Below are 72,089 nucleotides of genomic sequence, written 5' to 3' on the forward strand. Positions count from 1 at the left end.
AAATAATTTACTTTTTTATTTTTTATTTTATTTCATAGTACATTTTACCAGGAAATGAAAGTATGACTTCTGGTATAATGTAGTATCTTTGCTATTTAAATTCACTGTGTATTACAAACACATCAAGTTTTTTTCCAGAGTAATAAATAAATGTTACAAACTGCACTTATTTCTATATTTGGGGACAAGAGACCCCTGTAATCAAACTTGTCTGCAAATACACAGCAAAAACTGGAGGGTTAAAATTTCAGGGTGAAATATTTCAGAGTTGTTTTTAACACAAAAGTTAAATGGGGGTTCGAGTTGGGGTTATTTGCCAGAGTTGATATGGCTGAGGTTAATTCTGCTTCCCTTAGTGTTCATTCAACCTCCCCTAGAGTTCATTGAACATGCACTAGTGTTAATTCAACTTCCTTTACTCTTAATTCAACTTCTTCTAGTGTTCATTCAACTCTCACTATTGTTAGTTCAACTTCCCTTAGTGTTAATTCAAGTTTCACTAGTGTTAATTCAATTTCCCTTAGTGTCCATTTAACTTTCCTTAGTGTTAATTTGGCACCTCCCACCCACCACTTCAAACTCCCGTGAGAAAAGACCAGTTTGAACCAGTTTTGTACATAATTTCATCTTAAATTAACTAAAATAAGTTGTCAAAATAAAACACCTCTGTGTGTTGTTGAGCTAAATCAGGATAACCCTACAAAGTGTTATCTGTTCACTCTCAAAAGGTTAATATAACTTTTGATTTTGGGGTGAAACAGGAACTTTGGTCCAGTGTTACTTAATTAACATTTCCAAAAATGTTAAATTAACTCTAAAACAGATTTGACTCTTATAAAGCCTGAGAAAATGTTCAAATTGACTGTATGAGAGTCAATTTCAACACTCCACTTTTTGCTGTGTACAAGCAATCTTTCTGTGACATATTTTGCATTTCTGGTATGGTTTATGAGCTTGTATGAACAGTATGCTAAAATTGTTTAAGTCCATGTATGTCCAACCTTCTATACTGTCGTTAGAATCTTCCCTAGTGTGGACCTTCAATGTTCTGATATCAGATAAAGTGCTTCTTTCAACTCTACCTGGTCTGGAATCGCTTCTTTCACGATTACAGGGAAGGCGTGTATAGAGAGTGCACCTGTTTATCTCATTTAAATGTGTTTTCATTGACTTTCATTCACAATCCGTCTATTCAGTTCACATTAAAACAAGACGATGCCTGGAAAGATACTTTTCCAGTACTTTACAAACATGTGTAGTCTGGACATTGGCTTTATCTCTCCACGTTTTGGTAGACGTGATTGATAAGTCGATTAACCAATCAGGATTAAGCATGGTCATTTTGCATCAAACCAAATATCGCTGCTTATGTGGTAAAAAAGCAAGAAAAAAACAAAACAAAACTGAGATTGAAAAGCAGGTCAAATTTCTGCAGAATCAATGAGCAAAGCACTAAACTCAATCTGAGGTAACAGAAGTAGAACACAATTACACACACATAATTTGTCTCCTACTGTACCTCTGCTCTCACCAGTAGCTCCGTTGGGTTGGTTGTTATCTAACAGTCTGACAATAGCTAATGTTCAGTCTAGGAGTCATGGACGCCTAGAAAAGGACGCCAATCTCCCAATAGACTCAATCTCTTTTTATAGCCAGAAAAAAATATCAGCTTCTCTCTAAATTGTCTTTGGAAAATAACGTCTGGTGGGATGTTGCATGAAGGGTCAGGATGTTGGTTGGTTAGTGTGTGATTTGTGTGTGTTTGTGTGTATAACCTGGTCACCATAGTTTTATCTGACCCTGACCCCTGCCCACCTGGAGTTTTAATATTATTCACTTTTATTGTAATTCACTTCATATAGTACAGCAGTACATAAGTCAACTCTTTTCAAATATTGTTTCTATGAAAAAAATCCTGCTTCATCCCATATGAAATGGTACTGCTTGAAAGTTCTGCTTTCTGCCTGATTTGAGGTACAGTGAAGAACTTTGGTCATAGCAGCTGTTTCCCTCTAGATACAAAGGTCATCTTGGGCTTAAATTGAAGCTTATAAATTTGGGAAGTTTTTCATGTACATTTGAGGCAGTGATAAATGCAATAAAATGCTTGAAAATGATCACTTTTGCTGACAATTTGTCAGGCGGACAGACATTTTTTTGTCTTTTGGTGTATGTTGAGAGTGATATTTGACAGTAGAAAGGCAGCAAGCCCCAGAATATTTTTGTGCTAGTTTCCCCCATGTGTCAGGATACACCATGTAAAATGTTAGGGTTATTTGACCATGTATGCAGGTTACAATACCTTAATATTTACAGTTACATAATTTCGCAAATAGCTTTTCTTAAAAAGTGTGTTTTTTGGGCCCTGAGACCAAACGGGGCCGAGTTGAGGTTGGTCCCTACCAACTTGTAATGGCCCAAGATATAAGATAACAGGAAATAATAGTGAAAAAAAAAGGTAACAAAAAAACCTGGCTCCCGGTGTATAGAGTTTTGTTTTAAAGGATGGAAACAAAGTACAGTGCATTAGTAAATAACAGTGTATTGTGAATATATTAAGATGTTGCATAACCCAGAAGACATATTACGGAATATGAGACTTTACACAGTGTTATATGTTTAAAGCTGATTTGGCGCACTGTTTTTGCTCTAAACAGACCTTTAAAATATTTCCTGGAGAGACTAAATTTCCATCTTCACATCTACAGTATAAATCCCTGCCCACTTACTTTGGACAAACATAGCCACAAACCTACTTTTAAAAGTACATAAAGTGATTCGGGACCCTCTCAGTGGGGCACAAAGTGATGAGGCTGGACTCTTAAAACTTGAGAAAAAAAGTAGTTTCTTTTTGGGGCTCTGAGGCGGGTTAGCAAACACTGTAAAATAACAAATGCCATTTCAGCTTTTGAGTGCCGCACTGCAGGCCACAGCTCCGTACAAACCAATGAGCAAGCTACAAAACTGGAATGAACGGAGCGCGGGTTTCACATTAGTATATTCTTTTTGATCAAATTTTTATTAAAAAAAGTATAGGAACCATTTCTGAAATGCTGTATGTGAGGAAGGATCAATGCACCCATATACCAACGACCCTACAACCTCCATAACTGTGAGGCACTACCCACTTTCTTTTAAACATCATAAACTACAAATTATAAGCTGTTTTAGGGGACTTTGGTTCAGTTAAACATTCAAAAATAACCAAAGTCGTACAACGCTAACATATAGGCCTCTGGTGCAACTAAAGATACCACATCCTCCAGGCTATGGCATGTACGTACTATAACTCATATAATAGTTTAGCAATTAGTAGTATTATGTTATCATTGGGTTTTTGAGAAATTAGCAAACATAGATACAGATGTGTGTCCTAAGCCAATATTTTGAGTTATATAAAGTTGCACTACAGGGCCAAACCAGTCAAACCTATGAGGAAGGTACAAGGTCAGCACTAAACAGAAAACTTTAGTATTAGTTAAAAAAAAAAGTTGTAAAAAAATAGGACAGGCTTTTGAAATATAGGTCGAAACATCTGTAAATAATTCATCCATGTTGTATGGAATTACACCCTCAAGCAAACTGCTAACCAAAACATATATATATATATATATAAATAACATAAACAAGCACATTTTGGATTTAATTTTCAACACAGAGGTTAACTCTGATGATAAAATGTAGCAAATGTGGTGCTACACTAACATTTCCAGCTTTTGAGTGGCAAACTGCAGGTCAGAACCTGAGACCAAACCACCCTCCAGAGTGGAAACGTTGAATACGCTCCCACCGTAGCGTTTCTGTCTACACTGCCCAAGGCACAAAACTCTGGTCAGATCTGCTCACGTCACGTACAGTACACAGAAACAAATGTGTCGAATGGCATGCATACCCATTCGAATTCCTCACATTTTTGCCTCAGCGTATGCACACAGATTTTCTCCTGAAAATGCTCGTCTAAATGTGAAATAAAAAGTGAAGACAAATGCCACTGTTGTGTTTTCTGTTCAGACTGTCATCATGTAAACGTAGCCACAAACTCGGGCTAGTTCGGTGCAGACACCAAATAAAAAAAAAGTGAAACGAGTGCGTAATTAAGGAGAATTCTTCTGCACTCGGCCCATTCATGACTAACATGTGAGTCAGTACAGTCACATTTTCTTTGTGTTTTGGTAATTTTTAAGCAGCTTTTTCTGTATTTTACCTAAACAAATGTCGATGTATGCCTCTCTTTACTGTCGGCAAGTATTAAATTGGTCCAAAATAAGGACCCCTGGGATATTTCTCTTATAAAACTGGGACCATAAATGAATTGTCTTTTGGTCATTTTGATATGTTAAGTTGTGTATGTGTAGACACAGTGTCTTCTAAAACCTTTGTACTGACATTTAGACTTTCTTTCACAGCATTTGACAGTGACACAAGTTTTTTTTTTCCGAACATGTAACAGTCAAAGTGACATAATTGAGTCGAGTCAGGTCACCGATGTTACATTAAACTTTCTCAGGCATCCATATTTTCTCCCAACTGTTGCAATGGAACACATTTATAATGGATGTCGGGAAAACTGACTCAGATTTATCAACTACGGATGTTCAATAGAATGCATGGTAACATTTCCAGCTTCTGAGTGACGCACTGCAGGTCAGAAACCATCTAAACCCATCAAACCAGCACTAGTTTATATCGAAATCAAAAGTTAAACATAAAGAGCAACCCATTGTGTTTTGTGCATCATCAAAACAGCAATTTTGAGAGGCTTGGGCTGGAAAATATAACGAATGCGGTGCGACGGTAACATTTCCAGCTTTCGAGTGCCGCACTGCAGGTCAGAACACCACCCGAACCGACGAGGAAGCTACAGGAGCATCGCTAACCAGAATGAATGATGCCGGCGCTTCACTCCCGCAGTTAGACACACCACAATGTCGCCGTCTCGGGCTCGGGAAAGACAGATGCCGACTCGGAAATTGTTCTATTACCTCCGATGCTTTTCCCGGCGAGCGGCAAATGGGGAATGATGCTTAAGTGTGGAGGATTTAGTGTCGCCAGGACCGCACCTGTCATCCCAAAGAGGTGAGAGGTAGCGGTGATATACTCGCGGTTCTCCGTGCTCTTTATAACTCCGCATTAACCTGAATCCTGTACGCCATCGGGAGAGACCGGAGCGGGATTAGACCAGAGGGGTGTTCCCGTAGTCGCACCTGCCTATTAGACTTACCACTTCACTTGAAAAAAGAAATAAAAAACATTTGACAGGTTAAACTGCTCATTTGAAGAAAACATGGCAAAAGAAGTTGTACCTGATTTTAAAATGGTCATGGCCACATTTTGTTGATGTTGAGTGCAAAATTCTAACTGCCAATCTTCGGATCAGTGGACAAACTCTACCAACGGAGCTACTAAACACAATTATTATATTTTAAATCATTTGCAGTGGTCAAAAGTTACTTCTCACTTACCTTACTCATTTTGAACATCTAAATAATTCACTACAATGAGTTTGTGAGCATTTCTTTATGGAAGATAATTTGTTCCATTAGATTTAGAATTTTAAATACTGCAAAACGTCTCACTTAACTCTGAAAAAAAGATGTTTGAATTATTTGTATTCTGAATTTTAGTTGCTGAAATTTTAAGTATGCTTTTTCAATATGTTTCAAATTCAAAATAAAGATTTCACCTTTTAAATATTCAGTACATATATTTTCAAGCCCTCAAATTCAACAGTCAAAGAGTCAGAGTGGAAAATTCGCAGAGTGGAAAATTCGCAGTGAAAAATTTGACAGCAAAGATCTAAAATGCGAAGGCAGAAGTAATCGATCATGTGTGAGTGAGGAGGACAGCGGCTGTTTCCGATTGGCCGTTCTCATCTGTGGGCGGGGTTAACGCTTAAGAAATAAAAGAGATGAGGTTTTGATGAGGCCAATAGTAAGGTTTCAGTCACGTGATCACGATGATGCACGAATTTCAGGTGGAGGGCAGAAAGTGAAAACAAACACAACAAACACGGCTCTGGAGAACACAGATATGGAGAAGAGTTCTTATTGTCAGGATTTAGAGCCAGTAGTGAGGCAAAAGTACGAGCAGTTAGTCGACAAATATATTGGGCGTGACCCTGATCTTATTGAAAATGAGAGAATTTTCAACAAGTAAAAGATTTGCCGACAATCGAGGCAGAGGAGATCACAAACTATTTAGCTCTTCAGACATCGTTCTACACCAGACAACAGATGAAGGCAAAGTACAAAAGTTTGGAGGCATAGAACTTTTTTTGTCAGTGGATGGTTCCTCAACCTCGGTGCAAAACACCTAAATGATGATGATGGTTTGGTCTTCGCCGGGGTGAGTGTTTCTCTTATTTTATGTGTATCGATATGTTGTATGTTATGTTATGGGAAAAACTGCAGTGTATCGGCAGTGACCTCTATCTGAACTATTTAATGTCAACAAACGTTGTTCACCGTTAGTCGTTAATGATTCGTTTATGTTTAGGTAAACCACAAAAAACTATTTATCTTTTTAACAAACCTTTGTTGAAGTGTTCACTGCAGACATGAGCATTAGTGAATTCTGCTCCTCCCGACTGCAAACAGGTTTGTAATCCACTTTTTACTGCATTGTTCTGTCGGCTTTTCCCATTTCTGACCTTTGTGGACGATTATATTCTGTACTTTAAAAAAAAATCGCTTTTCCTTGTCTCGGTTAGAACGATTGGCACAGCCGTAAACTACACAACACATCGGCATTTTCCTCCAGTCAGTTCACTTCCTGCCCTCCATCTGATTTTGCGTGCTGACAAACGGAGCCCTGTGACGTCACGTGAAACCCAGATATTCTGGTTCACTTCATTTCCTCCTTGTTACTAAGGTCGTTTTCACACCGCTAGTTCGATTATTTGGTCCGCACCAGGCAATAAAATTGTTATTATGTAGCAGATACACTCCAGTGTGGTCCGCGTTCACACCGACAAACGAACCAAAACTGGTTCGATTGACGTGTCTCTGTTTCCCCGGTAAAACAGCGATACTCCAGTTATCAACACCGATGTTCCTGTTAAAACCACGGGCCGTCCTCATCTCAAATTATCACCATGAACTCATAAAACAGCAACATGTAGAACTTTGTACAAACTCACCGCATCAGCCCAGAGTTCGGGTAACAGCAGCAGCCAACAGCTCCTCGGAACGGGGCTGGGGTCTGGTCCTTGTTCTTCTGTTACAAGCTCGTTGGTCAGATGGTCCGGAGGCTCTGTCCTCCATGTGCTGGTTCCAAACGGTGGCGAGCAAGACCAGTGCGCAATGACTGGGTCTGAGCGGGTACGTTCCGTCGTCTGCGCGTTGGTTCGGTGTGGGGAAAGTGAGAATGCGCTGTGGACCACAGGTCCGGGTGGGCTGCTCCTGTCCTCCGCGCTCAAGAACCGCGGCTGGTTCCGAGGTGGTGCAGCATCCGGACAGAAGCGTGAGTCCAGTTTGGTTTGTTATATGTTGTTCTGAGCGTCCGTCCTCCGCGCATTTGGTTCTTCCCGAGGAAAGCGCTTCCTCAGGTCGAGGCTCCCCGCTCCAGCTCCTCTGAGCCCGGACTGAACCGGAGCTGCCCCCGCTGGTTCGGGACTCTGGTTTGGATCTAGTCCGACTGTATTTCTCACACTAGGCTAAAAGCAGGGACTTTTTTAAGTTGTATCAATTGAATGGGCGATTGCCTATTGCCATGAAATTATTTGGTTAATTAAAGCCTAAAATAACAAATGTTGGTTGCTGCGTGATCACGGGGGACACCGGGTCGTCTCTGTGCGTGTAGGTCCCGAACAGGGGTACGCACCCCCAATTTTGACTCACTCTGGAGCCACACGTTCGCACATTGATACTTGCTCTGATCTTCGTGTGTTTCATTCTCTGTATTGGCCATTGTTGGTAAAATGATTCGAAAATGAATCGCGGCTGCGTCTGGACAACAATCTGTTACTGCGCTGGAGTCGTACAGCGCGTCATTTCAGGCAGAGGAGACGCGTGTCCCTCCCATGATGCATTTCGAATAGTCCGTTTGTCCATACTGTCTATGGCTTGGACCCGGGTTCGCGTTCACACCAGAGGAACCGCACCAAAGTTGGTCATTTGGTGCGGATTCAAGCGAACCGAGACCACCTCTTTTTTGCGGTCTCGGTCCGCTTCATTTGGTTCGGGTCCGAGTCCGATTGACGCTTTCACACCAACGCAAACGAACCGAACTAACCACTTTTGGTTCGAATGGAGCGTTTGGTGCGCACCAAATACTGTCGGTGTGAAAACACCCTAAGTTAGATCGAATAACTTTTAATCGATTGCTCAGGCCTTGGCATCTTGGATCTTTGCTGCAATTTTTTTTTCACGGCAAATTTTACACTCTGAATTTTGACTGTTGAATTTGAGGGCTTGAAAATATGTGTGCTGCATTTTTTAGTTGAACATGTACACGTATAATTTAATTAACTGACATTCAGAATAAAAATAATCCAAACGTGTTTTTTCAGAGTTCAAAAATTCAAAGTGAGAAATTCAGCGGTATTCAAAATTCTAAATCTGATTAAACTAATTATCTTCCATAGTTTTTTTCACAACCTTGAACGGCCAGTGCGGATGTGGTCACGGTAAAGACAGGGTGACCAGACGTCCCTATTTTCCCAGTTCTGAGCCCTGTGTCCCCTGTCCCGACAGATTTATCCCAGTTTTATTTAAGAAATGTCCCAGTTGTCCATGTTTTTGACCAATTTAATACTCGCCAACAGTAACAAGGGGAATATATTGTCGTTTGTTTAGCTAAAATACAGAAAACTGTGCTTGGAAATTACTGTAAGGTGAAAAATGCACCAACAAAAGTCTATAATGACCCACAAGTGACTTGAGAATGGACAATGTTCTGCTCTCTTTTCACAATTTTATTTATACTAGCATCCCAACCTGGGTTTGTTCCAGTTTCAGACAATACAACACTTAACAATTAGAAGCAGACAGAACACAGCTGACATATTTTGACATTAAGAACTGCTCATATATCATATATCTATACTGGGATTAGAGAAAATTAGCTGAAATACACGAGAAAAAAACAGATACAGATTTGACTAAAACTTATTTGTTTCCACTTTATTCATTTTAGTGAAGGTTATCATTTCTAGAGTGACCAGATTTTCAAAATCAAAAACTGGGACATCGCTGGTTTGTGGTGGTTGGTAATAATAAAATTGTGACTTGGCCCATTTGTGATGTCATTTTAAGCAGATTTTCTGTATTTTACCCAAACAAATGATGTGAATTATGTCACTCTTTACTGTCGGCAGGGATTAGATTGGTCAAAAATAGAGACATCTGGGACCTTTCTTGGTAGCACTTTATAATAACTACACATTATTTAGCCTTAATAAAGCATGAACAAAGACTTAATTAATAATGATTCATGCTTAGTAACTACTTAATTACTACCTGAATTTGCACTTAACTTGCACTTAATTCACCTGTGCTGTAAATAGTAACTCAATACTTCTTAATTACTCATGAACTAACCATTTGCATGTTTACAAATGCATATTTAAGTTCACATTTGAGCATTTATTAATGATTAATAAACTATGAGAGAATGATTTACTAATAATACAATGCAATGATCATTCAGGCAGCTGTTATCTGTTAGTTAAGTCTTTCTGAGAGCTTTTTCTAAACTGAAGACTAATTATTATTATTATTATTATTATTAAACATTTGTTAAGGTTGATCAAATTCCAGAGAAACAATAATGCATTACTAGTAAATCATTCTCTCCTGGCTTACTAATCATTAATAAATGCTCAAATTTGTACTTAAATATATATTTACAAATACACACACAAATGGTTAGTTCATGAGTAATTAAGTAAGAAATACTTATGAGTAACTATTTACAGCACAGGCAAATTAAGTGCAAGTTAAGTGCTAATTCAGGTACTAATTAAGTAGTTACTAAGCGTGAATCATTATTAAGTCTTTGTTCATGTTTTATTAAGGCTAAATAAGGTGTAGTTATTATAAAGTGTTACCCATTTCTTGTATAAAACTGGGACAAATCAATGTCTTGGGGTAAATCTGCTGGGACAGGGGACACAAGGCTTAAAACTGGGAATGTCCCGGGACGTCTGGCCACCCAGATCATTTCACTTTTTGGTTGGATACAGGCAGCAGATGTGACATACAATATGCAGAGATAATTCCATAACTGTTACCGAGAAACCACACTGTTTACAAGGGCTAAAAACATCAATACATACTTATGATAAGATAAATAAATAGAAATCCCAACACCAGTTTTCTTTTCTATGCATGTATAAACTGCCAGATAGAAGTGTTCCTTGTGCGTAAATCGTCCTTGCGTTTTGTATGACATTTCCTATGTTGACGACGACATAGGTGGAGGTTTTTCTGTTTCAGAACTCAGCGCTACTTCCTGCAATTTTGTACTTTTCTTCTCAGCTTGTTTCCACCAACTGCCACTGCCACGGATGTAAAAACTATGATAAATATTAATATAACCACAGGTACTATCCAACCAAACCAAGAAAACCTGTCATGAGTACTTTAACAGCGCTCTGAGGCAACTGCAGTGTCTGGGTTGACATCGTTGGACTGACTAATGCCAGCAATCCAGCTTCTATTCTGCATATTTACACACTTACACCTCGCCATATACAAGGTAATTTAAATCTATGAACTTGTTATGGGGGTTCATTGGATCGTTAAAGAGTCTAATGGCTGGTGAGTTCATCTTAACTGTTGATTGTGATGTGTGTATGGAGTACGCATAGGGGTGTGCTTGCAATCGAACTTTTAAATGCGGTTGAGTTGCTTTAAAGACGCGTTACGTAACTTTTCTGGTGGGGCGACGGCCACTTGCTTGTCCCCCGTGTACGTGATGTTGTGTTATTATCTTCAACAATATGGCGTTAAACTTAATTCTATCTACATAAACGCGAGCAAACACCACAACCAGGCCAAGTTATAAGTCAGATCTGTGGAGAGGCGACCCCACTCACAGTGAAAATGCATGTTTTTTTTTTTTTTTCAGTGTATTTTGTTAAAAGTTAAAAAATCCATGATGAATATCTGCCCTTTTTCCATGGAGGTAGATGAGTTAAATGACATGCTCTTGAAGATTCTAGGGAAATCAAGAAGGTGTCGGATCTTCCACCAAAAAAAAAAAAAAAAGTTTTATATATAAATGGACATAGCTGACCTGCTAGTCACCACATTCCAAATAGGAAGTGGACATGGGGACGCTTACGGCTCCATTGACTGTTTCCAATTGACTTTACATTGAATAATTGCCGTCGTTCTCTCTGTACCTGCTGCTGTGAGCCTTGTCATTTTGGTCTGAAAATGTTTGTATTAACCCACATGAATAAATTCTAATATGAAACTCTGCTCCAAATTTGCTCCTTTTGACAAGCAAATTTAATATAGATGGGAGAAAAAACAGTGTCATGATTTGTTTAAATTAATTGTGTTGGTTGTATGATGTGCATCTTTTAATACAAGTTATGTTGAAATGGAATTTTGTGGTGGTTTTCTTTTTTTTTTTTCTTTGTTAAAGGGATTATGAACTAGAATGACCACAGCATTGACACCATTTAGTGAAGAAAGAGTTACTTTTGAATAGTATAACATGAAGAACACTACACTATTTCTACTTCATGAAGCGTTAAAACATTTCAATATCGAGTTATTAGTTTTTCACTTTACACTAGTGTAAAAAAATCTAATTTTAATCAGTGTCAAATTCAACTATGAGGAGTGTTCTTACATCATTTTATCAGTGTTGAGCCCTGTATAAGTATATAAGTGTAGTTTGAACACATTCCAGTGTGTATGACATGATAAAGGTGTTCACACAGCTCTATGTTCACACAGCTCTATGTTCACACAGCTCTATGTTCACACAGTTCTATGTTCACACATTTCCTTTATCATCAATTTGCATCAGATTTTATCCCCATTTCTCCCAACATGGTCATCAATTATCCCCAACCTGGTATCCAGCAGCAGTTGACTACAGATGGAAGGTAGAGGTCAAGGTGCAAAGGATCCTGGGTTGAAATGACTCTGAATCATCCCTTTAAATGCGGTATAAAAATAAAAAATGACTTGACTTAGAAATAAAAAATAAATAAATAAAAAATGTTGGGAACCTAAGGCTGTGGGAACATAGGACTGACCCCTAATTAACAATATATGAGCTGGATTGAATTAGCTGTGTACAACTGCTAGCATGGTTGTGAGATTCATTTGACTGGAGCCAAACGCCACGGTCACACTCCCTTAGTCTATTTCTTTTACATACAGTCTATAGTACGTACCTTTAGACTTAAGTGCATTTTCATAGGAAACTGCAGAATAATTCACACATTTTGCTCGTAATTACCCAGCCTCTCCTCATCTCGCCTGGTGTCAGTAGGTGACTCGATTCAAATTGGATAAAAACAACCGTCTCCCGTGTATGCGTTTGATGGGATCTGCCAGAGAAAGCGGTGTAAAAGCCTGTATTTGTGTTAATTTCTAGCTTTGCAAATGAGATCTAAACACGTGATAATAGGCGCTAACTCCGTGCTGCTAACCCATTAATCGCCAATGACCGTTTGGATAGAGCCGCGCAGCTAATCCCACACATTTCTGTACACCATTGATTTCATTTGACCATTACGGGCCGAGGTTGCGACCAAAATTAGATGCAGCTAGGCTAATTATCCAACAGTCGGCAGCTAATTATCGCGGCTGTAGGGAAATAAGAGACACGGGGAGGTGCAGAGAGGAGAGGGCAAAATAATACAGCAAATTATGGATTCAATCTGCGCAGGTAGGAACTGTTATCAATGGAGTGTAGCATATTGTTCTGGTCATAGATCTAAAGTCTGGGGCTTGAGACGGTGCTTGTGTTTCTACAATGAGCCACGAATGTAAGAGACAATTTGAACAGGTTTCTCAGAAGTAAAGTTAAAGGCCCATATTACGCTGTGTGCGATCTATGTTATAATGTTTTTTCCTCGTCATAAACAGACCTGGAGTTGTGTTTTGTTTCATTCACATATTTAACAAACAGTCACTGCATATTTTTTCAAACAGAAAGCACTGTGTTCCACATTGTATGTCATGCGGTAATACAGGAAGTGCTCCATTGTGCACACACCTTCACTATAATCATTTGGTTCATTTCAGTCCTGGAATTGCCGATCTTTACTGAACTAAAGAGCTGTTGACTTGAAAACCACCATTTCATGACATTACAAGGTGGAACCATAGACTGTATAAAAAAGTGGATTTAGCGAGCGTGACATCACCCATAGCATTCCGCTCCACACAAATGATGGACCCGATACTAAAGGTTACAGGAGTGAATTTTGAGACAGACTTTATATTTGGATAGCCAGGCTTCATTTCTCTCCAGCGACTAGGTCAGGAATCGGAATACACTAGACCAGGGGTGTCAAACTCATTTTGGTCTGGGGGCCGTATCCAACCTACTTTGATCCCAAAGGGGCCGGATCAGAAAACTCATGTCATATAAACCCCAAAAATAACAATAAGTTCAAATATTTGTGCAGAGAAACACAAATCTATTACAGAAATCTTTTTTAGTTGATGAACTCTTTCTTTTACCAAATATTATGAACAACCTGAAACTTTAAGAAAAATACAATTTCAACACAATGTTTTAATATGAACTTGTTTAACATTAACTTGTATAAATAGGAATAAGTCAATTTTTCTTGGAAAATCCTGCACTCGGCTCCACTTTTCTAATTTTGGACATTTTTCTGATGAGGGTGTCACAGTCAACAGTCAAAACGATCGTCCTTTAAGAGCGTTTGGAAAGAGACAAGTCTTCATTTGTGTTGCTCTGGTGGGAGGGGCCACGTACAGAGACACTGGAGACGCTGCTGTGATAAACACCACAGAAAATTACCAATATTTTAATAAAAAATAGAATTAAAATATTTTAGTAGAAAATCAGTCGAGGGCCAGATTAAAGGTCTTGGAGGGCCGGATCTGGCCCCCGGGCCACATGTTTGACACCTGTGCACTAGACCGTTCGCAAAACCCCCAAAAGTGTGACTTCGGGCACCAGCCAATCAGCAAAGACCCATACATTCAGTGTTGTCAACGATTCCCAAGATCAAGGATTTAAAGCCGGAACAAAGAGAATGTTTGGTGAATTTTATCCAGCGGAAAGACATTATTGTCCTTCTTCCTACGGGGTTTGGGAGAAGCTTGATATACCAACTTGTCCTGTTAGCAGCACCTTACATGAAAAAAAAGTACCTGCCTACCACTGAACGAACAAATTCTACCACTGTGAGGTCAGACGGTTTCCATGAAGTAAAACCAGCTGATGAATTAGGCTAATACTTGGAAATCTGACCGTGAGTATCATAGCAACCACAAGAGCCAGTCATGATTGAGGTGGTTAAATGCACTCATCCTTCTCACCAGAAAGAGGAAAGGGGGCTTACTTAGCAACAAAACGCACCAGCTGTCAATCAGACCTGGAAAATGAAGGCGTCTGATTGGTCTGTTATTTATGTTCATAACTTGTTTTAGTGACAAAATAGCAAAATAAAAAAATCAGGATCACGTAAAGCGGGTTAATACGCACATTTAAGACCAAAATGACGAGGCTCACAGCAGCAGGTACAGAGAGAGGAGCCACAAGACCCTACTGTAAGTCAATTAGAGTCAGAGTCAGAAGGAGCCGGAAGGGCCTCCGGTGCACTTCCTATTTGGAATGTGGCGGATTAGCTATGTCCATTCACATATACGGTCTATGGGTGGAACAGAACATTTTGGGCTTTGGAGATGTAGACAGACTAATAACGCAGGATTACTCCAACACGTGTGAATGAAACAAAAACAACTCCAGATATACTGTACGTCTGATGACGTAACAACAACGCTCACAAGTCAACTTCAACTTTGTGTATAATCAGATTTTACAGATGGTGGTACGTTCTTCACGGATGTAAGTTTTATGCCAAACTGTGGATGATTGTAGCCAAAGAACCAACATATAAAGAAACTAGAAAAGCAGTCAGAGAGCGCAGACCTCCGCCAAGGACTACCCCCATTTTTTATATAAATTGCGATAAAATCAGTCTTCTGGATCAGATCCGGATCAGCCTTTGGAATATGAAAGAGGATCCCATTGTCCATCCCTGAGTCAAATTTCATGGGGTTTGGTCAATAATTAACCGAGATATTGAGAAACAAAATTTTTGGCCCCATTTACCACAATGTTAACTAAAATTTCAAAGTGATCCAGAATCCAGGATTTCTTCCGGATCAGTTCTTCCTTTTCACATTTCCAACAAATCCTGAAAATTTCATCAAAACTTTTTGAGTTATGTTGCTAACAGACAAACAAACAAACAAACAAACAGACAAACGCCGGCAAAAACATAACCTCCTTGGTGGAGGTAATAAGCAGATAAAATAGGAGTCATGTTTGTGTAGATGCAAGCCCGCTCAGAGTATGTTTTTTTTTTTTTTTTTTTTTCAGGCATTTAAATTGACCAAAATTCAAAATAGTAGTTGCATTACTGTGACATAAAACTCCACTCTGGTCTCTGAAAGTTGTGAAAAGTGTTTAAAAACTCATCACGGCAAATAATTAGGATGCTCTGAATGTATACTGAAAGTGAGGAATAACTCTGGACTGCTGTTTTAAATGTACCAGAGCTGTTTTTCATTCTTTACAGACAGTCAAAATCAGGTACAGTGTCTTGAACCACACCTTAGAATTGAGCAAATATCAGCACTCCTCCACATTTGAAATAACCAAAGTTGACATTTATATGGTTCGACCAAAAATGTCTCTTTCTTGACCTTATTGAATTTCATTGACTTTTGATTTAAGATTTATGGCTGCTCTGTTTCATTCTGGTCTTTTTATAGTTTTTATAGTCGCAGTTTTTCAAAGTCTGTTTTTAAACTCTTAAAGGAGACATATTGCGCTTGAGCCTGCTTTATGGTTATAACCTACGACACCTCTGGATCATTATGTTATAATTTGCACATTTTAAATTGTAACATTGACCTAAAACGACTTAATAAAAGAAACAAGTACACTGAATTCTGAGTGAGAAAACCTCGGTGCCCAATGGGAGCTGACGTCACCGTAAACGCCAACACAACAACGTCAGCTCCACCAGTACAGAGCTGCAGAGTAGTGAGTAGCAGATTTTTTTTTTGTTTTATTTGTTTGAAAATGACAACGTGACTCTGCCGAATCCTACGCACATCACCAACTAAGAAAATAAAATTGAGATTGAAGTAAATACAGAGCAGTGGGCGTAAACCGGTGGCGGTGAAAATGTGGGTAGACCGGCAATACTTCTTGGCGTCTTGAAAAAGTGATTAAAGATTGCTCAAAACATGCATGAAGCACTCCAACTTTGACTCTCTGAGGGTAAAGGAGAAGGGAGTACAGCTGTAACAAAACGGTGAAATGGTCAAAAGCTCTGAAACATCGATTTTGTAGAGTAGGTCTGCTTTAATACCTTTTTTCATCCCTTGTTTGGCAGAAGTTTCTACCATGAACCAGTGACCAACTTTTTGGTTGGGGGTCCATCACCATCTTGGATATGTCATTGTTCCACAGTATGATACTTAAACACGTTTAGCTTAGATTTGTTCAATTGCAGCTGGTTTTAGAGCTCAAAAACACCTCGAAACACAGGGATTTGGACTGTTAGAGATTGATCTAGTTGGTCTAGTTTGGTTTCCATGAAGATAGAAAGGTTTAACGCCATGCTGTGAAACGTTCCGGACTAAGCAACAACATCTCCCTGAAGAAAAGCATTTGACGGGCCTTCTACCAGAAAAGTTCCACAGTTTAAGTAGACTAAAATAAAGTAGGAAAACACCTGCAGTTTGGCTCTGGTTCTCAGACAGTTGCTGGAGGACAGCAGTGGGCCTCTGGATGTGGAGGCTGGGATAAGGCTGAGAGGAGCTACACTTCGCTTTATCTGAACAAAATCAAATGTTTTGAGAGCCGAGACAGCGGGAGACAGAGGAGGAGAGGGGCGGCCCGCTGTGAGGCTGCTCTCCACAAACCGGGAGAGAAAGCACATCTACAAAACAATGGTGTCAAAACAGGTGGGTGATTACATTTAATTGAATTGGGGCGGAATCTTTTAATGCCGTGAGTTTGGAGCTGTGAGAGAAAGCAACATTTTTAATCAGATTATGGCAGCACTTTATGAAAACTACACTGGAAATGTCATTGCTCTGCTTGGAATGTTCCACAGTGTGACATTAAACAACTCTACCTTGCATTTATTCAATTACAGCTGGTTTTAGAGCTCAAAAATATCTAGAAAAAACAGGCATTCTGACTCTGAGTGGGGTCGCCTGTCCACAGATCTGACCTGGAACTTGGTGTGATTTGGTCTCCATGAAGAAAGAATGGTTTAATGCCATACTGTGAAACATTACAAACAAAGTAATAACATCTCCATGGAGAAGATTGTACTTTTCTGAGCTATTAATTGCTAACACATAAAATATTTAGATCAGCGATATATTTTCTTATTTTGATGTTTGAAATGCTATATTCACCAAAAACAACGATTAATATGTTTTATAAGTTTAATTTCATTTTTTTTTTTACGCTTTGAGCCCCCTTTCCAGTGCTCCCGTGTTAAGTTACTCCCCATTCAGAGCGCTATCACACCATTTCCATAATACTTTAAGAATGATTAAGTTTTGTTGTTGTTGTTATTTTCTGGCTTTGTGTATTTTGGTCAGTGATAAATCAAACCAGGATTAGTGTTAAGCATTAAGAGAAACAAACGAACGACACTTTAGACTGATACTTTAGTCAGGCGTCCACGATCCATCGGCAGATTTCATGGCGTAATTTGCCCGCCGTTGGCTCCCTGTCTTGGTGAATGTGGATTATCAATGTGAATGTGGGTGGATCATTTAAGTTTGGATTTTTATTTAGTATGAGGACGAATCAAATATACATTGAGTAGTAATGTGTTTAATGCAGCTTTGCACACATTTATTTATGTTTTACAGAATCAAAACTTAAAACCACATGGCTCATTTGCATAAACTATAAGCTCTGAAAAAAAACGGTCAGCTTCTGTCGGACTAAAGGACACGACTTCGCAAAGCTCCTGATTGTCCCGACAAGCGGTGCGTACTAAAACCAGGATAGCCGCAGGGTCTTAAAGTCTTAAAAAGGTCTTAAATTTCATGTTCCTAAATTAAGGCCTTAAAAAGTCTTAAATTATATTGTCCAAGTCAGATTTTTTTCACAAAGCTCTTAAATTTCATTAGCCTAACTACAGTGGCTCTTAGATTCTAGCTATAGTATCGTAGTTGGTTGGTCATTATTAGAACTGGATCGGGTGTTTTTTCATGGCATAATGGGTTCGATGTTGGTCTTAATTTTCATTTAAGTGGTCTTAAAAAGGTCTTTAAAAAGTCTTAAATTTGGGGCAGTCAAACCTGGGGATATCCTGAAAACATTCTCACAGATTTTTGAGGGCCATGTACTACATAAATTTGGTTTGAGGTCAGTAAGTACAACCAGAATTAATACATAAGGTGTATTGGATTATAAGGCGCACTGATGATTTTTGAGAAAATTAAAACATTTTAAGTGTGCCTTATAGTCTGAAAAATAGAGTATTGTTGCCCTCAAATAAAGTACAGTGCGTATAACATCTTTTGAGATTGTTTTTGAGTAATTCAATTAAAAATCAACCTACATTTTGCACATTATGCTTACCTAGCGCTCAAACGTAGCCAGGCTGGTGCCACCTAGTGTCCTCCACTCAATTTCATTTCTCTCCAGCAACTAGGTCTGGAATTGGAAAACACTAGACGGTTTAAAAAAAACCCGGAAGTGTGAGTTTGGGCACCAGCCAATCAGTGAAGAGCCAAACATTCTGTGTTGGCAACAATTCCCGAGATTGAGGATTTAAAGCCGGAACAAAGAGAATGTTTGGTGAATTTGATCAAGGGGAAAGACGTTATTGTCCTTCTTCCTACGGAATTTGGGAAAAGCTTAATATACCAGTTAGCCCCGTTAGCGGTGCATTACATACGTCACGACCAAATAGCAGCGAATTGGTTAAATGAAAAAAAAAAAAAAAAAACTGCCTAATGTTGAGCGAACAAATTCTCATGCTGCGAGGCTGATGAATCAGGTGGAATTCATATGGGAAATTTTACAAAAAAAAAACCTTAACCTCAGATGTCCGAATGATCTGAAGATCCTGTTTACATTATATTTTTGAAAGCTTAAAGTTCTCCTCAAACTCTCCTTGTGTATTTTCTGAAAAGTGTCTTGTGTACAGTATATTTTGTATGTTTCTGTGCCGGCCTGAGCTAATTGACTCCTCTCCTCTCTCTCCACCGCCACTGCGCTCGGGGATCAAGCAGTGTTTGGCTTTGTTTGGCAGCGCGCGGCTAGCTGTCAGGAGCGCGCCGCGGAGGAAGAGGAGAGGGTCGGACAAGCAGGGGTCAAAGGGCGCCAACATGAACCTCCCGCGGACCACGCTAATTACCCACGAGGCCCCGCTGCAGCTCGCGCGCGCATCAGGATGAGGCGCACGTCACCCGCTCAAAGCCAAAGGGGTAACCGGGATTGAGTAGCTGCTAGCTCCACTCCTAGCGCGGACGGCGTGATTAGCTAACATCGATCCGCCATTATGTCCGTATCACTTAAGTGTCGATGTATTAATGGATGAGGGACGGGCAGGAAGTGATCGGAGGTTTGAAAGACGTTATAGGTATTTTTGAGAACTCGCAGATGGGTTTTATGGACCCAGGCTTGGGTCACGGGTTGGTTAAAGTGCATATGACAGGTCAGTAAGGGCTGGGTATCGTTAAGAAGTCTCCGATACAATACATACCTCGATACAGTGCACTTTCGATTCAACACGATATATTTCAAATCGAGTCGATACGGTTTGATAAAAAACAAAAGCTAAATCATGGCTGTGATGCTAAAAGTCTTTGTTAAACCATTTCCTGTGCAAAGTAAATATGAAAAACGCACATTTTAATTCTGAAAACAGTGAAAATGTCAAATGTGTCGCATAAACAAGTTTTCCTCCACTAAACAAGCAACAAAACTATAGCGCTGTTACAAAATCATTTAGTAAAATATACCAAATAATACATTTAGCAATATATCGATACAATAGCCTGCTATATCGATATTGTATCATCACATTAAATAATACGATATATCGATATTTACAAGTTAGACTACTCACTTACTACTAAAACACAGTTAAAATCATTATATTTAAGATTTTGATTCATTCACACTTGTTTTCCAAATTTTGACAGTTTTTAGGTTTAAAATTTTACTTCCTGGAATTTTATAACCATTATTAAGTAAACTCCTTTTTTCAACTTATATATATTTTTTTTTTTTGGCAATTTGCTTCTTGGTTGGTGTAAAGCTACAATTTATGTTTACAGTAGGGTATCATTAAGAAGTTGCCGATACGATGCATACCTTGATACATAGGCCACAATACAATAAATATCTCAATACAGTGCACTTTTGATTTGATATGATATATTTCAAATAGATTTGATATGGTTTGATAAAAAACAAAAGCTAAATCATGGCTGTGATACTAAAAGTCTTTGATAAACCATTTCCTGTGCAAAGTAAATATGAAAAATGCACATTTTAATTCTCAAAACAGTGAAAATGTCAAATGTGTCACATAAATTAGTTTTCTTCCACTAAACAAGCAACAAAACTGTAGTGTTGTAACTAAATAATTTAGTAAAATATACCAAAAAATACTCTTTGTGATATATCAATACAGCAGCTCGTGATATCGATATTGCTTCATCACATAAAAAAATACGACATATTGATATTTCAATATTTTTGCACACGCCTACAGGTTAGACTACTCACTTTACTAAAACACAGTGAAGATCATATTTAAGATTTTGATTCATTCACACTTGTCCCAATTTAACCATTTTTTAGGTTTCAAATTTTTACTTCCTGGTTGGAAATCACACTAGGAAATTTCATTACTGTTACTTATATACATAACAAGACTCCTGTTTTCAATTTTTTCAGTTTTCTTTGCAATTTGCTTCTTAGTTGGTGTAAAGCTAGAATGAAATATTATATTATATTATATTATATTATTATAATCCCATCAAATTGTCATAAACATCTGTCATATACATGTTATGTAGTCAGGAATTATAAATCAAAATAATATTTATAGTAGAATAAAAAAAAGTCAAATTAAAAAAGCATTTTGTCAATTTTCTGGTGAGGGTCTCCAGCCCGCTCATCTCCATGGAAATGTTATTGCTTCTTCTGGAATGTTTCACAGTGTGACTTTAAATTTATTGTATAGAGACAAGCAGCTGATCCCACGAGGTCATGTTACAGGTCAGGTCTATGATGTGGCGAGTCAAAACAACTCTACTGCAATAAATCTGGGGTAGATACAGTTAATGCCATACTGTGGAGCATTCCAACTGCAATTGAAAGCCTTCCCATGGAAACAATCAGGGTTCTGGCAGGGTTTCTGGAAAGCCCTGCCAAAAAAGTTACACAGTGCACCTTTATGTCCAAATGACGGAGTAGAATGAGATATACAGTATATGAGATAATGGTTCAATTTATATTTTAGAGTGAAAATTTGAAACCTAATCCCAAACATGCACAATGGTCTAATGGTCCTGCTGTATTCTCTTGATCACAAACCTTACTTATTGTCTTAATAATGCCTCTCAGGTATGGAAGAATGGGGCAAATGCGGAGGGAAAAAACTCCACTCAAATACCAGCCTTTTGCGATTTACCCCAGATGATTTTCAGTGCTGTCTTTTCTCCACTTGTGAAAAACAGCGTGTAGCTGACCGCAGATCCCTCAGTGTAAAGGGGGTTTCCTGACCTTTCAGAGGAGGAGGAGTGGACAGCAGCCAGACCCCAGGGACGCGCATTTAGTGAAGAGATATGTGAGAAAAAACTACAGATAACAAACAAACGTGGAAGTCAGTCATTTAACTCTTAACGTACACTCTAGTGCATAAACGCATCAATGAAATGAATAAAATATAAATGTTATAAACCCCTGACAAATCATGTAGTGAATACTGAATTAGGTACACAAAGAAAAAAAATGCTATTAAAGGATGAGGTAAAATTAACTACTCAAACTAAAGAAATTGAATTATAGCACAATCCTTCCAATATGAGAATTGATTTTTTTTTAAATAACCACAAGTGACTGACAGCTGTATTGACGGTGGTTTTGTTTTTTCTTGTGAAACATGAAAAACATATGAGTTTCAGGCACATTCACATGAGCCCATTTTGAGGACTGTGGACCATTCGGAAGATAGAATATGATTTTATTTTGATTTTACTTTACTCCACAGAGATTCAAGATCAAGATTCAAGATGTTATTGTCATAGAAAAACAACACAATTAAGATTAAAGGGACAGGTCGGAATTTTGGACATTTCCTATTGAGCCAGAGTGTTGGAGATGTGTGGAGACACTTTTTAAAATATTCCATCCAGTCCTTGTATTTGCAGAGGTTGCTGGTGCTAGGCTAGTGCATGTCAATGGCCATAGTTAGCCTGCTGCTAAAAACAGTTTTGCCCACTCCACAAAACACCCAAAACAAAACTGTTTTTAGATTAGACTGTCTATTGACTTATTAGACTGTCGATGTGAATGTCTGTGTTGACAGAATAATCTTTGAAATAAAACTAACCTTGTATCGTATGTATCGTTGCATGTTGAGGAACTATTTTTCCACAACTTGCTGCGGCTGCTCAGACATAAATCCTTCAAATGCGAGGTTGGTTTTACTTCTAAAGTTATTTTATCAACACAGGCATTTACATACACAGTCCGGTGTAATAATAGATTTGTTTCAGGTGTTTTGTGGAGTGGGTAAGACTGTTTTTAGTGGCAGGCTAACTGTGGCCATTGACATGCAGTAGCCTAGCACCAGCGACCTCTCTAAATACAAGGACTGGATGGAATGCTTTAAAAAGTGTTTCCACACGTCTTCAACAATCTGGCTCACTAGGAAATGAGGCTCTATGTTCAAAATTCTGGACTATGCATCAAACATTACATAATTTCGATGTTGCAAATAGGAAACGAAAGGTGCAAAAACCCGTCCAACATCCGACCACAGACAGCCACAATGAAAGCAATGAACAGGATTAAATGGTAGCCTATACTCGCCATGAAAATATAAAATATCACAGCTTTTGGTGCAGAAAGGAATTCAAAATTTACTAAAACAATGTCAGAGCACGTGGCAGCAGCAGGAGTTGGTCTACACTTGAGTCTTTGAATGTAAAAACCCATTACTTTTATGTTACTTTTACAATAGATGCTTTGCTCAGTATTTCCATTTCAAATAGACTCAAACTTATGGGCCAGTGCTCCGAGAGTGGAGCGGCTGTGATGGAAGATGGCTTTTTAGGTTTAGGAGAGGAAGAGGAGAGAGGAGGAAGAGAGGGGAGAGTGTGATTGAGAGAGAGAAAGATGTGCTCTATGATACCAGAAAGAAAATAATCGTTCGGAGGCAACAAGATCAACAAGGTTCAGCGACAGAAATGCTACAACAAACTCCCAGGACGTGGACAGTTTGAAAAAGAAGTTGAGCTAAAAAATAGGAGTTGTCAGCTCTAACTTTTGAACTTTATAGATGGAAGTTCATTGTGATCGTGACAGTGACTTAGACTTTTATAAGAAAATTATTAGGGCACAGTAGCTCACTCGTAACAATAAATATAATAACAAAAAGCAAATAAATTCAAAGTCAAAGCAGCAAAAATAGCAAGAGACTGGAGTCAAATAAGGCATAATAGGGAGTGAGAACAGAAGTGGGCGGCGAAAACAATGTGTGTCATCATGACAGTATGCACGAAGAAATGAGTGAGAAGCGAGTGCGATAGTAGCTGCGGTTTAGTGTAGTTTTGTTTTTATTTTGTTCGGAATGCTTAAAACTAGAGATAAAGAACGCCATGGCCTGTACAGGGACAAAGTCCTGCCTGATGTGAGGAGACACTATCTGGAAAAAATCAGATATGATCCTTATGAGATACCTGCAAAACAATGGACTCGAGACCCCGACGGTTTACCTCCGCTGATGTTCTCAGATATTGTGGCGTATTTAGTGTGCAGAGTGAGTGCTCAGTTTCAGAATTATAAGTCTTTGGGAGCCCACATTCACTTTATGAATGGTTGGGTGCACGACTTGGAAATCAACAAACACCAGAGCTCTGGAAACACATCATTTGTCATTCGTAGCAAGGTAAGTGTGTTGGTTCTCTAAAGCAGGGGTCCGGGGCCGGGGACCGGTACTGGGCCGTGGGTTGTTTGGTACCACGTCACGACAGCGCGAACGCCCCCACCTGTACGTCCAACTATACTTCATGAACCATCCTGCCTCTCGTACGCCGCATGGACCGTCCCCTCTCCCGTATGCTGCACAGACAGCTCCCCCCTCCCATAGGTCACGGCATACAGGAGGGGGATGGTCCCTGCCACTACACCAGAACTAAACTAGAAGTAAACCAGGTCTAAACCAGAACTAAACCAGGTCTAAACCAGAACTAAACAGGACTAAACCAGGTCTACATCAGGACTAAACCAGGACTAAACAGGACTAAACCAGGTCTAAATCAGGTCTAAAAAAAAGGTCTAAAACAGGTCTAAAACCAGGACTTAAACAGAACCCCCAACCCCCTCCAGTCGGCAAAATATTGTCTGATATAAAACCGTGGCACAAAAAAGGTTGGGGACCACTGCTCTAAGACCTTTTCAGGTTGGTGTAGGGTGCAGTGCTTCCCAAATGTCTGTAATATGGTTGGTATAAATCTTAAAATTAGCTTCTGCGTTTAGTTCTGCAATGACTCTTTGCTCAACTCCTGCACATTTATCTGACCACGTAACTCCCTTGATTCTGTTTCCTCGCAGGAACACAATAAAATGATATTCCATTGTGCTCCAAAGCTGCTCCTTCTGCCTTCGGTAAACAATGTCCATCCCGCGCGCGTGTGTGCGTGCGTGTGCGTGCGTATACGTGTGTGTGTGTGTGTGTGTGTGTGCGTGCGTATACGTGTGTGTGTGTGTGCGTATACGTGTGTGTGTGTGTGTGTGTGTGTGCGTATATACGTGTGTGTGTGTGTGCGTATACGTGTGTGTGTGTGCGTATACGTGTGCGTGCGTGCATAGCCTCCAGCACATCGTTTGTTTTGCTAATGGCTTGTTTTTTTGCTATTTTCTCCACAGGGAGCGCTATCTAATGAGGAAGCCCCCCCCCCATGCCCCTCCCCCACACGCCCCCCCGCCCCACCAGCGCCCAGAAAGAGTGGCTTTAACCCCCCTGAACCAGCGGCACTCAGGATGGATGGCGAACAATAAAAGTCGGATTAGGCCGTATACAGAGCCGGGTCTGGAATTGTATCTGGTAGTAGTGTGTTACGGGGTGTTAAATATTGATGAGGGTACCTGGATGCAGGGGTATTACCGGACAATATGGGGCTTTTCGGTGCGTTTGCGTGTTCTACCTGTGATAGATCTCCCCTGGTTTGTTCATTAATGTAAAACACATAAGTCAAATGCAAGGGGGCAATAAAGTAGGGCTGTATCTAACTACGATTTTTCTGACAAACACCGTGATTGGTTTTGGGATTTATGTTTCAACAATAGCATTCTGTTCAAAGTTTATGTTTAAACTTGTTCAGAAGAATTGAGAAAAAGAAATATGAAGTGAGGAATCAAATTTCAGAACATTTTTGTACAAATCTAAACTAAAGGGTTAGCAGTTTTGACACAAAATAAGGCAGAATATTCTGTTATTTGTGGAAGAAATTATGGTATTTTGAATATTTCAGCTTTTGCGATTTGCCACTTGTGTCAAATTATGATCTTGACTCAACTATGTCTACGTTTACACTGAAATGAATCACCGTATTAGAAACGATCTGCATCCAGACACATCGTTTCTGTGTCCGCAAGCCTTCCCTATCCACACAACTCTGCGCATATTTGTTTACATTTTACAGAAACAAAACTTAAAACCACATGGCTAAATTGCATAGTAAGTAAGCTCTCAAAAAAACAGCTTGCAATTGTGCGCTGATGCAGTTCAGCTTCTGTCAGACTAAAGGACAAGACTCAGTGGAATATGAGTGTTCTTTCTGTTACAGACGGATGTTCTGCTGATGGTGAGTCTGTTCTGTGTTTCTATCGTGTTGGAGATGGTTCATGTTAAACTTTTCAGAGATTATACATCTGCAGGTCGTACGCATAGACCGTATATATGAATGGACATATATTCTAGCCTCTTAGCATTTTGGCGGTGAATTACTTTGCAGAGCATAGACCTTCATCAGTGTATCAGCGTTTTCAGGCGTCCACACAGTGCCAGAACAGATCTGTACTCAGATGAATTTGTAGGAGCTGGCGGCACCAGATTGTTCCATCTCTGGAGCCGTTTTCAGTCGGATTAGGGTGGACGAACACCGCATCCGTAACAAAAACGACTCGAATATGTACTAGTGTGGACGGGGCTTATGTTTCATTTTGGAGTCCACAACAATCTTTAGGAAATCGCACAGAACTAATCCAGGTCTGAACCAGCAGAACTTTTAGCCTCCCAAAAGATCTAAACCTTAGTTGTACAGAAAAAAAAGTAAAAGTGTCTATATAACTTTATCTCAGTTGTTGTTGCATTGCTTAAAATGTTCCATAATATGGCATTAAACATATTTATTTCTATGGAGACAAAATAGTGACGCCAACCGTGTGTGGATTTTTTCCAAGACATCTTTGAGTAATAAAAACTCCAATAACTGAATAAATGCTAGATACGTTGAATGCCATTGTGTGGAACATTTCCCGCAATGCAACAACATCACTATGGCAACGAGGACGTGCAAAACCTTTAAATTTACCTAAAATACAGAGCCTGTCAACAAAGACTGTCAAAAGCGGATATCAGTTTAAGAATCACTATCCTTTTCAAGTTCTAGTAACCGTTTCTGTTTCCGATTGAAAAAAAAATAAAATAAACTGAACCAGGCCTGAAAACATGTCCTGGAGCGCTTTACATGAGTTCAAATATTGATAAGTAAATGTATATAGGAAGTCCCCAGTGTGTTACAAAAGTATGGGCCCAACATTGCACAAATAACTATGCGATTGCAACATATACTCTGGAATAAAAATAGACACAACGCAAACATGGGGGAATAAAGAAGTGTGGTGTCTATACCGCCATCACCTGGACAACTGCTGTACATGATCCACTGTTTAGAATGGGCTGATTTAAAGGTGCACTGTGTAACTTTGCTATTGGGGAATCAGCCACCTGCTTTTTAAAAACATAAAAAAAATAATAAAACAAAACATGTATCTACTTTGTGTACTTTATTAGGTTCTTTTTTCAGACTAAGAGTTTGTTTTCATATGTTTTGACTAGCGGTCTTCCTCAGAGTGGTCACATGGTCTGGTCAGTTGATTTATACAGGTTTGCCTCAGGACATCCATGGTGCATTAGAGTAAAAATGCCCCATCGTCCCAGTTACAAAACCTGTATAAATTCCCTGACCAGACACGTCACAGCAACATCACGTGATCACTCTGAGGAAGACCGCAGGGAACAGTCCAAACTGTCGGGTATGAAAACAAACTCTTGGTCTGAAAAAAATAACCTAAGAACATAAATTATCGAAAGACCAAATGAACTTCACTGGACTATGTATTTACATTGAGCGGATTCGCTTCTTCATAAATCTGACTTGTAACTTGTCTTTGTGCTTGTATCCATAGATATAGGCTACACACCACCGGATATGTTTCGAAACAAATATTTCCCTCTCTCCATTTTCCAAAACAACATCGTGCACATAGCATTGTTTTCAAAAAGGTTTTCATTTACATCAACCCACATAAATCCGCCATCGAGTGCCGTCATAACTACGCCAAGCCTCTGGGCGGCACCTGGATTAGATTCAAACCTGCAGCATTTTTTTCTTTACGGTTGTAAGTATTCGTCAAAAATACCTTGAAAAACGTGTATTAGTGAGCGGGCTCGCCTCTCCACAGATCTGTTAAAGAAGTGACCTCTAAGCTCAATCATCTCTGGTCACGGATATGAAACATCAGCTACAACACATAAAAAGCGTGTGAGTTTTTAGAAAGATTCTTTTTTAGAGGCAAATTTGCCATTTGCATGTAAAAGAATGGGAAATGTCTTTAAAAATACCCGTGAGCATGTAAACTGGGCCATAAACTCATTTAATGCCATACTGTGAAACATTCCAGGCGACACAAGCGGGTGACAATGCTCCACTAGAAATGCCATTGCACCTTTTAATGAATCCTTATTACATTCAATTTCTATAGTCTAAGATAGATCAACATTAACTTAAAGCTGCATTGCGTAACTTTCTGGTGGAGAGCCCGTCACATACTTTACTCCATGGCGATGTTGCGTTGTCTGGAACGTTTCACAGTATCGCATTAAACCTTTCTATGTTCAAACCAGACCGAGTTACAGGTCAGATCTAAGAAGAGGCAACCCCGTATGTTTTTCTTGATACTTTTGAGCTATAAAACCACGTGTATTTGAATAAATGTAGGACAGAATTGTTTAATGTCATACTGTGAAACATTCCAGACAACGCAATAACATCGCCATGGAGAAAAGCAACTGACGGACCTTCCACCAGAAAAGTTACACGTTGCACTTTTAAACTTTAGCTAAAAAACATCTAAAAGTTAATTAGAAAATACATGAAACTGGTGATTTCTGACCCTTTTTACATCGTTAGCTCTCTCATTGTTCAATTATATATTCGACGTATGCATTATGTAATTGGACAGTCCTCTCTCAAGGGCTTAAGTACAAGTTATTTTTGCGGAGAAACCACCCAGAGACAGCCCTAAAAATACCATGCGCTATAGAATATATTACATGCATTGAAATATTAATAGTCAAATGTACAGGAAATCCCATGTGAATGTGGGATGAAACTACAGCGAGGCGAGCGCACGGATACCTCGCACATACCAGCGCAGTCTGACAAGTCCTAATGCAGCAGAGGAGGCCATTTTAAAAATACATGTGAACGGGTGAGGTCAGACCATCATCATGGAAGAGTCACGCAACCCGAGGCCCTGATCAAAGCCGGACCTATGCATATATGTACCCGCCATCTGCATATCTTCAGAACACACATTAAAGCAGACCAATTATGGAAAATCTATTTTTTTTAAAAAGCCTTTAATCATGTTATAGTTGTTTCCCGTCACCATTTACACACTCGAAGTTGTACTGGTGGGTTTCAGATGATTTCACAATGTTTCGTACACCAATATTATTTCATACAGATGGAAGCAGCTACAATTTATATGATTAAAAGTCAGATTTTTGTTGTAATATGGTGAGTTCTTGGGTCTACTCGCTCAAAGAAATGGTCAGGTTCCACATGTGCACGTTTACTGTTTGGATTTTGTCATTTTGTAGAAAACCGTCTGACGGAGCAGCGTTAGAATTCGTTCAACGGTAGGCAGGTACTTTTTTTATTTAACCAATCGCTGCTATTTAATCGTGACGTATGTATTGCACCGCTAACGGGGCTATTTGGTATAGTAAGTGTTTCCCAAATCCCATAGGAAGAAGGCCAATAACGTCTTTTCCCCTTCCCTTCTAAAATTCACCAAACATTCTCTTTGTTCCAGGTTAAAATCCTTGATCTCGGGAATCGTCATACATAGAATATATGGCTCTTCACTGACTGGCTGGTGCCTGAACTTGCACTTCCGGGGTTTTTGCAAACTGTCTACTGTATTTCGATTTCTGACCTAGTCACTGGAAAGAGATTAAATTGCGCAGAGGCACTAGATGGTGCCAGCCTGGCGAGAAAAGTACAATATCAAGAGGGAAATCTGGCTCCTTAAAACCACCAATTTTGAGTGATTTGTTCGTATTTGCTTATTTTTAAGACGATATTGCGATCAGCTCGAGTTTTCACTGCCATCAGTACACGCCCGCTTCTCTCTACTTACTTGGTTTTCAAATTTACTCTTTTTTTTTTTTTTTTTAGATTGAAGACTCATTCATAAAAAAAACTGCATCGATGAAATGATATATGGGTACCCCAGAATTGCACTGGTTGAAAAATCGGTGAAATGCAGTGGACAATAAAATCCACTAAGATGAATAGGAACGACTAAAGCTGGACTAAACTTGGACTAAACCAAAATCAGGTTTGAACTGAGACTAGTTTCAAAATTTATGAGAAAATCAGAGATGATCCACAAGAAGTTTGATGTGATAGCACTTTTTTTTTTTTCTAGTGAAGCTGGGGCTACTATTAGGTAACACTTTATAATAACTACACCTTACATAGCCTTAATAAAGCATGAACAAAGGCTTAATTAATAATGAACAGAGATTTAAATAATAAGATTCACGATAAATGCATAAAGCATAATTCGTCTTCATTTAGAAAAGCTCTCGAAAAGACTTAACTAAAAAACAGCTGCCTAATGATCATTGCTTTGTATTATTAGTAAATCATTCTCTCATTTATTAATCATTAATAAATGCTCAAGGTTAGTTCATGATAATTAAGTATGAAATAATTATGAGTAATATTTACAGCACAGGCAAATTAAGTGCAAGTGCTAATTAAGGTAGTAATTAAGTAGTTACTAAACATAATCATTATTAATTAAGTCTGTTCATTATTAATTAAGCTTTGTTCATGCTTTATTAAGGCTAAATAAGGTGTAGTTATTATAAAGTGTTACCGAGTCTAATAGTAGCCCCAGCTTCAATATAAAAAAAAAAAGTGCTATCACATCAAACTTCTTGTGGATCATCTCTGATTTTCTCATAAATTTTGAAACTAACCTGCTGGAAAATTAGCTCTAGTACCAATGATCAAACATCACTAAAGATCTGAAGATGGTTGAAGGACGGGTCAGTTTCAGTGAAGAATAAAGTCTACAAAGATGTGTAGAATTTGAATTTGAATTTATTTTGTTTGGAGGATAAGCCCCTTGAGATGTGTCACCATCTCGTTTTCGAGGGGTCCTCTAGGAAGGACTAAAGCTGGACTCAACTTGGACTAAATCAGAACCAGGTTTGAACTAAGACTTAATGAGAGCCCAAACTTGAAGAGAGAAAGCACAATATGTGACTTTTTCGATCAAAGGTTCCGCAACGTGTTTGTCTCTTTGGAGATGTTATCAGCACATTAAAAATACATGTGAACGGGTGATCTTAGGTCGTGATTGCACATAAAGTCAACGCATGGAAAGATCCTGATCAAAGCTGGACCATATGCGTTACATGCACACTCTATCTGCATGTCTTTAGAGCATGCATAAAAAGTCGTGTTTTGAAGTGCGGGGATGTGAACCTCGGGACAGGGCCACTGATGTCTCTGCATGTATATGACTGTAGGTGATGCGTTTGATAGAAACAAAATCAAATGGTGAAGTTGATTGAAGATAGAAAAGGGGCTGGGGAGATGGGGGGGCAGATGAAATGCAGGAATGAGGGTTTCGAAGTGAAGGTTGTGTCATTAATGTCAGTGAAGCTGGAGGTAAAGAACACGAGACATGGAGGGGAAGGGGTGACGTTTGTGGAGGGATGAGGCAGGGGTGTCCTGTGTCACTAGAAAAAGTTTAGCTGGACTTACAATGATTTGGGTAGTTCAGGTGGCAAAATGATTATCTTGAGCTGATGGTACGATTCCAGCTTAACCACTGGCCAGGTACTTGTTACAATGTGGACTGAAACGTGTACAAACTCATGTAATGGGGAATATGCCTACCTCAAGGACACAAAAAAGTAAGTAATCATGGTGGAGAATTCTTTATTATTGACTTTTCAGCTGATTAACTGTAGACACAGCTCTGTTGAAAGCTTTTATTTTAACACAATCTGATCATACAGAAGTTACTTTGCTGGAACTAGAAGAGGTGAGCTGTTTTGTGCTGTTAAACAAGTCATAAAATTACAGCATAAAATACAAATTACAAGGTAGTTTTTCAGTTACTCTCACTCACCATTAGAGATACAAGTAGAACACCCCCAGCGTGATGTCTCTTCAAGTGTCCATTATATCAAAAACATAATTAAAGTTCAGATATGGGTTGAACTAAGCATAACTTTGGGGGACAGGAGTGCTACTTGGATGTACAGAAATTGTGCAGAATTGTCTTTTTGGCTTTATTTGCCATGTGCTATTAAAGGCTTTTCATTATTTTGTACGTTTTGACTGCCTCAGTTTTCACAACTTTGTATTTGAAACAGATCCCTACATTGAAGAAAACCGTTAAAATCACACCAACGTGTTTCGGCCCTTCAGCCTTCATCAGGGCAAACTCAAGATGGATATCACAGTGCAGATTTAAAGTCATAGGTGTAGGTCACATGTTCACAGTGGGCTGGCTCACAGTCCCCTGGTGCATGATGGGACATGTAGGCTGAACAGATTTTAGTTACAAGCTGTTTAAGATAAGATATAAAACAAGATATAAATAGTATGATTCCCAACAACCAATACATAGAAATATACATAGCATATAAATATATATAGTGTAAAAATTCTAAAGTGCTACAGATACCACATGTATAATACATTAGAGGGCTAGTCTTGAACAGTTTCATGGAGACGAAAATGTAAAACAGGAATTGCACATTTAAAAGCTAGTAGATTTAAAGGAAGGGGGGGAAATTAGTTGAACTAAGTTAAGGTTTGGGTTTTGGTTACAGTTAGACAAGTAGTATCTATGGCTAAGGTTTGGCTTGGTTTTCCAAAAATTAATAGAAGTCAATTTAATGTTTCTAAAATGTATAAAAAACCCAACAGTGGTCAGATAGGCCATGGGTACAGAAAGAAGCCATGTTCATTTGCTGTTGCTAAAGAGCTCCACTAATGAATCCTAATTTTGTAGCAGCAGCATGAGTGGATAAACCATTATACAAAAACAAAATAAAGAATATGACAAATGAAGATCTCAACTTGCCCTGGTCTCTTTGAAAGTCCTCAAAACGCTTAGTGCTGAAGGTGCCTCCTCCAGCGAACAGGCTGTGGACAGCAGGAGGCAGATCACCACAAGAGCCACACGGGGACTAGACCACTGTAAATGTACCCCAGCGAGATGCACCGTCTGTGGGCTACTCTCCATCAGCTCTCCCCTAAGGAACCGGCCAACAGAAGGACCAAGGACTACTCAACTATTAGAGAAACAGAACTAAATGAATCCTTCTTCCGCCATTAACAGAATTTTTACCACCGTGCTTTACCACCAAAGTTTGTCGTATTTGAAGCAAAACCTCATAACTTTCTGGAGATGACACGTCCCCTGTGTGCTTCCATGGAAAAAGAAAGTCAAAAACACACTTTAGTCCTATTCGAATTAGTATAACCTGTGAACCTTTGGTGAATGGTAATAAATACGGAGGATTCCTGAGATCTTAATCCCGTGTGAATGCGCCATGTCTGTAATTTGTAAAGTAAAAATTATGCTGCAAATGACATACTATATTTCACCAAACACAGATCTCCGGTGCTAATCTCAGTGTTTGTTGTGGTAATTGCATGCCTCTTTCCGATTTCAATATGGAGGCTGCGGTAGAAATTTTGATTAGCAGTTTTGAGCTTTTTAGGGGCAAATTCTAATACGGCCCCATATTGCACTATATGTGTCCGGTCAAGTGGTAACGGAGGGAAACAGGGGCAGATTTTTGACATTCAAATGTCTCTTATTCAGAAACTAGAGGGACTATTGAAATAAGTAAAGGATCAGAATGTAGGAAAGAGTTACACTCCAACAGGGTCAAGTTAAACCTGTGAGATTCTTTCAAGTTGTTGACAAAAAAATTAAAAACTCATGTCGGTAACGGAGGGAATGAAATATGCAGCACTTTTTGGGCAATAAATCCAAACAGTGATAACTCTTGGTTCTCACTTCCATATCCTTAACAAACTGGTTTGAATATTTGCTTCATATAGTTTTCTACCATATGGTACAAGATTAGGTTGAAAAACCTCTTACTTTTTGACTCATGAGATTTTTTATTAAGAAAGGTCATGGTAACGGAGGGAAAAGTAACAGAGGGAAAATTGTGCAAACAAGTAGAAGGTGCAGGATTTTACATCATTTGTCAGTTTTTTCTTCTGAATACTTTAATATTACTTCAAAATGAAAGGAAACTATTTCTATAAAATATGTCAGTCCTTCCAAGCAAATTTTTATCATTTTAAATACTTTTTTTTTTTTTTTTTTTAATTCATGTACCTTCATCAACAGTTCAAAGATGGAATAACACAAGATATGATGAAATACATCCATTTATTGACATGATTTGCAGGTCTTTGAAATTTGGGAAATAATTTTTGTTCCATGTTTCATACATGGTCTGTTTAAAACATATGGAACTTTAGAACCAAAAATGGTACAGAAAAAAGGTCAACAGTTTCATAAACTAGAGTACATATGTATCTGTTCAATACATTTTTATATCAGATGCATTAACTTGAATTTTTGGCCTTGATGTTTACTTCTGCTTGACCGGGCCCATATGTAAACTGATCTGCAGAAACGGGAAGAGGTCCAAGAAGAGAGCCAATTCTCTCAGGATGATGGCCTGGATGACATGTGTAGCAGCAAGCGGTAAAGAACATTTTAAATATAATATAACTAGTGAAAATCTAGCTACCGAGAACCGGGAGAGGGGAGCGATCCGCGCAACTCAGCCCGCTAGATCGACACTCGTTTACTCCTAGTTAAGTCCTGGTTTAGTCTCGATTCAGTTCTATGCCAGTCCTGGATTAGTCCCGGTCCAGTCCTGTACCAGTCCTGGTTTAGACCTGGTTTAGTCCTGGTCCAGTCGCCTTCATACTAACTGCTCTTCCTATTTTATAGCTGATGTTACGATATATCCAGTCGTAATATCAGTAAAACAGAGTAATTTACGGACTTCGCTTATCCCGTGCGAATGCGCTGCAAGTAACACAGACATGGGGAGGTAATTTACAAAGTACCACACGTCCCCAGGTTGTACTTATCCCGTGCAAATAGGGCTTTTGAAACATTTTCCATGGAGACATTTTAAGCCATTTCATGTGGATTATTCTAACAAGCAAACTAACATTTCCGTAGAAGCAGACTATGGACTTAGGTGCAATAAAAGTATATTTTCTGGTTAAAAAAATATGCAGGGGGCATTTAAAATAAAGTAGACTTTACTTTAATACATTTCATTAGGATATGACCCCTTCTTGAACCAGTTTAAGTTTATATAGTTGTTTTTTAGACAAGTCAGCCAAACTAAAGTCATAACATGGCACATATAGGCCCGTCATCACATACAATAATATGCACCTTCAGTACCATCTCGCACAGTTTCACAACACGACTTTACGGCATTTAAGACATTTCCTCCATGCTCTCCCACAATCTGATCAATCCCGAAGTCATTTAAAAGTTTCCCCAGTGTAGTTTCCGTGTTGGGAAAACCATAACAGATCCTGAGAGCTACAGTAAACACGTACGAGGAGATTACATGTCTGGGAGCGCTGCTGTACAGACCTATTCCCTTTATCTGGACGCACAAATTGGTGTTTTTCCTCAATGGACTCCACACGCGCCGCTTTGAAATATCATCCGGCACCATGTAAACCGCTGGAAATCATCTAAATATAGCTAAGACTAAACGTGTATTGATTTTGTGTGTGTGGACGAATGGTGTTTGGGAGTTCCCAGAGGCGTACACACGAGAGGCGCACACAAACACGAAAACTGTGCACGTCCCGAGGGGAGGTTTCAGATTATTGCTTAGTATTATCATGAAATTTAAGACAGTTTATCATAAATTATCAAGATGTTTGTACGTGTTCTTATTGGTATTGTGAGTATGTGGTGGTGCACAAGAGTCGGCCACGAAGTTGGGGGCAAGGTTTAATTGTACTGTCTCTTTCAAACAAATAAATCAATAGCAAAGAGTAAAATCATTTAGAAAAATAATTAATATATACTAATAAATAAATAAATAGTAGCAAAACTAAAGGGAAAATCTCAAGTATTTATTTAAGTGGATTAATTCTGATTAATTAATTGCAAAGAAAATAATGCATAAAAAATATTAAAGCATTTTATCGCAGTTTGTATGCCAAACAGTATGGAACGTTTGTCAGTGCACCGTGTCGTGGTACGCCAATTACACTCAGGATTCCTACAGTCATGGAAATCCTGGAAAAGTCATGAAAATTGAAAATGTCATTTTCCAGGCCTGGAAGGATTTTTTCATGGAATTTTGTAAATTCAAAAAAAAAATTTGGAAAAGTCATGGAAATTTTAGTATCTCTTTTACGCAACTCCAGCATTCTGTTAAGTTCTCATGAGTCTATTCTGATTATTTCTGAATGTCTGCACCTTTTGTTTAAAAGAGACGACAATAAATGCACTGACAGGATTTTAAATGTTAAAAAACGATAATCCTAAACCATAAGATGAGTGGAAAGAGTTCACATTTCACATTTAGCCCTAAAAGTCTGATCAGTTCTACACATGTAGGTGCCGTAAAGTCATAGAAAATTCACTTCAGGTCATGAAAAAGTCATGGAAAACTTTTAAAATTTTGTCTGTGAAAAAGAGTGGGAACACTCAATCCTGAGGCACACAGTTCCAACTACAATAACAGTGGAGCATGAAAGCACTCTGGGTCTGCTGGATGGGAAATTTGTAAAAAAAAAAAAAAAAAAAAAAAAAATTACTATCTAGCCAATTTACCATTTCTCTCCAGTGACTAGATCAGGAATTGGAATACACTAGATGGTTTACTTGCAAGAAACTGGAAAAGAAGTGCGAGTCCGGGCACCGACCAATCAGTGAAGAGCTGTGAAGCCATGACGTCAAACTCATAGCGCCTGTCTGGTTCCCTTTTGTGGTAAAGCACAACAGTAAACAAAGAGGCCGAAAAGGATGTAGACCAGGGGTGTCCAAACTTTTTTTCATCAAGGGCCACATATCTAAACACAGACGAAGCAGAGGGCCGATCGAAGGCCGCAGACTGATGCTCAGTACAGTGAATAAGTAAAATATGTGCATGTTTAACACGTTAGAATGAGCCATCAGTCTTTATTCATTCTCAACCACACACTAAATATGAAATATGAGCAAGGTAGATTTAAAAAAAAAACTTGTAATAAAAAGTTATTTTTTAATTGATGCAAGTTAATTTGGGCCAATTCTCCTGGAAGCCTGAGGGCCAAGAAAAATTAGTCTGAGGGCCGCATTTGGCCCACGGGGCATAATTTGGACATGCCTGATATAGACAAAGACAGACATTCTGTGTCGGCAACGATAAAGACAATGTGTGGTGATTTTTATCAAGGGGAAAGACATTATTGTCCTTTTTCCTACAGTATTTGGTGCATTAGATACATCACGACCAAATAGCAGCTATTGGTTAAATAAAAAGAAGTACTCGTCTACCATCGAGCGAATGAATCCTAACGCTGCGAGGTCAGACGGTTTCCACAAAGTGAAACTGGCTCATGAATCACACACAGTATTACTGAAGAATCCTGCATTGTAAGTTGATTAATTTTCGCTGCTTCCGTCTGTATTCAGTATTATGAGTCTATAGAATGTGGAGATGTCGTGCGAAGCCCAGCGTTGGGTTCAGCGTTGGGGAGAGGTCCTCGGGCCGCAGCAGTAACACGGAGGGTAGCGTGTTCGGGGACATATGGATGCTCGCGTCTTCACCTAAGGCAGTGCTGTTTGATGGGAGCTGCCGCGCTGGATCCAGATTAGGGTGACATCATATCAAATGCATGGAGATCTGCTAACCATCTGGAGAGGGGCCGGAACAGGTGTTCAAACGGAGAGACGCTCGGCCCGATCGGGACGTACATCAATACTGAGGGGAGGCTGGAGAGGAAGAGAGGAGAGGAGGAGGAGGAGGAGAGGAGAGAGAGAAAGAGAGGGGGGAAAGAGGAGGTGCTCAAACGGAGAGACGGAGAGATTGAGGAGCATATCAATACTGAGAGGAGACTGAAGAAAAGAGAGAAGGAGAGAGAAAGGCGGAGAGACGATGAGGAGGAGAGTGAGAAGAAGGTGGGGAGGAGGAGCTATGAGAGAGGTAAGGAGAGAAAGAGAGAGGGAAGGTGTTCAAACGGGGGACTGGAGAGAGAGAGAGAAGATGAGAGGAGAGCCTGGAGAGAGAGAGAGATGAGGAGGAGAGGAGGAATAAAGAAAGGAACAGAGAGAGAAGAGGTGGAGGAGTGGGAGAGAGAGAAAGAGGAGGTGTTCAGACATAGACACTCAGATCAATACTGAGGAGAGAATCAAGAGGAAGAGAGAAGGAGGAGAGAGATAGAGAGAGAAAGAGAAACAGGAGGAGAGAAAGAGAGAGGGAAAGGGAGGTGCTCAAAGAGAGACGGAGAGATCGAGGCGCACATCAGTACAACAAGTGCCCGGTCCCGCTCTTTTCCCGAAACAATGGCAGACCAGACTGAGAGAGACTTTAGTGTTTTTATGACATAAAACAGCAGAGGAGATCGACTCGACGACTGCGGCGAATATATATGTATACACCACTAATGACACTGGATCAGTCCCGGTCTAGTCCCGGTCTAGTACTTGTTTGGTGCCGATCTTGTTTCGTTCTAGTCCCGTTCTAGTCCAGGTCTAGTCCTTGTTTGGTGCAGGTCTTGTCCCGTTCTAGTCCCATTCTAGTCCCGTTCTAGTTCTGGTCTAGTCCCGGTCTAGTCCTTCTTTGGTGCCGGTCTTGTTTCATTCTAGTCCCGTTCTAGTCCCGGTCTAGTCCAGGTCTAGTCCTTGTTTGGTGCTGGCCTTGTCCCATTCTAGTCCCGTTCTAGTCCAGGTCTAGTCCTTGTTTAGTGCCGGTCTTGTCCTGTTCTAGTCCTGGTCTAGTCCGGTCTAGTCCTGGTCCGGTCTAGTCCTGGTCTAGTCCTGCTTTAGTCCTGGTCTAGTCCTGCTTTAGTCCTGGTCCTGTTTTGGTGTCGTCCTCATGATTTTGGTCCGCTAATGTTTGTGGCTCTCGCTCTTGTTCTCGGGTCTTTCTCTTCCTGATAATAACGTTGGTACGTCTCTGGATACTCGTCCCTGATTGATTGACGCAGCACATCTGACGTGAAAAGTTCAGCATTTTCAACTTCTGATGCTGATGCCTTGTACGCCCGTCTAGAGCATCGACGCCAGATTCGCACCGTGCTGACGCCTGAAGACGCGCCGCAAAAACTTTACATAGAAACTGGACGCTTTGACGCTCTGGTGTGAACGGCCCTTAATGCTGCGAGGTCAGACGGTTTCCACAAAGTGAAACCGGCTGATGAATCAGGCTACATTTAAGTTACATTTCAAGCTTTTTTTTGTCTCTCTTTTTCCTTTCCAGGGTCAAAAAACTGTCAAAATAGTCAGAGCCCTTCATGTGAACTCAAACAAAACTAATAGAAAGAGAATGACACATGATTAAAAATGTCAGAACATCTTCCTCTAACCTCGTCTGTGTCACTGTAGTTTAGCAGAAGAAAGCCGAGGAGCAGAGGAGGTGAGAGATCCCGGCGTGAAGCGACCGGGAGCGGAGGAGAGGGCCACCTCCCGCGGCGCCCAAACTCAAACCCGAACCCAAAAGTTAAAAAGTGCGATCGCGGAAAAAAAGAATCTCACGTAAAACTGTACAGACCACGATGGGGCACAACCTCCACGGGGGGGCCAGACAAAGGAGGAGACGTCTGTGTTTTATTATTTATATTCCATTGAACTTTTAGCTGCTTGGACTACAGTATGTGCTTTGCGTATAGGTGGAGATTGAACTGAAGAAAGTGGGACTTGAAAGATAGAAGATATTACTGAAGTTAAAAGTACACATAAAACATATTCTAAAATGTATTTGGTGAGACCTAAACTTGAGTACTGCATTATACTGCATTGAAATTTCTCTGTATCTTCTATGTAGAGGGATTTTAGGCTACGTTTATATGATGACGGTCTGATCAGAAGATGTAAAAGTGGCACCGCGTCTTCACTTTTTGTTCTGGGTTTAGACGAGCGTTATCGGGAGGAAATCTGCGTGCATATGGTAACGCAAAAGTGTGTGGAATTCGATCGGGTATGCATGCCAGGCAGGCTAGATGGTGAAGTATGTGACGTAAACTCATGTGACGTGAGCAGATCTGAGCAGAGTTTTGTGTCTTGGGCAGTGTAGACGAAAACACTACTACGGAGTGTATTCAACTTTTCCACTCTGGAGGGTGGTTTCAGATTTGTGCGTTTTTAAGCCACAAAAACGCCGTCACCGTCTAAATGAAAGGCACTTCCGATAAAATATTTTGTCATTTTACCGCAAGCTTTCTAGTGTAAACAGGTCCTTAGTCTGGTCACCGCTCCCTTCATCATGTCTGAAGTCAGAATCAAACATCACATCCAATCAGATTTGTTTATTTCAGCAGCAAATGTGAAACTGAAGAGCTCATTGGTCACCTGTTATTTTGAACAAACTGACATTTCTCTCACTGCAGATGAACACAGTTTGGTGCTTTGCTCATTGATTCTAAAAAGGGATTTTCACTCCACTGTGACTCTTTTTATTCATTTCTTTTTCCTCATAAGCAGCCATGTTTGTCCATGTGTCCCTGATTGACTAGTCCAGCTGTCAATCAAGCCTTATGAACTTTTGGAGATATAATCTGTGACCAGACGTCATTATAACAGGGATCTCCAACCTTTTGCCTCTGGTGAGTTACCTTTACAAAACCAAAATGCTGGCGAGCTACTCATTTTCACAGTCGCAAGAAACTTAATCGATAAAACAAAGCAAGCCTTAGATTTTGTACATTTAGTTGCAAAAGTTAGTTGTAATAAAACATTACAAACATTATACATTTATTAGTGCACAAAGTTCAAAATAACACACTAGCCACGTTTTCATGATGATTTTTTAAAATTCCGAATTAATTGTTCTGAAGTTTGAGATTAAAATATTCTCCTTCGAGTTTGGAAATGGAAATAACAATTCCGAATTGAGGTTTACATGGAAAACACGATAATTCCGGTCAGCGTCTGGGGGTGGGGAAGGGTTCTGATTGGACAGAGATACAACTGTATTTACGTCGACCGGAAGAAAACACACACTCCAGCTGCTACCTGCATGTGCTGAACAACTGGAATTATTTTTAACAAGAATAAACGTTTACATGATCAAGGAATAAATTAATTCGACTTTAACATCAGAATAAACCACCCACTTACTTCGGAATTAAATTCTGAGTAATAATTTTCATTAGGAATTTTGTGTTTACATAATCTTTTTAAAGTGGAATTCATTTTATTCAGAATTAAATGCTTTTTATTCTAAATTAAAGCTCTCATGTAAACAAGAGATATGTGTCTATTTGGATCCCAGACAACAATTTGTATACAGTTTTAAAGTACTCTGATATAGTTTTTAAAGTACAACATACAACATATAGTAGTAGTATAGTAATAAAATATGTTTGTGTATTGTCAACAAGTTTTGTCAGTCAAGTATGTGCGCTGTTACTTTAAATATTACTCACGTAAACATACGGCTTATCTACAAAGCACTGTTTCATGATGACAACTTAACGATAAGAATAAAATACAGTCTCAAAGAAGACAAACTAATCTTAGACAAATAAAACACAAAAGTGAAGTAACATCTCTCCATCACACCCAGGTTCAAACTGAGCCGGTGAAAGCTCAGCTCTTAGCGCACAGCTGGCCTCTCTCTGCTCTAGGCCTCTCTGCAGCATTAAGCCATTTTCTGAGCTCGGCCAAAATCAAAGTTTTACGGTGGGCCCAGAAAGAGTGGGATATGAGCGCGTTGTGTGGGGCCAGCACCTTTTCTACAGCTACACCAGCACTTTTACTCGGAGTCCACTTCCCAAGTCAGACTGTGAAAGCTACAGGAGAGAGGCCGTGGGTTTGTGCTGGCGTGACACTTTTCAAAGATCACAGATTCAAGTGAAGACGCACAAAAGAAGAGTTTTATTTAAAGAGGAGGTGTTTTACTTCTTTGCGGTATTAATTTCTAACACGTAACATACAGTATTTGGATCACCGTGTTACCTTTTTTTGTAACGGGAACGCTACATTTACCCAAAACAACGTATATAAGTAAGTTTCAGTTTTGTTTTTGATGCTCTGAGACTCCCCCCCTCTCTGCGTTAAGTCACTCCCCCTTCAGAGCGGCATCACATTACAATCTGTGTCCATTCCACTGATAAAACTACTGCACATCGCATCAGGTTTGTGAAGTTTGTGGGTTTGTTCTTGTCAAGGTCTTACTGCGAACCACAAGGAAGATTCCAACAGGGCACAGGAGAGATCGCTTTATAACTCAAACATGCACGGATGACATATGAATGCACTGCAGGCGTAATTTTGACAAAGGAACAGCGTTATAACATTGTAGAAAGTTCCAAAAAGTTGAATTATCACAATTTTTTTCTTCAGACCAACAGCACAGAGCTTTAGACTGTTGCTGAAAGTTTGTCCAAGGTGAAGAATTGCAGAAGATGTTTTTTTTTTTGTCAGATTAAATGGGTGTTACTGTCAAGTGGACATTTTGAATGCCCCCGAAAAAGACATACTGTTACTCCAGCCTTGGTATTAAAATTATAAAAATGGAAGCTAGGTGACAGGCTCTACACTCACCACCAAAATTCCTATCCAAAACAAAATATTATACTGTTTGAAAAGTAAAGTCTCAAAATACCTACTGATACTTTGCAGCTGATGTCAACAACATTCCTTGGAGGTGTGATGCTAAACTGTAGACTCTGCTCTGTCTGAAGCTCTGTGACTCAAATTAGACTTTTAATCTGAGCTTTGTTTGAACACAATCTGACCAGAAAGAACTGACTTGGGCTCCTGTATCTGATCTTTTAATGACAGAATAACACAGATCTGATTTTTTTCAAATGCGAACCAGGCCACTTGGATATGTGCTCCTAAAACCCATATCCTCCACGTCAGGCTCGGCGTCTACTCAATGGAGGGAAGGTGAGGTTAGCGTGTTTATTAATATTTGGTGGGATCGGTGTATTCAGGCCAAATTGGAGGCGGTCTTATCGGAACCAGGCGTTTTTTGAAATGATTGCCAAAGAAATGGCCGAGTGCAGCTACTGGCATCCTGGCTCCAATGTCAATGAAAAATACAGAGCCTGCGAGTTAAATACAAGGAGGCTAAAGACTCAAACAAACAAAGCGGCCGTGGATGTGTAACCTGTCCATTTTACTAAGAACTGGACCGTATTTTGGAAGACAAGCCCAGCCTTTAGGCGACTTCCGTAAACACTGAGCATGCTCGCTGTGTGTGACGATATCATGTCCTCCAATGCTCATGCGGGACACTTTTGGGGCATTTAAAGTTCACACTGGAGATCACATACAAGTCGGATTTAATTAGAAATGAGCAATGACCTCGCAAAAAAAAATCTGATTTCACAAAAAAATCCAAATTGAGCATTAAGCCCTACAGTCTGAATTTAGCCTTAGCTGGAACTACAACACGTGAGATGATTTGTGCTGTTAAACAAGTCGCTTTTAAATAACATTACAACCACAAGCACCAAACCAGTAGCCTGATTCATCAGCCGGTTTCACGTTCGGTGAAACCTCACAGCATTAGATTTCATTTACTTGATGGCAGGCGGGTACTTTTTTTCATTTAACCAACTGCTGCTATTTGTTCGTGACATATGTAATTTGCCGCTAACGGGGCTAACTGGTATATTAAGCTTTTCCCAAATTCCATAGGAAAAAGGGTAATAACGTCTTTCCCCATGATAAAATTCACCAAACATTCTCTTTGTTCCGGCTTTAAATTGGCGATCACGGGAATCGTTGCCAACACAGAATGTATGGCTCTTCGCTGACTTGCTGGTGCCCAAACTCGCACTTCCGGGTTTTTGCGAACCGTTTAGTTTGTTCCAATTCCTGACCTAGTCTCTGGAGAGAAATTAAATTGAGCGGAGGCACTAGGTGGCGCCAGCCTGGCTACCAAATCATGACCATGAACGCTCATATTGGTCACAGTTTCCTGAAAATATGCAGTTTAAATCCATTTTTTTTTTTCTTGAGTTTTCAGACTCTTTTTTGGCAGTGTTAATGAGTCACCATGGTAACTGCCGAACATTCCGCCAAACACATGCATGCGCAACACCCCCAGCGCGATGTGACTGAAAAGTATCAATAACAGGAGGCTGAAACCCATGCACACATTTTCTCCACATGTCCATTTTCGATGCATACCATCCGTCTATCAATGCACTTCCTGTTGCCCATTCACTCCGATCGGTCCAATTACGAACTAACTGGACGCCGCATTATTATTAAAACCTTGAGGCGCGTTACCTTGACGACGGAAGTGTTTTAAATATTCATGACATTTAAAAGTATATCTCCGACCAGCTCCTCGACCTTTTGAACCGCGCCTTTGTAGCGTCCTAATGAAGACAAACTGTTGTGCGCGCCCTCACCACTAAAACCTCAGCAAAGGCCCATTCATCAGGGCTGTTTGTGCAATGCAGCAATTCTGAGTCCATTGTGAGGAAACGCCGCGCCTCCCAGTGCTCTATGCAAGACTTTTACATTGTTTTCCATTTATTCTTTATCCTGCAAAACCTGAAACATATTCTTTTAAAACCACAGTCAAACCGCAAAGCCCATTAATAATGCATTCTTTTTCTGAAACATGTAATTACTCATAGGCGGTTTAATAATAATAACCGAGGAGAGGAAAAAATAAAGTTTGGAAACTGCTTTTGGGACGAATCTGTGGAAGTTTTAGTTTTAAGTTATAATGTACGAGATTCATGAATAAGCGAAAACAGGAAACAAAGAGGTAATAGAACAATAGTGTCAAATGTTACAAAAGTCCTATTGTGTTATAATGATTTAAATTGGTGTGTAACAAGACTTGCTGAGTAGAAGTTCACAGATCACATTAGCAGTGCAAATATAAAACGCTGATTCAATTTGGTTATAAAAGTAGTAGGATTTTATTTTAAAGCTCTTTTATTACACCGATTTACGTTATAATTGTCGGTTCCTCACTGAAAACATATCCGGACTTGTGTTTTGTTTTTTCATTTACTTTCATTAACTTTTTTGGTGGAGGGTCCGTCACGTGTTTTTTTTGGAGATGCGCCAAGAATGTTCCGCAATGCGACCATAAGCGTAAGAATCTCCACAGCGACAAATGAAGGTTTAGATTTGTGGAGCGACGTCCCCACTCACCATAAGAATGAATGTTTTTTTAAGATATTTTGGAGCACTTAAACGCGTGTAGTTAAATAAATGCAAGACAGGTTAGTTTCATATTAGGGGTGTGCAAAAATATCGAAATATCGGTATATCGTACCATTTAATGTGATGATACAGTATTGATATCGTGGGCTGCTGTATCGATGTATCGCCAAGAGTATTTTTTTGGTTTATTTTACTAAATTATTTTGCTACAGCTACAGTTTTGTGGCTTGTTCAGAGGAAGGAAACTTGTTTATGCGACACATTTGACATTTTCACTGTTTTGATGATTATAATGTGTGATTCATATGAACTTTACACAAGAAGTGGTTTAACAAAGACTGTTACAATCACAGCCATGATTCAGCCTTTATTTTTTACTGAGATGTCTGAAAATTGATTTGAAATATATCGTATCGAATCGAAAGTGCATTGTATCGAGATATGTATCGCATCGTGGCCTATGTATAGAAGTTTGTATCGTATCTGCAAATTCTAAATGACATCCAGCCCTACTGTAAACATAAATTATAGCTTTACAACAACCAAGAAGCAAAGTGCGAAGATAATTTTGAAAAAAGGAGTTTACTTGGTAATAGTTATGAAATTCCATAGTGTGATGTCAGGATTTCTAACCATGAAGTCAAATTTTAAACCTAAAATATTGCTAAATTTGGAAAACAAGTGTGAATGAAAATGATCGTAACTGTGTTTTAGTAAAGTGAGTAGTCTAACCTGTAGGGATGTGCAAAAAAATCTAAATATTGTTGAATTATTAGATTATACAGAATCAAATCACATCGCAAAGAGATATTTTGATATGTTTTGTATCGTGGCCTGTGTATCGAGGATATGTATCGTATCGGCAACTTCTTAATGATACTGCGCCCTATTCAATACCATGCTCTGGACAATTTAATTTTAAAATGTATCAACATCTCCATGGAGACCGAGTTACTCTCTCAAACAGAACACACTCTGTTCCCCCTTATGATGTCACGAGATAACACAGGAAGTGCTCCACTGTGCTTTTAAACTCCATAACCCTTCACTAGAACCATTTGGATCATTTCAGTCTTGGAATTTCCAGTCTCTAAAAGTAAGCTGTTAACTTGAAAACCGCCGCTTCATGACATCACAAGGTGGGACAGAGCATTTTGAGTTTTGGAGATGTAGACAGACTAATAATACTTAAATATATGCGAATAAATCAAAACTCTAGGTATGTTTTTAATGAGATAACAACATTCCAACAAGTAATTTTGTGTGATATAGCTTTAAGAGCTTTAAACCTTTAAGCACATTTAGTCAATGAAAATCACAAAATAATATCTATGGAATTATGTCTGGTTTAAATATGGTAATTCAGATCACAGTCAATACAAAACCACTCAAACAAAACCATCTGCTTGTAATACTGGGGAGCTGTTTAAAAGTAGCTGTTACCTTCAAAGTTCGTTACTAGCAAGATATATAAGTTTATAGCGAAGATAATTTGAGCTCTGAAACGATCAGAGTGAGTCAGGTGAAAAATATGGACTTTATAAACGCAGAGGTGTACTTTATGGAGAAAAAGGGGTGGGGATATGAGATATAAAGTGTTTTCAGACAGATATTTGTGAACTTTATAGCAACAGTTTGTGGAAAAGTAATGTGAAGAAGAAGTTTAAATGCAAACTTGTTACCAAAAAGTTTATGGTTGACATTATAGGTGTTTTTTTTATTGCTAGTACTGTGAGCGTGGTCTTTTCTCCATAGATCTGACCTGTAACTTGGCCCCGTTGCATTACTGGCTCGTCTTTATTGGGGATATACTGTATGTTTAATGCCATACTGTGAAACATTTTATAGGCAAAGTATTAACATTTTCTTAGAGACAAGGGGAAAAAAGTTACTTAAACTTCAGACAAGCAAGGTGGGCAAAGTGTCTGAGATTCAAACCATTGACCATCCAGTTAGTGGGCAAATACTTAACCAACCAAGCAGTAGCACAAATGGTTCTAATAAAGCTATAAACTGTCCATATTTTAGTTTTGGTAACTCGACAAAGCCAAGTCTCACAGCAACAGTAAGCACCTTTTGGAGGTTGTAGTGTCTGGGATTCAAACCACTGACCTTTCAGTTGGAGGACAAATGCTTAACAGACTTCACCACTCTCTGAACTTGATAAAACACTCTCTGATTCAAATACAACTACCATTTTTTTCTTCAATATTTTCCCTGTTATAACCTTACAAACCCAAGTCTCACAGTAACATTAAGTATCGTTCAGACGTTGGAGTGTCTGTGATTCAAACCACTGACTTTCCAGTTGGTTGTCAAATGCTTAACCCACTTCACCACTTTCTGAACTTGATAAAACTGTAATATTGGTGATTTGTTCTCATACAACTTCTATTTCTCAATATTGTACCTTCGATAACCTTACGAAGCCAAGACTCACCAAAACAGTAAGTGTCCTTGGGAGGTTGGAGGGTCTGAGATTCAAACCACTGACCTTTACCAACTGTACCACACTCTGAACTTGACAAAACAGATGAACGAATTTGTGCTTAGTTGAAATATGTCTACACATTTTCCATATTTTACTTTTTATAATCTTACAAAGCCAAGTCTTCACCACAACAGTAAGTATCATTTGGAGGTTGGAGTGTCTGAGATTCAAACCCTTGACATCCTAGTATGTGGGCAAATACTTTACCCGCTCTCCACAGATCTGACATGTAACTTGGTCTGATGGCGTCACCTGCTTTTCTCCTTGGAGACAGACAAGTGTAGTGCCATATACAACTACTAATTTTCCATATTTTTCCTGTTCTAACATTATAAAACCAAGTCTCATCGCGACATTAAGTAGAGTTCGTGGCTGGAGTGTCTGAGATTCAACCCACTAAACTTTCAGTTGATGAACAAATGCTTTACCAACTGCACCACACTCTGACAACTTCACAAAACATATTAACAAATTTGTGATTAGTTGAAATATGTCTACACATTTTCCATATGTTACTTTTTCTAACCTTACAAAGCCAAGTCTTCACCACAACAGTAAGTACAGTTCGGCGGTTGGAGTGTCTGAGATTTAAACCACTGACCTTCCAGTTGAGGGGGGAATGCTTTACCAACTGCACCACAGTCTGAAATTGACAAAACAGATGAACAAATTTGTGATTAGTTGAAAGACATGTGCACAATTTCCATTTATTACCTTTTATAACCTTACAAAGCAAAGTCTCACTACAACAGTAAGTACAGTTCAGTAGCTGGAGTGTTTGAGATTCAAACCATGGACCTTCCAGTTGATGGGCAAATGCTTTTAGTTAAAATATGTCTACACATTTTCCGTATTTTACCTTTTATAACCTTACAAAGCCAAGTTTCACCACAACAGTAAGTACAGTTCGGTAGCTGGAGGGTCTCAGATTCAAACCATGGACCTTCCAGTTGATGGGCAAATGCTTTACAACTGCACCACACTCTGAACTTCACAAAACGGATAAACAAATTTGTGATTAGTTCAAATTCGTGTACATATTTTCGATATTTTACCTGTTATAACTTTATAAACCCAAGTCTCACCACGACTTTAAGTAGTGTTCGGAGGTTGGAGCGTCTTAAGTTCAAACCACTGACGTTTCTATTGGCAGGCAAATGCTTTACCAACTGCACCACACTCTGATCTTCACAAAATGAATGAATGGATCTGTGATTCGTTAAAATACGTGTACACATTTTTCGTATTTTACCTTTTATAACCTTACAAAGCCAAGTTTCACCACAAAAGTAAGTACAGTTCAGTAGCTGGAGTGTCTCAGATTCAAACAAATTCTAGTTGATGGGCAAATGCTTTACCAACTGCACCACGCTCTGAACTTCACAAAACGGATGAACAAATTTGTGATTAGTTGAAATACATCTACACATTTTCCATATTTTACCTTTTATAACCTTACAAAGCAAAGTCTCACCTCAAGAGTAAGTAAGGTTCACAGGTTGGACTCTCTGAGATTCAAACTACGGACGCTCCAGTTGGTGCGCAAATGCTTAGCCCACTGTACCGCTCTCATTTTCCATATTTTACCTTTTATAACCTTACAAACCCAAGTCTCACCGCGACATTAAGTACAGTTGGAGGTTGGAGTTAACTTTGAGCGATGATGAAGTGCCTGTGCTGTTCCCTCTCAGTAATAATGCCTAATCCGGCCTTCTTAAATGCACATATTAAAGTATCCTTATTTGGTCCACAGCCTGCCGTATTAGCCCAACTCGGCGCCATGTCAGTACAATCCATCACCGCTCCTCTTCCTCCCCCCCTCCCCCAACGCCTTTCTTTACATTCACAGAAGATCCATCAAAACCGGTGGGCTCCGCGATTGCCGTGGTAACTGTATTAAAAGTAAAGACGAGGTGTAAAGATCCGTGGGCTGATTGAGTTACGGCGTACGTCCCTGTTGTTTGGAGACGCAGGGAGCACCTTCGGATTTCTCGTTCCTCCCATCGCCACTTATTAAGATGTTAATGTAGTTATTCCCAGCGCTGTAGACGGCGGAGTAACTTTTAAATGTGTTTTTGTGGACTTCTGTTGGAGAGATTTACATGTGAGGAGATGGTTTGGTGTTAATACTTAAAGGGGATGCTTATATCCAAGAACAACAAAACCGTAAAGATCCTATATTACGCAAAATGGATTCTTGTGAGCTTTAAGGGTTCTTTAAGGGTCCTCACTAATCGAGACCAAGATCAGTTCGAGACCAGAACAAGATCTCTGAGGGTTGAGACCGAGACAAGACCAAGACTTTTAAAGGTCGAGCCGAGACCACGGCCCATCGAGACCAAATCAAAACAATTTTTTTTCATTTTCTACATTTATTTGTATTTAACTTTTTTTTTTTTTTTTTACATTTTATACATTATTTGGCACATTTATATCACGTTTTTTGATTTGATTTTGATTTTGTTAATGTTCAGTTAGGCTAAAAATAGGCCATGCAAACTGTACTGCACTGAAGCACTCTGCGCTCTTTGTTTGGACCCTGACCCACAGTTTGAGAATCCATTCTTTAATCCTGGTACTTTAAAGGAAACTGCTTCAAATTGAAGAAAGTGGGGTTTTTCAAGTTCATAACATTATCTTATTGGTTTTTACAGTGATATTTAGCAGCCTCTGCACATTTACTATTCGCTGAGTGTCAGATATTGGAGTCTGAGAAAAGACTGAGACCAAGCTTCATCAAGACCGAGACAAGACTGAGACCAAGCGTCATCAAGACCAAGACAAGACTGAGACCAAGTGCCATCAAGACTGAGACAAGACTGAGACCAAGCGTCATCAAGACCAAGACAAGACTGAGACCAAGTGCCATCAAGACCGAGACAAGACTGAGACCAAGCGCCATCAAGACTGAGACAAGACTGAGACCAAGTGCCATCAAGACTGAGACAAGACCGAGACCAAGCGCCATCAAAACCAAGACAAGACTGAGACCAAGCGCCATCAAGACCGAGACAAGACTGAGACCAAGCGCCATCAAGACCGAGACAAGACTGAGACCAAGTGCCATCAAGACTGAGACAAGACTGAGACCAAGTCATCAAGACCGAGACAAGACCGAGACCAAGCGACATCAAAACCGAGACAAGACTGAGACAAGCGTCATCAAACCGAGACAAGACAACACCAATCGATCAAGACCGAGACAAGACCGAGACCAAGTGCCATCAAGACTGAGACAAGACCGAGTGCAAGCAATCAAGACCGAGACAAGACAAGACCAAGCGCCATCAAGACAAGACAAGATCAAGACTGAGACAAGACCGAGTGCAAGCCTAATCAAGACAGACCAAGCCATCAAGAGAGACAAGACATCAAGACCAAGACAAGACCGAGACCAAGCTCCATCGAGACCAACCAAGACCAAGATCAAGACCGACAAGACCGAGACCAAGCGCCATCAAGACTGAGACAAGACCAAGAATTAAGACTGAGACAAGACCGAGATCAAGCATCAAGACTGAGACAAGACCGAGTCTAAGCGTAATTAAGACTGAGACAAGACCGAGACCAAGCGACATCAAACCAAGACAAGACTGAGACCAAGCTCCATCGTCAACGAGACCACACCAAGACCAAGTGGCATCAAGACCGAGACAAGACTGAGACCAAGCGCCATCGAGACCAAAACAAGACCGAGGCCAAGCGTAATCAAGACCAAGACTAGATAGAGGTCTAAACTATAGGGTTAGCAAGTTTTACACAGAATAAGTTTAGATTTTTTTTTTTTTTTTTTATTAGATACTTTGACCATTCAAACTGAAATTTCAATTTGATTTGGAGCACTCCAATGTCCTTTTTTTTGTTTATTGAATCTGATGGGTTTTTTTTCTATTAGGCTCATTTAGAAGTAATTTTTCCCTGTGTCATTTTCGGTATAATATTATTTCCGTTTTCCATGTGTGCTTGTTTTTCCCTGACCTTCTCGGACCGCGGCTGTTCTAATAATAGTGTGCGAATGTGGAGGAGTGTGCCCTGACCTCTGACCTGCTCCTCCATCACCTCCTCTGCTCCGTCTGAGGCCGAGCGAGAGCAGAGGAGACGAACGAAGAACGGACTGTACGGTGTATGTGAGAGGAGGGCGGGAAACGAAACAAAAAACGGGAGGAGAGAAAGAGGGCTGCACTCTGAACCGAGATCACGAGACGAACACGGTACAATGTAGACTGAGAACGAGAGAAAGAAGGGAGGGAGAGAGAGAACAGAGAAGACGGAGAGACAGAGAGAGAGAGAGACAGAGTGCAGAGTCCTGATCACCTGACAGTCTATGTGCACCTCCAGGACCCGTCCAGGACGGACACTCAGTCCCAGGTTCCAGTCCTGGTCTCAGTAGTCCTGGTCTCTTCTCTCAGTCCTGGTTCTCAGTTGGTTCAGTTTAGTCCTGGTTTAGTACCTGGTTTAGTCCTTTTTAGTTTAGTCCTGGTTTAGTTTTAGTTTTAGTCCTGGTTTAGTTTTAGGTTTAGTTTTAGTCCTGGTTTTTTTAGTTTAGTCCTGGTTTAGTTTTAGTCCTGGTTTAGACCTGGTTTAGTTTAGTTGTTTTTTTAGTCCTGGTTTAGTTTTAGTTTAGTCCTGGTTTAGTCCAAAAATGTCCAGCATTGCAATTTAAGTTATGGAAACGGGAAACTTTATCCATTTTTTCCATTATTCATTTCAACACAAAATTGAAAACTTTTTTTTTGTTTTGTTTTGTTTTGGAGACAAATAGAAAATAGTTGTTTTAGTTGTTTTTCATTTTCTTATTTTTGGTTTTATTTTGAAAAACAAATGAACAAATGATACACGGATTGAGAGAGATTTCTGAACTGTTTACCTAGGGGATAGAGAGAAAGGAGGAAAGATGAATGAGAAATAGAGGAGACAGAGAGAGAGAAAGGAGAGAGGGCTCAACTCGGCACATAGAGAAGAAGATGCTGCACCAGTTGGACTGAGAATGAACGAAAGAAGAGAAGAGAGAGATAGAGAGAGATGGCGTGTGAATGTGGAGGAGTGTGACCTCTCTGAGCTTTAACCCCGCTCCTCTTTCACCTCCTCTGGTCCGTGTGAGAGCGAGCGAAGAGTCTATACCTGCCCGAGAGAAGAACGAGCGCACGATGCAGACCAAGAAAGAGATAAAGACGAAGGAGAGAGAGAGAGAGAGAGAGAGAGGGCTGAACTCTGCGCCCGGTCTCATGATAATGTATTGTATAATGCAGGCTGAAAATGAGACGAGAGAGGGAGATGAAAGAGGGACAGGAGAGAGGAGAGAGGGCCGAAGTTTGCACCCAGGCCAAGAGAAGAACACGTCGCACAATGTAGACTGAGAACGAGAGAAAGAAGAGAGGAGAGAGAGGGGGAGAAGGATGGACTTGGATGCACTTGGATCATGAGAACATGTATGAATAATGTACAATTTATGCTGAGAACAAGAGAACGAAGGGAGAGAGACAGGAGCAGAGAAGAGAGAAGGATGAACTGTGCAACAGGTCACGAGAACGCACTGTACAATGTGGACTTAGAATGAGTGAAAGAAGAGAGAGAGAGAGATGGATCCATGAAAATGTACGGTATAATATAAAGAGAGGAGAGCAGGAGAGAGGACAGGTTTCCCACTCTTTTTCACTGACAATATTTCAAAATTTTTCATGACCTAAAGTGAATTTTCCATGACTTTATGGCACCTACATGTGTAGAATTACACAGATCAGACTTTTAGGGTCAAATGGTCCCGGTCAAGCAGAAGTAAACATCAAGGCCAAAAATTCAAGTTAATGCATCTGATATAAAAATGTATTGAACAGATACATATGTACTCTAGTTTATGAAACTGTTGACCTTTTTTCTGTACCATTTTTGGTTCTGAAGTTCCATACGTTTTAAACAGACCATGTATGAAACATGGAACAAAAATTATTTCCCAAATTTCAAAGACCTGCAAATCATGTCAATAAATGGATGTATTTCATCATATGACCTCTGGTGTGATTCCAGCTCCCACAGATGAATGCTGTCGTTGTGTCCTTGGGCAAGACACTTAACGCCACAGTGTCTGCGTACACTGGTGTACCTTGTTGTAAAGTGCCCTTGAAGGTGCGCTATAGAAGTGGTTTACCAAACCATGATTCCAAAATTTGAAAAAAAAAAAAAAAAAAGTATTTCAAATGATAAAAATTTGCTTGGAAGGACTGACATATTTTATAGAAATAGTTTCCTTTCATTTTGAAGTAATATTAAAGTATTCAGAAGAAAAAAGCGACAAATTATACAAAATCCTGCACCTTCTACTTGTTTGTACAATTTTCCCTCCGTTACTTTTCCCTCCGTTACCATGACCTTTCTTAATAAAAAAAATCTCATGAGTCAAAAAGTAAGAGGTTTTTCAACCTAATCTTGTACCATATGGTAGAAAACTATATGAAGCAAATATTCAAACCAGTTTGTTAAGGATATGGAAGTGAGAACCAAGAGTTATCACTGTTTGGATTTATTGCCCAAAAAGTGCTGCATATTTCATTCCCTCTGTTACTGACATGAGTTTTTTAAATTTTTTGTCTTGAACTTGAAAGAATCTCACAGGTTTAACTTGACCCTGTTGGAGTGTAACTCTTTCCTACATTCTGATACTTTACTTATTTCAATAGTCCCTCTAGTTTCTGAATAAGAGACATTTGAATGTCAAAAATCTGCCCCTGTTTCCCTCCGTTACCACTTGACTGGACACATATATGAAAAGTTAGTGAACTCTTTCCACTCATCTTATGGTTTGGGATTATAGTTTTTAAACATTCAAAATCCTGTCAGTGCATTTATTGTCGTCTCTTTTAAACAAAAAGCACAGACGTTCAGAAATAATCATTACAGCCTCATGAACTTAGCAGAACACTGGAGTTGCGTGAAAGAGATACTAAAATTCCATGACTTTTCCAAAACTTTCAATGAGTTTACAAAGTTCCATGACTTTTCCAGGCCTGGAAAATTACTTTTTCAATTTCCATGACTTTTCCAGGATTTTCATCACTGTAGGAACCCTGAGTATAATTGTTGTACCACGACATGGTGCACTGACAAATGCTCCATGTTGTTTGGCATACAAACAGCGATAAAATGCTTTAATATTTTTAATGCATTATTATTATTTTTTTTTGTAACTAATCAGTCGTAATTAACGCATTAATGTCCCACACTTAATACTTAATGAGATTTTCCCCTTAGTTTTGCTACTATTTATTTATGTATTTATTTATTTATATATATTTTGTGTATAAATTAATTATTTTCTCATTTATTTTACCGTAAGAATCCTGAGAATAAGAAAGTATGGAATCAATTTTAAGTCAAATAGTTCAAAGAACGCTTTTAAAACATCGAGCAACAAAAAAAGTATAAATCAAAATACCAAATAAAAAATAAATTTAAATAAATTTTAAAAAAGTAAAATAAAATAAATATATTTGCAACTGAATTTTTTGTGTAGTTAAAATATTCGTCTTTGCCTCTTGGGAAACAGTTTTAGTTCAGCGTCTTTCTCAGTTTTGTTTGATGCCGCTTTCTTTGGTTCTGTTTCTCTTTCTTGTTTGCACTCTCTGACTTTTTGCTTGCGGTTTTGGCACAAACATGACAGATGGGTGGGATTTCCGTGGGTGCATTCCCATTGGCTAATTTATGTTTGATGGACAGCTAAGCAAGCATATGCAGCTGAGCTTGGCACCCGCCCCAGAAGCTGTTGTGGACATTTCCTGCTGTAGTTTTGGCGACTGCAACACAGACAACAAGTTTGTCCAGTACTTACACTGAATAGAATAATGTTGTTCCAGAAGAAGCGTCCACCAGAGAACACTGAGTATTAGAAAAGCTCTGAGCACCGAAACTTCAACAGGAAATGTCCACAACAGTTTATGGAACTTAGCTGTCCATCAAATATAAATTAGCCAGTGCGAATGAGCCTATGGAAATCCCAACTTCCTGTCACGTTTGTGCCAAAACTGCAACCAAAAATAAAAAAACTGGAATCACCAAAAAAACAAACAAAGAAAAAACAAACAAACAAAAAAAATAAATAAATAAATAAAAAATGACATCAAACTAAACTGATAAAGACGCGGAACAAAAAGAAAAAAGGCAAAGACGGATATTTATCATTTTTTGTTTGATGTTTTAAAAGCGTTCTTTGGACTATATGACTCAAAATTGATTCCAGGAGAAAAGAGGAAGAGGGGAGGGAGAGAGTGGGAGTAAGAGGAGGAGAAGAGGGAGCAAATGGGAGAAAAAAAAAAAAAAAAAACGGAGGAAGAGAGAGGACTGAACTCTGCACTCTGGACCATGGGCTCATATTGTACAAGACTGAGACGAAGAAGAAGATGAGAGGCAGAGGAGAGGAGGGAGACAGGTGGACAAGAAAGGAAGAGGCAGAGGAGTGGGATGAACACTGCCTCTCTATGACCTCCGACCCTAAACCAACAACATAAAGAAAAAAAAAAAAATAACAGCAGGAAGTGAGGAGGAAAATATATTTATAGAGGAGGTATTATTATGCAAAATCGATTTTTCTAAATCTTTTTCTACTTTGTTGTTATTGTTCCCTCAACAAAAACACACCTGAAGAAGTTTTAGATGTCATCCATGCATGTTTGAGTCATCTAGTGATCTCTCAAGGACCCTATTCAAACCCCATTTACTGTAATCTTTAATCTTATGTACGAGGCTCCGCCCATAAATTAAAATCATCCCATACTCCCACATAATTCTGGATAAATATACAAAAGCAAGTGACAAAACATTATACAACAGCTTCACAAACCTGACTCGATGTGTAGTAGTTTCATTTGAGGGATGCACGCTGATTGTGTCGTGAAAGCGCTCTGAAGGGGGAGTGACTTAACATGATGAGCAAAGGGAGGAGAGACTCAGAGCGTCAAAAATGAACCTAAAACTTGTTAATGTCAATAAACTGATTTTGTTTTCAGAGTAATAAAACTTAACACGGTGATTAAGCGAAGTGACTTTGGACATAACTTGGAGTTATTCGGACACTACAACACAGGGCTCAAGTGGTGCCCACAAGCACAGAGGGAAAGGAGAAAGAAGAACAACATGTGCAGAAAGTCCTCTCTGTTTGCGGAGATCCAAAATGGGCCTTCAACAAAACCAAGAGAACTAAAACACAGGACAACAGAGAATCAGAACCCAGGCTGGTGTTTCTGAAAAACTACAGAGGATTTTCAGACAACATGAGATCCCGGTCTATTTCAAACCTACGAACACTTGAAGACAGAAACTGGTCCAACCCAAAGGACAAAACACCGAGCCACAAACAAAGCAATGTGCTCTACTCCATTCAGTGCAGTGATGACTGCAGTGAACGCTACATTGGAGAAACTAAACAGCTACTTCACAAGAGGATGAACCAACACAGATGAGAGAGCAACACAGGACCTCAGTCTGATGTACATCTCCACTTAAAATCCAGGGGCCACTCCTTTGAGGACAGCGAGGTACAGATTTTAGCCAGAGAAAAGAATTGGTTTGAGAGGGAATTGAAAAAAGCCATTTTTGTTAAGAAAGAGAATCCTTCTCTAAACAGAAATGGAGACTCAGACACCATCTATCTCCTATTTACAACTCCATCCTCAAACCTAATTCAAAACAAACAAGAGAACAACAGGTGTAGTCAGGTCAGGACCAGAGGTGTGGAAGCCTCATTATGGACATGAATTGTTATGTTAATTAGTCTCCACACCCTGTACAGGTCAATAGGCCGAACTAACAAACAGAAACTGTAAACAAGTGTGTGTGTTAGTTTCAGTGTAGTTTCAGTGTAGTTAGCTCCTCCCTGCAGACAGATATAAGGAAGTGTCCACCAGCGTCTGACCACAACTGAAGAAGCAGCTTGGATGAGCTGTGAAACGTCTTCAACCAAACTAACTTTTGTCCAGTCAACAAACTGAATTTTCTCCTTGCCACGTTACAGTGAAGTCCTTTTTTACTAGATGGTGTTTACATTGTGTCCTTGGGCAAGACACTTCATCCACCTTATTGGAACTCCTTTTGTTAACTCTTCAATGTACGATCAGATTTCAGTGTAAAAATCTGACAGTGTTAAAAGTAAAAACAATACCGTAGACCCTAAACCAGAAAATTGTAATTCTAAAAGTTTAAAGTGACGATATTGCACAAAAAAATTAAGATATTGGTGAGAATGTTACTAAGATATTGCTTCACGATACTGTCTTTTTAACAACTATAAGCTGATTAAAAAGAAGAAACTAAAATAAATAACTGACAAAAAGAGAGCACTCGTCATCAAAACGTCCGTCTCTTTGAATTTTCAGCTCCTCTCCTCAGGTCTCTGTATCAGCGTCGTCGCAAATCAAATGAAATGAATGAAACGAGCGTCTTTTGCTGAAACATTAAAGTGCGTTTGGATTGATCCTTGGCTCAAACGTGGAGTCATATCGCCTCCGAGTCCAAGTCCGGCTCGGTTTGGGGTCATTCTGGGTTTTTGATCGCTGCACAAAATACAGAAATACTGGGGCTGCTGCGGTTTATGAAGATGAAAGTGGAGACAGCACACGGCCAGAGGGTTTAGGGTTCAAGTCCTGGTGTTATGCGGGCCTTTCATTGTGGAATTTGTGCGTTCCTTTTGATCGAATAGTCAAGTTGCCGATGTCGTTATCAATAATCAAATGGAAAGTAATGTATGAGAACTAATACCAAATGTCTGTTAAAAAAGTAGAAAATTAACTATAACATTTAAACAATATAATTCTAGGGCTGGGTATCGATACATACCTCGATACATAGGCTACGATACGATGCCTATCTTGATACAGTGCACTTTCGGTTCGAGACGATATATTTCAAATCGATTTGATACAGTCTTCGTTAAACCACTTCCTGTGCGAAGTTCATATGAAACACAAACATTTTAATCATCTAAACAGTGAAAATTTCAAATATGTTGCACAATCGAGTTTTCTTCCTCTAAACAAGTTATCAAACTGTAGCTCTGTAACAAAATAATTAATCTAAATATACTAAAAAATACTAAATACTAAAAATACTTGAAGATATATTGATACAACAGCCCGTGATATCGATACTGTATCATCACATTAAACAATACAATACAGTATATCGATATTTCAATATTTTTGCACCCCTACATAATACGATTAAAGATACAGTATGTACAATTCTTCTTAATTTATCACTGGGACAATTAATGATCGATTTTCAATTAAACATTAACATTTATATAGTACTATACTACTATTCTGCATAAATACACTCAACTTTACAACATATAAATCATAACGACTCTAGAGCCACATCAGCCCGTTTGACCTTATAATGTGTTTAATGCAGCTTTGACACATTTGTTTACATCTTATATAAACTAAACTTAAAACCACATGACTCATTTGCATAAACTATAAGCGGTTCAGCTTCTGTCGGACTATAGGACACGACTCAGTGAAATATGAGTGTTCTCTCTGTTGATGATGATGATGGTGATGAGTATGTTCTGTGTGTATATCGTGTTGGAGATGGTTCATGTTTTCAGAGATTGTGCAAACTACATTCAGTTTGTCGAAAATGAACAGGATAGAATGGATCGATCCATTAATCAACTAATCATGCCCATCCCTAGTGCAATATCACCTGTAAATGCTAAATTTTTATAAAGCACTTTACCACCTTCAAGACAGTCAAAGCTGGAATCTCACAGCCAACCTGTGGGTCAGTGGATCTGATCGCTGAGAGAGGGATTCAAAACACCAGCCTTCAGATCAGTAAACAGACACTCTACCAACTGAGCTTCTGTCACCCTACGTTAAAACTCCGAAGACTCTCCTCCAGGCCAAATCAGAATCAGGTTTGTGGAGATGCAAGCCCACGGGATTCAAACTGCCAATATTCGGATCAGTGGAGAAAAGTTCAACCAAATGAGCTACTGTCAACCCTCCTCCAAGTCAAGTAAGAATCAGGTTTTAGGAGATGCAAGCCCAGGGGAATCGAACCACTAACTTTCGGATCAGTAGACAAACACTTTACTAACTGAGCTACTGTCACCCTACGTTAAACTCCGAAGACTCTCCTCCAAGTCAAATAAGAATCAGGTTTGTGGAGATGCAAGCCCACTCACATTAAGGTTGCATTTGTTTCTATGCTTTTCAGTGTAATCGACACAATGGAGTAAAAGAAACAATGCTTTTATTGGCTATAAAGTTACACACTGTGGTTTTAAACGTCGCATAACTTGAAACCTGTCTTGGCGGAGAGTAGCCAAAGAAACTGTACTCAACTAAGAGTAATGTTAGTTACTCAAGTAGGAGTAAAAGTAAAAAGAAAAACTGCTCTTAGAAGTACAATTGTATTGAAGGGTTACTCAAATAAACGTTCTGTTCCAGATCTGGTTCAATTCTCCTCGAGATTGGTTTAGTCCTTTACGCTTCTGCTCTATAGAATCAGCGTGAACCCTTTAGAAATCCCGGCTCTAAAACATACATTAAGCCAAACATTAGTATTTTTTTCACTACAATAAGGATCGAGTTTTCAATTTACCCGACAAAACCATCTCACCGTTTTAATTTTCTGGGCGCATCAGCGGAGAAGCTAAATGGTGGCACGGATCGTTTGGAGCTAATCATTGCGCCGCAGTCAAAGAGGCAGAGATAGTGGGACGAGACCTGCGCCATATCTGAACGCCAACACCAAATGAACGCCATGACGACCGTGTAATCTCCGAGGCTTCCCATGCAAAAATGTGTTTCTTATCAGCAACGACGGAGCGAGAATCAATGGAGTGAATGAGGAGCGGAGATACGGGTGAGAGGAACAAACACAAGAGCCTTATCTGATGAGAGCTGAGAGGCACGACAGGAGCACGACAGGGGCGGACCTGCCAGATCACGCTCCCCCCGCGCCACTTACGGCCTTATCTCCGCGCGGGATATAAGGACTTGATTAATTCACACTCAAGACTTTGGGGAAAATTGGTTTCTTTGAGCTGAAAAAAGGTATTAAAAATTAAACCCGCTTTGTTCTGAGGGTATTAGCGCGGAGCTTTTGAAGAATATGTGTAAGCTACAGGAGGCAGTGCTTAAAGCTGTATTACGTAACATTTTGGAGGAGGGTCCCACGCACATACTCGCTGGAATCCATTGAGATGTCACAGATTTTCCTGGAATGTTCCACAGTAGGAAGAACCTTGGACAGCGAGATGGATTTTCGCGATATTTGTCAGTTCGCAAACTCAGGAGAATCCGTCTTGGCATGTTTCTGCTTTTGTGTTCGGGCCCAGCCACATCTGACTGGACCAATCACAGAGCAGCATTGTGGTTTGAGGGCGGAGAGCCAAAACAAACCAAAACAAACACGGCGACGCAGAATCAGAACACTTCAGTATAAAAAATACACCGAAACAAAACACAACTCAGGTCCAGGTCATCAGCAGCACAAATAATATTAGTAACAATAAATAGTTTACAATATTGTTAGGTTAGGTTGCTTTATTCACACGTTTTTGAGAGGCTGGTCCTACATTCACATTTCATTCATCCACACTTTACACAACACATCTAAAAACACAAATCAAGTGTTTCAGTACCCCACTGTAGAAGGGTTTTGTACCATAAATAATTAATTCATTCATCACATTTGGATAAAAATTACAATAAATATTTAAATAAAAAAAAACAGGATTTTCCATGACAGAGTAGTATCATTGATAAATAAATAGATTACAGTTTATCAGGGATGTAACAATAACCCAAATATTGCAATATCGTATCCAAAGTCTCTCAGCAATATCATGGACCATCACAATATATCGAAATACAAGTTCTTTTGCTTAAATTCATTGTTATGGTGCAGCAATAGGTAAAAAAAAAAAAAAAAAGCAAAACCTGATTTTTTTTTTTTTTTAAATAAATAAAAACTACATAGACCATGATCCTTTGCTCCAGTGCAAACTACACAAAGAACTATGATAAAGCACTTTGAAATCTTAGTTCTTTGGATTATGACTGATCCAAAGTCTTGTCATGGAATTTTAAAAGAAAGAAGTGACATATTCAAAATGTTGTTAGCCTCTATAAAATATCACAATAAATATCGTACTGTGAGATATATATTGTGAAAATATCGTACTGAGAGATTTGGATATCGTTACATCCCTCAAATGTATTCATAAGTATGATAGCAGCTGGAACGAAGCTCCTTCTAAAACGATTCGTTCAAGATCTTGGGACTAAAAGCCTCTGACCAAAGCGAAGCAGCTGAAACTCTGAGTTTAGAAGGTCTTTTCGAGTCCTCTGGGACGTCCGCTGTAAGTGTCTCTACAGGAAGTCTGCTGCTCTGAGGATGGACAATCACCTCACCTCCGTTTAACCAACTGATTCAGGGAGTTCTTGTTTTTAGCAGAGATGTGACTAGTGAAAAAGTTCAAACTGATTCCATAAACGTTTTATAGAACAGTGTCATCATGGTTCTACCTACATGGTACACTGAAAAAAATATGTGAGAGGGGATGCTCAAACTGCGAACACAAATTTGACAACATGATTGTTTTTTTTTTGTTTTTGTTTTTACAATTCTCTGTTCAGCATGTTTAAGTCTTACAAAGGTTGCTTGATCAAATCCAGCGACCTTTTCTTTTTAGGCGATGAAGCTGGTTGCCTCTTGTATGTCAAAGAGAGACGTACTTTGGCGTTCTTTTGTGAAAACACAGACTATTTTGCGTCTGTAAAACATGCAAAGAGAAGCACTTCGAATGCAAAGAAGACCCAATAAAGTCCAGTTAGAGTAAACAGAAGCCCCGCCCCCTGCAGTACTGTCCCTATAGTATACAGTACATCTAAAGTCACAGTATATGTAGAGTGTGTATGAATGTGTACTGAGCCCGGGCTGCTGACTGTGAGCTTTGTCCTAATGAGACTATACTGCTACTACACCGCCCAACTCTGCTTTCTGAATACTATTTCCACTACTCTCTCTCCTCTATCTGCTCTATCGCTTTCTCTCCTCTCTCCATCACATCTACTTTTGTCTCTCTCGCTTGTTTCTCTCTCTTTCAGTCCCTTTCTATCCCTTTGTTTCATTTGTCTCTTTCTCTTTTCACTGTCTACACTTTTGTTTTCTCTCCTTCTATCCACCTCGTTTCCTCCCTGCCATTCTGCCCTCTTTCTCTTCTCTTCATTCTTCACTTTTCCTTTTTCTTTCTCTTTCACTCCCTCTATTCTCTTATTTTATCTCATGATGTCCCTCTCCCCCTTCCAGTTTTCTCCTCCCTGTTCTCTCTCTTTATTCTCTCTTTGTTTTTAACAAATGCGCTTTTCCACTTTCTTCCTCTTCTCCCGTTTTCTGTCTCTCTCCACCTTTTCTTTCCCTCCATCTTTCTTTCTGTCTTCTTCCTCATACTTTTTCACCATCGGCCATCTCTGTCAATCTCTCTGACCAGGTCTGAAACTACTACTACTACTGCTACTACTACTACTACTACTACTACTATTCTAGGGCTAAAAATCAGGTTTAGACTATTTACAGCCCTCAACCAACACATTCTCATTCATACTCTTGCACTTCACAACACAAGGTGGGTGAAGTGTTTTGCCTAAAGACACAATAACAGTAGCCACTAGAGTCACTGCTGCCCCACCGCGGCACCAGGAATTCCCAGAAATCAGACCCAACTCCGCTTAGCTTCCGAGTTCCGAGTTATGACGAGATTGGATGTTCTTAAAAGGCACCAGATTCTTTGCCTTTGCCCAGTACAGATTTATTGTACAAGCAGCTCTTGAGGTAAAACATAAGTCCACTGTGTGCTGTCTGCATGTGATTATAAAATGTTTAATTGTCTGAGAATGATGGTTGTTGGTTTTTCCAAGAGGGTAAAACTCAGAATGCACAAAGTAAATGAGGAATAACTTTGGGTCAATACAACTATTTAAAATCAACCAGAACTATATTGTAATGTTGTTTTCCCATCACAAATAGACCTGAAGTTGTGTTTTTGTTTCATTCACACAAATTCTGCAGATTTAAACTTTAGAGTTCTTCTCTCAAACAGAAAACACTCTGATCCACCTTGTGATGTCATGTGGCATGTCACTCTGAGAATTCATAATCTATTGAACTAAAGATAAAAAGGAGCTGTTAACTTGAAAACTACATCTTCATGACATCACAAAATGGAAAAGAGCATTCTGAGCTTTGGAGATGTAAACAGACTAATAACCAGTGTTTTGGAAGTTACTTTAAAAAAGTTGTGTTTGCTCGTTACTCATTTTTTTTTTTAAAGTAATCTCTAACTTTACATAGTTATCCTATATGGAAAGTAACTTTTTACATTACTTATTACTTGGTGGTGGTAAACTTCATCAAAGACTAAGAGCAATAAGACGTAGTTGTGAGGGGAAGTTGAAAATAACTTTAAAGAGAGAGTTCAAGAGGACATGAAACTGTTAAGAGGTAAACGGGTGGGCTCAGTCTGCCCAGGAGATTCTACTCAGGAGGATCCCCCTTGAGCGACCTCTCCAGAGACGGTGCGCTGCAACAGAGCTCCCGAGACGGTGCACTACGACCGGCACTGGGTCGGGCCAGGAAAGGCTCGAGGCTCGACCAACCTTCATTGTGGGATCAGTGCCCGCTGCGCCCTCTCGGGGACGGGGCCGAGACTGTCGACCGGGGCGGACTGTCCTCAGAGCAGCCACCAGGGAAAGGAGCTCCCCGCGTACACAGAAAAGTAACGCTGCGCTGAAGTGAAAAAGGAACTACATTTTGTTACCACATTTTCAGTAGTGTTATAGCGAGTTTCACTATTTTTACCCGAAAAAAAGTTGTTATATTAGTAAAAATGCAGGATCACTCCAACAGGTGTGACTGAAACAAAACACAACTCCATGTCTCTTTTTGACGAGGGAACTTTATAACATGGCTTAAATCTCACAAGAGTTAATTTTGTGTAATGTAGGATCTTTAAGTGAGTTTGGTCTCGCATGTATGTGAACATGGAAGCTGCTAACATGAAAACTACCACTTCATGACATCACAAGATAAAACAAAGCAGTCTGAGCTTTGGAGATGTAGACCGACCAACAAACCAGGATTACTCAGACATATGTGAATGAAACTAAACACAACTCCGGGTCTGTTTTTGAGGAGGTAACAGCATTCACACGTGACTAAAAGCTCACGAGAGTCACTTTAGTGTAACATAGAGCCCAGTGTTGGGAAGGTGACTTTTAAAATGTAATTCCCCTACAGATTACAGATTACATACCTCAAAATGTAGTTTGTAACAGAATCCATTGAATTACTTAAAGTGAGTAACGTAATCTAAATACTTTGGATTACTTGATATTATCGTGCTTTTTAAAATTACATGAATGTAGCAAACACATCCTGCAAATTCTTGTTTGTTCTCTTCAAACTGTCTGTTGAGCCCAAGTCTCTATGAATAAGCAACTGTTTGCTGTAGAGAAGCAAAGACCAGGATGTTAACATAAGACTTTTTGTCTGTTAAAAGACAATAACAAGATCAGTCTTTCCTTAACCATGTTAAAAAATATTATTGATAAAGAAATTATTTTTATGTGAGATCATTGCTGCCTTAAATTATGTCCACCTATTGTTAAGTGTCAGATTAGACCTGGTTTAGTCCTGGTTTTAGACCTTCTTTAATCCTGGTTTAGACCTGGTTTTAGACTTGGTTTAGTCCTGGTTTAGTCCTGGTTTAGCCCAAAATGTGAAAACAGGAAAATACCGCTGTGTAATCCATTTATTTCAACAAAGTAACTGTAATCCAATTACCACTCACTGAAACAGTAACTGTAACCGAATACAGTTACTCATAATTTGTACTCTGATTACGTAACTCCGGTACATGTAATCTGTTACTCCCCAGCACTGATAGAGCGTTTCATCTGGTGCATGAACATGCTCCGAAATGTTCGAACGTCCAAAGTAAACTCTGATTTGATTTAAAAATGATATGTTTGCAAATTAACTTCACTTGCAGACACACAAAAGCGTTGAGATGATGCACGTCCGCTGCTTGTGGTTTACCTTGTTTGGCTCTGAGAAGAAAATGTTGGGACGAGCTCAAACTAATTACGACGACTTGAATGGTTCTCGCAGGCAGCTGTATTTCATCCTTCATGTTAATAGTAGCTAATGCGAGGCGCCTGGGACATATGCTATTGACATAACACATTATCACATCCCATAATACTCCGCCTCTGCCGCGGAAACCCGTGCCAAGGTTAAAACACAAAGCGTCAACCTTTTGGAAGAAGAAAGAGGTGTGAACAAAAGGCGTTCAGGCGAGACTCGGGGAGACTCGGAGGAGCGGAGGGGAGCGGAGAGGTGGAGGAGTGGAGAAAAAAAAAAAAAAAAAAGAAGTGTCTTCCCCGGTGAGCTGTGACATCGTGAGGGATTACCCAGGGAGGAGCGGGGCCAGATGGTGAACCGGTGCAGAGGTAACCCGCGGGGAGCCAGGCAGACATTAGCCTCCTCCACCAAACCTCCTCTGCTCGTCCCAGCTCTGCGGCTGACGCTACAATGACACGAGGAGAGAGGGAGAGAGAGGGGAGAAGAGGAGAAGAAGAAGAGAGAGACAAGGGAGAGAGGTGAAAGAGGAGAAGCGAAGGGAGAGAGCAGAGAGGAAAAGAGACGTGAAGAGAAGGAAGAGAAGAGAGGGGGAGATAGGAGAAGAGAGGGGAGAGAGAAGAGAGGGGAGAGAGAAGAGAGAGGGGAGATGGGGGAGAGAGAAAAAGAAGAAGAGTGCGGAGGGAGAGAGGGGGAGAGAGAAGAAGAGAGAGAGGTGAGAGAGGATGAAGTAGGGGAGAGAGGAGGAGAGAGAAAAGGAAGAGAGGAAGAGAGAGGGGCGATGATGGGGGAGAAAGAGAAGAACAGAGATGAGGGAGAGAGAAGAAGAGAGAGGGGAGAGAAGAGAGGGAAAAGAGCAAAGAGAGAGGGGAGAGAGAAGAGAGGAGAAGAGAAGGGGAAAGAGAAGAAGAGATGAGAGAGAAGAAGAGAGGGGAGAGAGCAGAAAGAGAGGGGAAAGAGGAGAAGAGAGAGGAGGGAGAGGAAGAGAGAGGGGAGATGAGGGGGGAGAGAAAGAGAAGAACAGAAGAGAGGGAGAGAGGAGGAGAAAGAGAAGAGAGAGAGAGAGAAGAGATGAAGAGGGAGAGAGGGAGGAGGAGAGAGAAAGGAGAGAGAGAAGAGAGAGGGGAGATGAGGGGGGAGAGAGGATAAAGAAGGGGAGAGAAGAGAGCAAAGAGAAAGGAGAGAGCATAGAGGAGAAGAGATGGGAGAGAGGAGAAAGAGAGGGGAGAGAGGACAAGAGAGAGGAAGAGAGGGGGGAGAGAAAAGAGGAGGGAGAGGGGAGAGAGGAGAACAGAGGGGAGGGAAGAGAGCAAAGAGAGGGGGGAGAGAAGAGAGGGAAGAGAAGGAGAGGAGAGAGCAGAAAGAGAGAAGAAAGGGGAGAAAGGAAAAGAGAGAGACACGAAAGAGCAGAGAGAGAGGGGAGAGAGAGGAGAAGAGAGGGAAGGGGTGATGGGGTCTGGCTCAGAATGCACTTAACAGTATTTACTTTGAAGATTTGGAGCAGGTTTGAAGAAAAAAGTACAGGAGATTTGGTTTTACTCTTTGTAACTGCAGCAATTATTTGGAATCTGTTTAGTCTGTTTCAAACTTTTCACACCGAGTACTACCTAAGAACATATTTGGACTTCAAAGTACCACCAGATCTAAACCAGGCCTAAAACAGGACTATTGTAGTTCTAAACCGGGTCTAGGGTTATACTATTGTTACAGTAGTTTTAGGTCACGACTAAAATCAAACTTTTATGTTAGTTGAAGAACAAACAAGCTTCATGTCAGGAAAGTTTAGGCCATTTGTTGCTGCTGAAGTGAAGTTGTCACAGTCACTTTAACGACTACAGTTGTTGTTGTTGGACCATGTACTGATCACTCTGTTTGACATGAGCCCCACACCTGTCGTCCACTAGCCAGATTCATCAGCCGCTTTCACTTCGTAGAAATTACCAGACCTCGCAGCATTAGGTAGGTAGTAGGCGGGTACTTTTTTTCATTTCACCAATCGCTGCTGTTTGGTCATGACATATGTAATGCGCTGCTTAAGCTTTTCCCAAATCTCGTAGGAAGAAGGGCAATAACGTCTTTCCCCTTGAAAAAATTCACCAAACATTCTCTTTGTTCCAGCTTTAAATCCTCGATCTCGGGAATCGTTGCCAACACAAAATGTATGGCTTCGTCTACATCGATCTCGACCGAAGGGACCCAGTCATGGCTTCACAGCTCTTCTGTGATTGGTCGGTGTGCGGTCTACAACTTCCAGAATTCTTGCAAACTGTCTAGTGCACAGGTGTCAAACATAAGGCCCGGGGGCCAGATCCGGCCCTCCAAGACCTTTAATGTGGCCCTTGGGTAATTTTCTACTAAAATATTTTAATTATATTTTCTATTAAAATATTGTTAATTTTCTGTGGTGTTTATCACAGCAGCGTCTCCAGCGTCTCTGTACGTGGCCCCTCCCACCAGAGCAGCACAAATGAAGACTTGTCTCTTTCCAAACGCTCTTAAAGGACGATCGTTTTGACTGTTGACCCTGACACCCTCATCAGAAAAATGTCCAAAAATGAGAAAAATGGACACCGAGAGCAGGATTTTCCAAGAAAAATTTACTTATTCTTTTTTACATACAAGTTCATGTTAAAACATTGTGTTGAAATTGAATTTTTCTTAAAGTTTCAGGTTGTTCATAATATTATAATATTATAATAAGAAAGAGTTCATCAATAAAAAATTAAAAAAATCTGTTATAGATTTATGTTTCTCTGCACAAATACTTGAACTTATTGTTATTTTTGGGGTTTATATGACATGAGTTTTCTGATCCGGCCCCTTTGGGATCAAAGTAGGTTGGATACGACCCCCGGACCAAAATGAGTTTGACACCCCTGGTCTAGTGTATTCTGATTCCTGACCTCGTCACTGTAGAGAAATGAAATTGAGCAGAGGCACTAGGTGGCGTCAGACTGGCTCGTTGTCCACCACCAGTGTATAAAAAGCCTCAGTTTCGGTCGTTGCATGTCGGCAGTAGAGCCAGAGCTTTGTCTGTGTGTGTGTTGGTATTAAACCTTCAGAAAACGCTTTTGTGGTCCTCACCTCTTTTCTTATACAGCAACCAGAAACTCCAACCTGTAGCTCGACAGCCACCAGAAGCTCTCCACCTCCTTCCAAGTAGCTCACCAAGACATTTCTGAACTATATGCATTGGGCTAAACAACACCATTTTGGGTAATTAAATACTTATTACCAATGTAAATGTATCATTTTGATGCCTAACTTTGTGCACTAATAAAGGGTTTATGTTTTATAAGCATCTAACTGTACCTGTCCAATGCCGTGGCTCTTTTATTTACTCAGTTTCTCTTTGGTATATTTGTTTTGTAAAAGTAGCTCACTGGAGGAGGAGGTTGGAGACTCCTGGTGTAGAGTCTTGCAGTACTGATGTCTGATAATAATTGAACATCCTTAACAACAACAAACCACCAAGCAGCAAAGAGACAATTATAACAACGATTAGATTAAAATGATAGTTAGAAACATGAATAGAAACTTATTAATATGAGAATCAATGCTCAAAAGCACAACACCAAATAAGACTAAATCAGTATCGGTATTTGTCCTACAATTTGCGCGACACATGAAGCAGCATTCCCCATAAACTCATTAGAGCGTACAGTGGCCTACAGTCTTCTCCTTCTTCTGCTCATTGACTTCAATTAAAGCAGACACGAGCTGCACCCTGAAGCCGTCCCGCGTAATGCCCCCTGATGGAGAGGAGCGGGAGAGGAAGAGGACGAGGACGAGGAGAGGGGGTCAGACCAACGCGACAGCCCAGAGACGGACACCGGCGGCCGGGTCTGTCCACTCCGAACAACACCGGCGGAGTCATAATAGCGGCGCGCTTCACACCAAAAGCAACAGTGTCGTTAAATCAATAAGTCATTACCTTTAATGGGATAAGCACTTTGAAAACTAATTGAAAACAGCTCCATTTACTCCAGCCAGGCCCTTAATGCAAACAATACTGTTGTTGCAGCGAAAAAAACAATGAAGGGAAAAAGCAAAACGTCTGGAGGGAGATAGAGCCACAATAGCCGCTGCGCCGGTGGACGGTGTGTAATCATCTGCTCATTTTGTGGATTTGGGAGCGATTTAAAGGCCCTGCACACCATTTTTCCCCACGTATTTGAGAAGAATGTGTCTTGCCCAAGTACAGATTTACTGTATAAGAGGCTCTTGAGGCCAAATAAGTCTACTGTGAGCTAAGTAAGTATATGTTATAGTCCGATAATCAGGAGTTGTGAAAAGCTCTGAAAAAACAGCACATAATTAGGATGATCGGAAGCATAAGAATCTGTGTATCATTTGTTCATTCGTTTTTTTAATATAAAACTAAAAATAAGAAAACAAAAAAAACAACAATTTCCTTCATTATCTGTCCAAAACCAAAATGAAAAAAAACTAACAAAAAAACTGTGATACTGGACTTTTGCGCCACATACAGACTTAACCAGGTCTAAACCAGGACTAAAAGAGGACTGCACCTTTTTCAGTCCTGGTCTGGTCCCAGTCTCAGTCTTGGTCTCAGTCCTGGTCTGGTCTCGATCTGGTCCTGGTCTGGTCCCAGTCTCAGGCCCGGTCTCAGGCCTGGTCCTGGTCTCAGACTCAGTTCAGGTCTGGTCCCAGTCTATGAAAAACAATGGACATCTCAGTCCAGAAAAGGTGCAGTACTGAGAACAGCAAAGATACTGCGCAGAACTCTCAAGCTCCCAGGCCTCTGGTAGACGACCCGAGCTGAATGAGGGTGAGAGACCTACCACCGTGGAAGGTGAGAAACACATTTTTTTTTACATTTATATATATATATATATATATATATATATATATATATATATATATATATATATATATATATATATATTTTTTTTTTTTTAAAAAAATAATAAAGAAAATAGTTTTTTTCGTTTTCTTATTTTTGGTTTTATATTGAAAAACAAATGAACGAATGAGACACAGATTCATAAGCACTGCAAACTGAGTTGAGGTCACATGATTGTCCGATAAACAGGAAGTGCATGTTAGCATGTGAGTTGTTGTTGAAACTCTGCACTGATCTGAGAATTGGGGAAAGCGCTTGTAAACTAGGATAATTAGGATGCTCGAAATGCATAAGTTAAGTGAGGATTTATTTATTTTTATTTTTTTTAAGTAAAACTCAGGTACAGCATCTTTAAAGGTTCTGTTCACTTTTTTTATTTTTTTTTATTTATTTTTTTTACTTCAAGCAGTTCAAGTGCTTGTGTGCTTTCTGCATCCAATTATTACACATTATGGAGTGATAAACAGGAAGTGTGTGTTAACGTGCTAGTTGTTGTGAGGCCTATTGTCAGGGCAATATGTGGCAAAAGCTCTGAAAAACTACCGCTTCATGACATCACAAGGTGGAACAGAACATGGATTTTTGGAAATGTAGACAGATAAAAGAAGAATAAAAGTTTACTTGAACATGTGTGAACAAAACAAAACACAACTCCAGCTCCGTTTTTGAGGTGGAAACATCATTCTAACATGACTTTAACATTTTGCATTCTGAACATAATATCTTTGTTCAGAACTATCCAGAAACTCTTTTACTGTATCTCAGCATCAGCCCAAACCCTCACACAGAGCAGATGGATTATTCGCATCTAAAATAACCAAAGTATTTAGTAGTTTTGGTAATGGAAGCGGAGTGCACACGCAGCACAACTACAATGCAATTAAAATAAAAGTGTTTAAGGGTGGCCCTCTTCAGACAGGTCCTGTTTACACGGGGAGCCGAGGATTAGACTAAAACAGGCCAAACAAAGCACTTACAGAGCACTCCCGTTTAATCTGATTATCGCAGAGTACCAAGTTTCTCACGGTCCAAACTTTGTCCAGTTTCAATTTACGCACGTGATAAACTACAGTTAAGTCACACCGGCGCTCGCTCCTATCCTTCCGCTTACAGTCTGACAGAAAGAAGACCGAGATTCAGAACTTCAGATGCAGAGGTTAGACTCAAGAAAAGCAACATTTGTCTTGCCCCAGTTCAGACATCTTCTGAAATCAAAATAAGTCT

Source organism: Boleophthalmus pectinirostris, unplaced genomic scaffold (assembly GCF_026225935.1).
Source record: "Boleophthalmus pectinirostris isolate CB_2022bp ecotype Guang Dong unplaced genomic scaffold, ASM2622593v1 HiC_scaffold_17, whole genome shotgun sequence".
NCBI classification, from domain to species: domain Eukaryota; kingdom Metazoa; phylum Chordata; class Actinopteri; order Gobiiformes; family Gobiidae; genus Boleophthalmus; species Boleophthalmus pectinirostris.